The 70,724-nt window shown below is 40.7% G+C and overlaps 6 protein-coding genes and 1 long non-coding RNA gene across 11 annotated transcripts; 3 read left to right on the top strand and 4 right to left on the bottom strand.

The window, feature by feature from the left end:
* Positions 1–774: 774 nt before the first annotated feature.
* On the bottom strand, positions 775–22,585 carry ppp2r5cb (protein phosphatase 2, regulatory subunit B', gamma b). Of its 3 annotated transcripts, none has more exons than XM_044048398.1 (16): positions 22,473–22,585; positions 21,895–21,954; positions 20,383–20,545; positions 9,370–9,569; positions 7,515–7,625; positions 7,307–7,399; positions 7,100–7,230; positions 6,942–7,001; positions 6,717–6,825; positions 6,566–6,619; positions 6,024–6,194; positions 5,772–5,899; positions 5,553–5,654; positions 5,262–5,334; positions 4,796–4,912; positions 775–3,736 (listed from the first exon to the last, which is right to left on the bottom strand). In XM_044048398.1, the coding sequence occupies exons 1-16, from the start codon at positions 22,497–22,499 to the stop codon at positions 3,602–3,604; spliced, it is 1,734 nt and encodes a 577-aa protein (XP_043904333.1). In that variant the 5' UTR covers positions 22,500–22,585; the 3' UTR covers positions 775–3,601. The 3 variants fall into 3 exon arrangements, with proteins under 3 accessions (XP_043904333.1, XP_043904332.1, XP_043904334.1); XM_044048397.1 differs by having other exon boundaries at positions 20,383–20,548; XM_044048399.1 differs by lacking the exons at positions 20,383–20,545; positions 21,895–21,954; positions 22,473–22,585 and adding an exon at positions 13,355–13,565.
* A 1,202-nt stretch (positions 22,586–23,787) lies between these two features.
* hsp90aa1.2 (heat shock protein 90, alpha (cytosolic), class A member 1, tandem duplicate 2) lies at positions 23,788–29,667 on the bottom strand. Its single transcript, XM_044048384.1, has 11 exons — positions 29,545–29,667; positions 27,673–27,822; positions 27,109–27,475; positions 26,876–27,009; positions 26,378–26,695; positions 26,104–26,269; positions 25,780–25,970; positions 25,129–25,276; positions 24,742–25,010; positions 24,328–24,661; positions 23,788–24,222 (listed from the first exon to the last, which is right to left on the bottom strand). The coding sequence occupies exons 2-11, from the start codon at positions 27,820–27,822 to the stop codon at positions 24,110–24,112; spliced, it is 2,190 nt and encodes a 729-aa protein (XP_043904319.1). The 5' UTR covers positions 29,545–29,667; the 3' UTR covers positions 23,788–24,109.
* A 557-nt stretch (positions 29,668–30,224) lies between these two features.
* Positions 30,225–34,793, bottom strand: hsp90aa1.1 (heat shock protein 90, alpha (cytosolic), class A member 1, tandem duplicate 1). Its single transcript, XM_044048385.1, has 11 exons — positions 34,548–34,793; positions 33,510–33,659; positions 33,057–33,423; positions 32,826–32,959; positions 32,413–32,718; positions 32,160–32,325; positions 31,800–31,990; positions 31,540–31,687; positions 31,168–31,436; positions 30,707–31,040; positions 30,225–30,624 (listed from the first exon to the last, which is right to left on the bottom strand). Exons 2-11 carry the CDS (start codon positions 33,657–33,659, stop codon positions 30,515–30,517), a joined length of 2,175 nt encoding a protein of 724 aa, XP_043904320.1. The 5' UTR covers positions 34,548–34,793; the 3' UTR covers positions 30,225–30,514.
* A 1,507-nt stretch (positions 34,794–36,300) lies between these two features.
* Positions 36,301–42,501, top strand: LOC122783634 (WD repeat-containing protein 20-like). Of its 3 annotated transcripts, none has more exons than XM_044048392.1 (4): positions 36,301–36,590; positions 38,663–38,845; positions 38,959–40,464; positions 40,751–42,501. In XM_044048392.1, exons 1-4 carry the CDS (start codon positions 36,342–36,344, stop codon positions 40,805–40,807), a joined length of 1,995 nt encoding a protein of 664 aa, XP_043904327.1. In that variant the 5' UTR covers positions 36,301–36,341; the 3' UTR covers positions 40,808–42,501. The 3 variants fall into 3 exon arrangements, with proteins under 3 accessions (XP_043904327.1, XP_043904328.1, XP_043904329.1); XM_044048393.1 differs by having other exon boundaries at positions 38,959–39,961; positions 40,097–42,501; XM_044048394.1 differs by having other exon boundaries at positions 38,959–39,941; positions 40,068–42,501.
* Positions 42,502–46,754: 4,253 nt separating this feature from the next.
* mgat2 (alpha-1,6-mannosyl-glycoprotein 2-beta-N-acetylglucosaminyltransferase) lies at positions 46,755–51,104 on the bottom strand. The gene is made up of 2 exons (XM_044048408.1): positions 50,936–51,104; positions 46,755–48,587 (listed from the first exon to the last, which is right to left on the bottom strand). Exon 2 carries the CDS (start codon positions 48,332–48,334, stop codon positions 46,916–46,918), a length of 1,419 nt encoding a protein of 472 aa, XP_043904343.1. The 5' UTR covers positions 48,335–48,587; positions 50,936–51,104; the 3' UTR covers positions 46,755–46,915.
* A 62-nt stretch (positions 51,105–51,166) lies between these two features.
* Positions 51,167–53,343, top strand: LOC122783668. Its single transcript, XR_006362067.1, has 3 exons — positions 51,167–52,095; positions 52,326–52,360; positions 52,818–53,343. It is a non-coding gene; the product is annotated as an uncharacterized LOC122783668 (long non-coding RNA).
* A 1,377-nt stretch (positions 53,344–54,720) lies between these two features.
* Positions 54,721–55,891, top strand: rps29 (ribosomal protein S29). The gene is made up of 3 exons (XM_044048457.1): positions 54,721–54,824; positions 55,313–55,412; positions 55,774–55,891. The coding sequence occupies exons 1-3, from the start codon at positions 54,763–54,765 to the stop codon at positions 55,780–55,782; spliced, it is 171 nt and encodes a 56-aa protein (XP_043904392.1). The 5' UTR covers positions 54,721–54,762; the 3' UTR covers positions 55,783–55,891.
* The last annotated feature ends 14,833 nt before the right edge of the window (positions 55,892–70,724 follow it).

Here is a 70,724-nt window from a genome sequence, read left to right on the forward strand (position 1 = left end):
ATTTTTTTTGTTTGTTTCTTTAAGAGGAAAGTAAAATCACAAAAGTGGCGTATTAATTTGCACTTTCATATTCAAAGTGAAGCACTGAATTAAACAAGTAGACCTGTTTAAAGACTTTGGTATTTAAAAATGAGAACCAGATATCTGCTTATCATACATGCATAAACAAGTTAGGTCATTACCCAGATTAATACATTAAGAGTACTTACTTTGGCTTCATAGGGCCCTCGGCACAAGTGTGGGAAAATCACAGGTGAAAATGATGAAATGAACGATGGCCCAAGTTCCACTTAACTTCCTCACCTTTGATTACTAACACCTGTGTTTTCCTCATGGATACTCCCATCGCTTTTTCCTTGTCAAAATGGCCGCTGTGCTAAGGGGGCCATGACTCTGTATTCTACCTTTACAGTCGACACCTCTGGCACAACTTTGTTAAATACACACTCACAAAGACGGCTTTACTAATGAGACTCTGCATCACACTCGCGCCTACATGGAATCATTACTCGAGCTTTATTTGTCTCCATGAGCGTGCACGATTATCAGTTTACTAACACAACAGACAGCGACTGACTGAATAAGGTGCGAGTACCATCATTACTCTGATTGTTGCTTTCCTACATCAGCTCCTTCCCTCCTCTGACAGAGAAGCATGTCACCGAGTTGGACACCGAGTTCACTGCAAGGACAAAAAAACAACAAACACCTTGAATTCATCTAACAATGACTCGCACAAGTTTTTTTTGGGTTTTTTTTTATAGGATGAAAATATAAAACTCACATGTTCTCTTTATTTGCTGAATATAGATGTACACCACTGGAGATTTGGATAAAAGCACACACCAAAAGCTTATGTATGTAGGATCTCAACACATGTTTGACAGAGGGGAAAAAAATGATGTTGGATTACAGTAGATAAAAAACTATATATATGGTTCCTAAACGTAAATAGCCCACATGTGTTGAAATCTGTGCCACATACAACTGTCTGCGGTCGCTAACGACCTCTTTATTCTGTACACGTATTTTGTACAAAATATGAAATCTACCATTTAATAATAGTTATAACACAAAATTAAAGTACATTATATGTACAATATTAGATGAAGCCATTTAGTTACGAGGTGTACACTAAAGGACACTTGCAATAATCATTCTTTTCCGAGGAAAAAGAAAACAAAGCTTATGTAAAAAGGACGAGAGCTCCAAAGAAGCCAATATTAAAGCCATTTCAAGAACAACAGTCACCAACGGGACATTTGAAGCCTGGTTATACTTGTGCATAGGATCGACACCAAGCCTACACAAGTAGTCTACACTATTGTGAGCGTTTACACTTGTCACCAGGCTACAGTATAGGCTCGTATGTGGGCTATGCTGCATTGATTGGATGCAGAAGTACAAATATGCTTTAACACTGTGCTGCTGCTTCACTGCAATGACCATTAACAATCAGTGGACACAGATTTTCCTTCAGGGACGGAGTCACGTGTAGTTAATCACATCCACTGTAACACCAGACGGCGAAGGAGCGTGAGGATTTTGTGAAAGCCTTTGGTAAGTGTTGTTCTTCGAGAAAAACGCGGGAGAGACTGCAGTATTATTTACAATTTGCACATTCAGTTGAAACACTGACAAGAGGTTCTGCAGGCAAAGGAGGATTAAAACCACGACAAAAGGAACTTGCAAGCATCCAGAAGCAGAACAAACAGATGTCCAATTAAGGAGCCCTACAGAGACGAGTAGTCTGCTTTTCATGGGAAAAGGGAAGGAGAAAGAGAGAAAGGAGTCAATCAATGGTACAAATTAAAAAAAAAAAAAAAAAGGAATGGGGTGGCAGGGATAAAGTTACGAAGGGAGGCAATGTCCTCTCCTGTGGAGGCTAACTCTTATCAACGGGCACCCAGGTGTGGTGAGCCCACACACCAAGACAGACAGCATCACAGAATTCAGTTCTTTTTACTAGTTTGTTGTTGTTGTTGTTTTCAGTTTGTGTTTCTATTTTCTTTCAAGTTTTATCAGGAAGTGCTTCATTGCTGAAGTGGTTTGGGGTGGGGGGGCGACCACTCTGCTTCTCCTCACCAACTTCTCACCTACAAACTGAACTTTGCAGCTTAAACAAGGCATGTGCTGGAGCCCAAGGGGCCAGAGGTGTGCCGAGGACAGACATATTTGATCTTGTGTTTTTGTTTTTCTCCTAAAAAACAAACAAAACATAACTTGTTTTTTTTATAATCTGGCGTGCTACTCGATTCTCAGTTGAGCAAAAATCCCCTTAGACTATTAAAGGCACTGTGAAAAGAAAGGCTTATGTTTGACCTCTTAAACCAAACACACCTCCCTGTTGATGCGGTCTAATATCGAACAAGTGTCTCATAAATAAAAGGGTCTTGCTAGAGAAGAGTAGGGGAAAAAAAATGGATCACCATCACGGCACGTGATCTGCCCCATTACACGGCAACACGCGGCAACTTTGTGTAAAATCACAGACAAGCATGACGGACAGTCTCCTAAGCCTCACATGAATGACAGTGACTTGTACTGAATGTTAATGACAATGTTATACATACTCCTACGATAGCTGGGTGTGAAGGGGGGGCACCACAAAAATAAATCCCATAATCTGCTCTCATGTGACCTTTGCAGCAAACTGGGCCTCATCCAACAGACAAATATGAAAATGAGACGCAGCAACCTTTGTTAACGTATTGCCTACACAAATAAAAGTAGGGAAGGAAATCATTTAATGAAAGATGTTGGCACCAAACAAGGTTCCTACGTCTGTCATGCCAGCAGAGTTTAATGAACACTTTGAATCCGGACACACTCTGCTGGTGAATCCCTGGTGACCCTGTCCTGATTTAACAGAATAGTCAATGAATCTTCTTCAGCAAATTGAATATTAAGTGAAACACAATAGAAAATGCCACACAGAAGAGCTACACAGATGGCAAGTGTGTAGGACTCTTAAGAAGAGCTATGTAGGAAAAAGAACTGGTAAGTTCTCATCAATTGACTTTTTCTTTTTCTTTTTTAACTTAAACCAAAGACGACCTCTGCAGAGGGGCTCATATTTGTACAAGCACCTGACATCTAGAAAGAAGAGGCCAGAAGAAAAGACACACACACACACTCACATTCACTCACACACAGAACAAAACACCTGAGAGAAATGACCAGAAGGGGGCAGCACAGCACCCCAAAAACAGAACAAGTGGAGAGGACAGGGATAGAGAAACACCAGATAACAACACAGTATCTTGGGTTAAGTTCATGGTGCATGTCATGGTCATGCAGGAGTGTCCAGCACCACAGATGTCTCTGCTGGACAACTATCAGGTGGGAGGTAACAAGAGGGAGGAGGGGAATCAGTGAGTGCTGAGCACCTCTGGTCCAAAAAGTTGAGCCAGGCTTTGATGTGCAGCTTTACACATTATCTGTGTCAGGTGGAGCTGAGACGGTTCAGTTCTGTGTTGTGCTGGACTGGACTGAGATACCAGACGCCTGTTGTTGTGCGTGCCTCTGTGGGCCTGTGGTTCCTCTGTGGACACTTTTGTTGCTGCTGCTGCTGGTTTACGGTGGATCTGAGGATGGTCTCTTAGTGGCTGTCGTGCGTCGTCAGCATTTCCTCGGCTCTCCGGTGCAGCTCCAGGGCTGTGACGGTGGAGATGTCCTTGGGGAGCTCAGATTTCCTTCGCACGAGAGGGCGCTCTCTTCTCTGATCTTTTTGGATCTGGACACATGGAGGGATTAGAAGCGTTCGCCAACAACACACACTTCATGAATGCCATGAGAAACATGTGGGACATTTATCTCTCGCATTGTTTCACATCTGAAATCCAACACTAATAAAACACATCTGTCTTCTCACCCTGCTCTCACACTTTTAACAACAACAAAAACAAAAAGAGTCTGGTCCACACATTGCACTAAGGTTGCACGTGCAAAACAAAGTTGCCAATGAGTAAACCTTAGTTTGCAGCACGAACCTTCAAAACAGAAAAATTACATGATTACAGAAAATGGCATAGAAATTAGTTTAAGCTTTAAAACTCTCCCGGTTGTTGACCTCTGCTTCACTTAAGAGGTAGGAGACATCTGGGATGATACTCTGTGAATCACATGACCCACAACTCTTAGTCATCTCAACAAAAGAAATTATTCATGGGATGGAGAAGACAGGTTTTTCTCTGTGCAAGTTAAAATTACCTGAAAATGTGTGAGTGAGCCAGGTTTCAGTAGAGAAAAGTCTGCGTGTTTTCCAGAAGTGTGGGATGCCTTGTTATCTTTTTGAACAAGTAGTCATTGTGTTTCAAAAGTAAAAATAATGTGGTTTATTTTTGTGGTTTATTATGGTTATTTTCGTTTATAATATTTGCCCACCAACTGACAAGTGTTTCAGCTAAAGCAGAAATATGGGAAGATATAAGGATAGCTGTGCTGTGGTAGTCGCCAGTTCATATCAAATCAATTTTATTTGTACACAATGTGACATCCTCTGTGATTAGACCTAGGACAACAATGGAAAAAACCCTATTAACAGCTCTACTTCCATGTATTCTTATTACTGCTCTCAAAGGTAATGTGTTAAATCATTGTGATGCCTGTTTTACTTCTAATATAACACCAGAGAACCGGTTCAGGAGAGACAATCATGGCAGGAACTGTGCTCTTGGACAGATAAAAGAATGAAAAGAAATACATACAGTACATCTAATATAAAAATCTTGTATAATAATCACATTTTCTACATTTTCACTGCTACACCACACATGGACACACCAACACTCACCTGTATTGCTTCCTCCTCTACTGCTTTCTTTAGCTTGTTGACATCGTCCAGCATTGGCCCGTCTGTCTCCATGTCCATTGGACTGCCTGAGCCCACTGAGTCCGCATAGACCACAAACTACACAGAGAGAAGAGAGAGGGCAAAGTTAGAAGAGAAGAGACCAGTCATGCAAGTTCTTTTTTGTCTTATCATCTATTGCAAGTTTAATTTTCACATTCAAAACCGTGGGAACTCATTGAGCTCTCCTCTCATGCTGACATGTACATATATGGAGGTCTCTGTCTCATTCTTTAACTTGGCATGTTTTGGTAAGATTGAGATCTAGTGAAGTCACAAAAGCTGTGATTGGACAAACATTGGTCGAGCACTCAGTCACAACTTGGCTCATTTTAATAACAGACACAACAACACAAATTTCCCATGTCTGAAGATTACTGTTACTCAGGCCATCTGGGCTTTTCCTCACCTGTGGGTTTGACTTTGCCAGATTCTCAATCTTCAGCCATGCATCTTCTCTCTCTTTCCATTTGGCTTTCTCTCTGAGGCAACAAACCACACACATACTATTAGAGACAACGTCAACAGTAAAAATGTGCTCATTGTACACCGACATGACAGATCTGTAACGTTCAAAGGCTTTCAGAAGCTGTGGTTCAGTCAACGCTGCTTGTGGTGAGTCATTTCCTTCAATTTATAATGATGTTTGTAAGATTGTTTTCAAGACCATGTCAAACACAACCTTTCACTTGTAACTTACTTGCTTTTCTCAGCCCTGAATTGTTGGGTGCAGTCATCAAACAGCTTTTGGTTCATCTCCATGAAGAGCTTCAGCGCATTGTAGATCAGCCCATGGATTGTCCTACAGACGCACAAAGGTGACCACAAGTCTCTTAGTTTACGTACTCCGCGATCATCACAACCCATCAGACAGAAACACTGAGGCTGAAGCGGGGCCAAAGCCAGTGCAGTGACTCACTTGTTCCAGTGGGTCTTGGAGTTACGGTAGAGGGCCGGGAACATGATTGGCAGGATCTTGGCAGCGTTGTCACTGATCAGGCTCATGATGTACTCATTGTTCCAATAGTAAAGCGCTCGCTCTGCCACCTATACGACACGGTCATGGTTAAAGATGCACAAAACGTTAGACGGAAAGAACCGTAATGTACCCAGCATGTGTGCACAACACACACGGAAACACATGACTGTCTCAGAACGACGTGTGTCAGACCTGAAAGTGCGGGCTGGACACACACTTGGCCATCTGTCTGAAGAGAGGCTCCATGACTTTAACAAACTCTGATGGTTCAATGACGTCCAGGATCTCCTCCAGTTCATTTAGGAACATAACCTCTTTTGGACTGTGAGTCTTTGGCCAGTACTTTAACAAAGCCATCACTGTCTACACGCACGCACACACAGAGAGAAAACATCGTGAATCAAGAACGTTTGGACAGATCAGCTGTACAACAACTGTGGTCTTAACAGATAGCGCACACACACACACACCACAGATGCAACAAAGAAAGCACAGACAGCTGTGTACGTGTGTGTATACTGTGATTTTAGTATGTGTGTTTTGACAAATAACACTGTTCATGTGAAGCCGGACAAATCTCATTACAACTTTGCATGTACAGGAAACTAATGAGTGGAAACGTGACATTGACAAGGGAGTCCTTGGGCTCACAGAAGAGGTTTATCTTGAACAGACAGGATATTGAAGGATAATTCAATCAACAATATTAACAACATAACGACGTTAAATCTCACCGGTTCTGTGAGGGTGCTATCCTTCTCTAAGAACTGTACCACACAGTAGGCCAGCTGAGGGGGAAAGGCACGAAGATATGAATTCCATGTATCACTATGAACTCTGCTGTTGTGATGTCTTTTTCATGGCAGAGCAGAACAATATAGTTACCTGTGGGTGATATACACTAAGAGACTTGACTTTATGTAAAGGCAGCAGAACTTTCAGTAGGAATATCTTGTGCTCTTCTTTCAGTGGTAATGCAAATCCATTGATTATGCTGCAAGAAGAAAGGCGGTCATAAAGGACTTGAGTGCATAAATTGTACTCAAACTGACACAGGAGCTATTGTGTATGTTGGAAATGAAATGAACGAAAACTACAATGTTATCTTACCTGCCTAATATTTCCAGTAATTCTGCTATTCCATTATGATGTTCAGTCTCATAAACAAACCTGACAAACCAGAAACATGGTGTTTACAAGAAAAAAACAAAACATACAGTACATGCCACTGATGTGTCCAACTCATACACTCCATATTTTATGCTCACCTATAAAATATGTTGTTAATCTGTTTCCTAATGTATGCTCGCAGGCCCAGGAACTTGCCATAGATGCGATGCAGAGTGGTTTTTAAAAAATCTCTTTCCCTGGGGTCTTCACTGTCAAACAGATCTAAGAGCTGCACAAAAAAATGAAATTAAAGTTACTTAAAAACATTACACACAAATGATAATTGTTGGTCGGGATGTGCTCACCTGCATTACAAACTTCTGGTCAATATACTTTTTGGCTATGTTTGGTTGAAAGTCTGGAGACTCTAAGAACCTTAAGAAGAATTCATAGACAAGCTAAGGGGGGAAAAAAAAGATATTCAATGGTTGAAAAGTAGCAAATGAATTGATTTAGTTCTCACTAGTTAGCAGTGAAAGAGTAAACCATTATTCTGATTTCATAATGTGTTACCTGCAGATGTGGCCATGCAGCTTCTAACGTTGGCTCGTCTTCCTCTGGGTCGAACTCGGCACCTGTGGGGTTTGATGACGGCGGCAATGTTCTAAACATATTCACAGAAAACTGGGGAAAAAACAGAGAAAGGTTGGTTAAAGGACGATTAAATCAATGATTTGTGGGGCCATTTTTAAACTACAGACACACAATACTTAAGATTCAATCCTCCTCTCTGACTACATAATATACTGTATGTATACAAGATCATAATGAAATAATTTGGAATAACCAGGTGATTTGACCATGCTTCCAATTATTATAGTCTTGCATGAGCCTAACAAAGAATTCAGTGTTCAGTTTACTAACGCCAAAGACAGTAAATAGGTCAAAATAAAGAAAATTAGATTCCAGTGGGTGCTGTAAATTACAACTGAATAACATACCATTGAAGAAAAGCATCTTAAACTTTAGGTCTGGCAGCCTTTGCAGTATAAATGTACATAGAGGAAGTAAGTGGACATTGGTCGTTTTGTTCTTCTTGGTTGACTGAGCATCATTAGTGTGTTTTTATGAACCATTGTTTACTCACGCTGTGCATTGATCTATGATCATTTGTTATGCTGCACTTAAGCCGGGGTGAGAAGGAACAGTTGTCATGATCGAACCCTAGTAACTGTTACCTCCTGCCGCTACTCCCGACAACCACTGACAGAATGTTTGCTTCGATAACACACGTCTGACAGCTGATATAATGAAACATGGATGTTTGGAAACCAAACAGACACAGTAATTGTCTGAAATTAGACTAATAAATACACACGTCAACATACAAATATCCCTTCAAAATGTTACAATGTTGCACTTTCTGTGAAAAAAACCACATTGAAACTTAGATGAATTATTCCCTCTTGTGCTACTTTATTCCATTTGTTTCATTCAGTAAATGGGGAAGCATCTATTATACCTGCTTAGCCAGTCCCTCCACAGAGGTCAAAACACACTCACTCACAATTATGTTCATATTCAAAGCAGAAACCATTTCTTACTTCCTCCAAAAGAATATTACAAACAGAGCAATCAGTAAAGTGTGATCCAGAAGTCGACCTAAAATACTGTTTTAACACGGTGGCATCAAACAAGCCCTGAAAGAATGGAAAAATAAATAAATAATAAAGCCTTAACGTCACAATCAGTCTTTGTGGCTATGAAGGAGATTGTTGTGAATCGCCTCACTTTGATGATAAAAGCTGTCGGTGAACTACAAACTGTACTTGTCTTTAAGAGGGCAGCGGAAAGGAGGGCTGCCAAGGAATAACAGTATATTTTCATGCTGATTTGGCAGCAGTCGCATTTTCTGCAGCTATGATCAAATAAAGCCATGATGAGGAGGATGGAGGGAAATTTGCACCTTGATCATCTGCAGTTTACCATGCAGCATTGATGCACAAGGCCTTTGATTAACATCAAAGACCTTTCAGTTTGGCTTGGGAAAGCAAACCTGGCACCACAAACACACCCAGGCCACAACCTCAGAGGGAATACATGTAATAAATATACCGTGAAGTCAGTGACAGAGCCATACTGACTGTAGCACCATTCAATGGACGGGCTCTACAGAGGCAGACACAAGAGTGTCAATAACAATAATAATAATAATAATAATTAACTACTAAGTGACCTCTTGAGAGAAATAAAACAAATTGCTCATTTGCATCATAAGTGAGGCTTATGAGTTTCCTATGACCCAGCGAGGAACCAAAAACAAAATGACGCCCCACTTGGCATGAAACTTACCATCCTAGTGAGCTGCATTCAATGTGACATAGAACGGAAAAAGTAACTCACTCATTTATTTTATTCTAATACTCACCACGTGAACCACCTCTGGGTAGATGGGTTCTGTGATTACGTTCCTGTTGTGGGTGATGTACTCCACCATCTCGCTCAGGGCTGCCCGTTTCACCTCCTTCCATTTCAGGTCGCTTAGAGGGTCGGACACAAAATCGAAGAGGACACAGCACTGCCGCAACTTCTGGATGAACAGCTTCTCCTGCTCTGCGGGGGGGACATCTGTGAGACAGAAATGGTAGGAAAGTGGCAATAAATAAGAGTCCTTTAGTGTGAGGATCTCTTCCTTACAATAAACCGAGTGTTAATTCTAGCAATAAATGAACAAATTGAACAGCAATTGATAAACATGTGCAATAAAGAGATTGTTTCAGAGATCACCCTTCATTTTTAAAGGAAAATAAATTGTTTTATCCTTAACTGAGAGACTGGGGAGATTCAGTCATTCAAAACTAGACCAAATGACACAGGAAAAGGTAAATATTAGTCATAACGGAAAAGTTACTGAAAGACGTGTCCTACAAGTTGCCACACTTACGCACTTACGAGTTGTATGCTTGTATCTGATCACTTACACCAAAGTTTCTAGATTGCAAGTGTATTTTTACATCAGAAGAGTTCATGTGGTGACACACAGAGACTTAATTTAAAGACTTCATAAATCAATAATTCAGCCTTTCAGACGACGGTGTCACCACTGCATAAATGATGCATTAAGCTCTCAGTAAGCCTTGAGCATTACACGGCCACACCTGCCTGTGCACAACCATTAACCTGCAATTTCAAAATCATTGTGTTTGTGTCACGATTGTCAATGAGCAAACCTCGGCTTCATGTCAGCGTGAATGCGTCATCACCACACGACTGCTGCATCAAATAAATCACAAGGCACAAATGACAAAAAAGCACACTCACTCAACACAAAATAGAATAAATGGAATAAACCAGTTATTACATGACATGAGAAAGTAAGCTTTAAATCCAGAATCAAAATGTCTCTCTTCTCAGAGGACCTGAAGGGTTTTCCTAAGAAATCAAAATGTCAGACAGACACACAAGTCATTCGGCTATAGTGCTTCCCTAACTATTTAATAACCATGCTAAAACCTAACCAGTAGCTATTGCGGGGATTTGTCAACAAACAACAAATTTACACTCTCAGTTCTCAGGCAGCAGAGTCCTGGATAAAGTGTAATTGTAGGTACTTCTTGTACAATTCTGCTTTCAAGTTAATAAAATGCAGGAAGCTGTTTGGAAGCAACAGAGAAACAACAGCCTCTCCTGCTAAATCAATTTGCAGCAGATGATCACATGCCCAGGTTACACAAAGAGCCCTGAAACCAAGGCAGATGCTGTGGTGCTCATTCATTATCACCCTCGGTGGGGTTTAGATTAGTGACTTATAACAAAATGTCATCCTATTAAAACCTACCTATGTGGCAGCATTAATTTGTCTGTCACACCCTTTGATTTATGATTCAGTCTCATTACATCTCATTAACGATCAGCATGTGCCCTGTATGTCACCATGGTGACCATGAATACAGATAGGACTTTGGACAAGAGGGTAACTGCCTGCTGCTCTTTACAGATGCATGCAGGCTGCTGTTACAGCCCAATAATATGCTGCTGATTTGCTGAGCGCAACAGCTGTAACCAGGAGACATGAGAGCCAGGGAGACGGGACAGAGACAGGGATTTATAAACAAGTCAAAGTAAAGAGACTGTGCTCTAACGAAATCATGTCACGATCAATCATTTACCCACCGTTATCAATCACAGCTATGAGGTACTGGTTAGTTATAGAGCTTTTCTTTGTTATTCAGTATTATTCAGAGGTCACAGTGACAGAAGCGCACCAAGGTGAAACTCAGCTTCCAGTGTCATGATGCATGAGGGTAATTCTGTTTTCCTGATGCAAACACTAACATGTGTGTTATGGAAGGACACAACAGTAGACAATAAAAGAAAATGGTTGTTTTACATCATATGACTACATGCATCACCAGATTCATCACACACTTTAACCACAAGCATACTAGGGCTGCAACTATAACTGACTATTTTCACAACTAATGAAAAGGTTGATAACCGTTTCCAAAACCTTGAAATGATGATGTTCTCAAACATCTTGCTTTTGTCCACAAACCAACCTTTGTTATATGACGCAAGGAAACCAGACAATGTTCAAATTTGTGAAGTTGGAAAAATTTGAATTTGTTTTATATATAAAAAAATCTCAAAATAATTTACTATTCATTTAGTAATCAATTCATTGTTGCAGCCCTAAAACAAATAATACAGAAGTTGGCAAACCTACAGAGTAGTTTCAAGGTATGTGTGTGTCTTTAAAGGAATGGATGCATACATAAAACCCTGCATAAGCTGACTATCATAAGACTTGCATGTGCATGCACACTCCTCTAAACATGCAATAGCCTAAGGTTTCCTGGGAAGTTCAGTTTAAACATTTTGTAGCCATCATTTTTCTGATCTTCTAAAATTATGAGACACTGTTTAAGCCTGAAGATGTATTCAAAACCATCAGGCTAAGAAACAGTGAACACAGAAACAACAAATCTGTACTTATGACTTTCCTTTTTTTGTTTTTTCTGTGCAGAAATCTTTTGAATGGACGTCTTTGGCATCCGTCAAAATTATAACCACAGTGCTCCAAGAACGTAGACCTCTGCAAACACTTAAATCACCCTATATGAGACAGACAAACAAACAAACAAACTGAAATGAAAACATAACCTTGCTGGTGAAGGTAATGAATTGGCACTGGGGGAAGTTGGTTGATAGCTAGACATCCAGTATGAACTGTAGGTAGTGCAAACTCCCACACAGACTAGAATCTGACTCTGGGCTATTATCATCATCATCATCATCAGACAGACTTTCCCTACACCTCCACAGCAGTGAGTCACAGTAGCACTGCAGGTATTTAACACACAGCACAAAATTCTGCTGTCTCTGTGTGACCTGTTCATGTCATACCCTTATTTTTCTTCCTAATAACACTTGTACTACTTTAGAATTCCCCTGAGACTCTTATTTTAAACTTCTTTTAAAACACCTCCTTTTGGATTTTGATTTATGTTTCTGAGCTCCGCACTCATGCACATTAGAGCATTAACTTGTATCATGTCGTCCTCTCCAGCTATCTGTAAAACCATGAAGCAGTTTTTACGCGATTCATGCAAGTTTTCAGGGCTCAGGCAACTCAAAAAGGTACAAAAAGTATCTGCAAAAGTATTTGGCACACAGGATCAGGAAAACTCATCAATGTGCACCTGTATTTGGCAGATATGCACCAGTTTCTCAGAATCTGGAACATGGGTCCAGCCCAACAGAGAGCATCTCTCATCTCATCATTCCCTGAGAGCTGAGAGGTCCAGTCAGTGGCTCATGTTACACAACAGCACTAGAGTTTCTGAAGAGGCCTAAAATATTAAGAGACATGCTGTGCTACTGCAGACTTCATATACTAGTCTCTCTGCACACATTAGCTTTGAATGTGTTACACTGTGACACATTCAAAAGGCACCGGCATTTCATTTAGAGCCAACTCAGTGTAGGTGTCAGATTAAAGTCTGCTGGAGTTCAACTTACAGATACAGACCTACATTGACAACAAGCTTTGACCTCACATCCCATGACATAAGCAGTCATGATGGGGGATGGGGGACTGTAAAGTAGTACACTCTCAGCCTCCCTCCCACACTGAAGCTTAAGATGCAATGTCTTGACAGAAACCTTCATCACCCTTCCTTGTTGACACACAAACACAATCCATTGCTTCCTCCTCCAAAAATACTCATGCTACCTACTCGAAATAGAATCAACGTTGTCAATCTCTTACAGTAACTTTTAGAAAAGACATTTCCTTCGATAAAGTCCAAACTAGCAGCTGCAGTTAGCTGAATGAAAACAACATTCTTGCTTATTGCCCTCTGAAACCAAGGAAAACAGAGCAGAGGAGGAGGTACACTGCCTAATCTCACCTCTAAAATGCATGAGATCCACAGGCTGGAAAGGTCCATTGGTGCTGGATACATCCAGAACCATCCCAGTGGCAGTTCTAGAACATGCCAACATCAGTGAGCAGAGGCAGGAGATATGGGGGAAGAAGCCAGCCGAGGCTAAGACGAGGAGCCAGCCTCCATTTTAGCACGAACACTCAGAGCAGAAAATGAATCTCCCCTGCTGCTGGAGGGAACCAGCTAGTTAGTGATGTCATCCCCCACTGCAGCAGCCCGGTTGGCTGGCTGCTGTCACATGAGCCGTCAGTCAGAATAAATAAACATGAGGGAAGCAATCGGCTGGTGGGCTGAAGGGAGAAGGGGTGGGACTCTGACAGTGATTGGAGCATCAGAAGCTACATCTGCCATGAGTTTTACAACAAACCACAGGTCTGATTTCACTTCAGCCTGCTTAGAAATGTATATGAAAACAAGAATAAAACCAGGAAACACACAGTCCCATCCAATATGCCGGCTGCTTGCAAGAATCACATCACAAGTACAGTGACACTTCTCATTTACAGCCTACAGGCACAAAATCAACCCCTAAAACCACAACTAAAATTAAAACTGTCAGCACTTATTAAGCAACAGCAAATAGACTGAATCCACTAAAGATTACACATGTAACCAAATGTATTAATATTTAAGGCAAAGGTAAGGCAAGTTCAAACATGTAGCTTGTTTAATATAAAACACCTCTAAGAACAGCCAAATGCTATGTCTTATGAGAGAAGACGAGTGGCAGCGTTCAGATAAAAGCCCTTGGCACTTGTGCATCTGCCTGTATGTGTGCCGACAGTGTGTGTCTGTTTTTGCGTGACAGATGGCTCTTGAGGAGCACAGCCCGAGCCCAGGTGTATGTGACAGAGAAACAGGAAGGCAGGAAGTCTCAATGTGAGCAGCACAGGATGTGCACATGTAGTGAGCAGCACACTCTCTGTCTCGACAGCAGTGGGGACATATCACTGCACTATGAAGCTGTGCAAGAAACAGACAATAAAAATCTCAAACCATTTGCAATTACCCTGAGCCCTTCAAATACAGATATGACATTAAATGTGCAGAAACAAGTTAATTCTTGAACCAACATACAGTATAATATACAGTGTAACATACAGTGTACAATATATCAACCCCAATCCCTATGTGTATGTGTCATCACACTGTGTGCATGTGTCATGCCCAGTTAGTGTTTGTGCAATGATTCAACTTTTGATTTTTGTTTCTCCAACTGGTATCAAACGAAACCCCACAAATGTGACATCTCTAAAGAGGTGTATACTTTCAAAATTAGAATGAGCATTCATTTTAATTAGACAGTGACATGTCTTGATTTATTATGTCCCATACAGTTTAAAAAAGACATTAAGGTATAGTGTGTTCCATATAAAAAGTCCAATTCATAATTCTCTATTTTTAAAAGTTACATTTTGGTACATTTTAATAAGCATATCTACTTCTGTCAGTTTTACATGTAACGCTTACATACTTTTGCTAAATTGGAAAAAGCCATTTCCACTACATCTGTCAGCAAGTAACTTGATTTTCTAACCTATCAATAGTCTATCCCCAATTTAATGCTCTTCTTGTACCCAAAAGACAAAAGAGAGTCCCTCCAGAGTCCCAAATATAAGTATTAAAATGGTTAAAAAGTAGATTTTGCATAATATGTCCCCTTTAACATTAAGTCTGGCTGCTCTTTATACTGCATACTATATAGAATAATGGTGTGTTTCAACAGCAGGAATCGGAGAATATAAAAGCCTCTTTCTTGCCGTTCTGTTGACTCATCATGGGGCAAACTGCAATCTAAAGATCTGTTGTTCAGACGAAGACAAGATACCACTAAATACGACCGCTTGTTACAAACAAGTCTCCAAATGCTCCTCTGGCACATGCATTCATCAGGCTTGTGCTTTTCGTTGTGTCTGTGCTATTTCTGGCAGGAGAAAGAGAATGAACCTGTGAGGCATCATGAGTCTGCACTGGATGGGGACAGTGTGCTTGACTATGGCTGGGCTTTCACTATATTCCTCATTGTGGGAGCAGGCCAGCCTAAAATTCACAGTGGTGTGGTTCCATTTCAAAGTCTGCTGATTTTCAGTGTCATGGCCCTCTGTATAATACACGCTTAAGGCTTGAATCTATTTGGGGGAACGGATCAATCAGCATAGCTGAGGATACAAGCTGAAAACTACCATTACCCTTAAGGAGCTTTCAATGACAGAAAAAGCTTGGTCTGTGTCTTGCATTAATTCTCAATTATGTGCGTAGTCTGACACTTGATATAGAAAATGATCAAATCTAATGGAAATCTTGTGTGAGATCACAATCACGTCAAACATCTACGCTAGGCGCTCAAGGTCCTGATTACAGTCAGGGAGTGGGATTTCTTTGTGTGTTTTCATGTGAGACAGCTGCTCAGGGAAGTCATTCCCTCTCTCAAGATGTGGGAGTCTTTTCCTCTACCACCTGCGGGAGTGGCAAAGGAAATCCTTCCCTGAAACTCGCCTTGGCCTCTGCATCCTGCTTTAAGGTCCCGTTCAGCCCTGGTATTAACATCTGTGCCCAGTGATCCGATTGCATGTATACATCACCAAGTGTGAGTGTTCACACCTGGCATCAAAGGGTGTCCTGCACGTGTCTCGAGATGAGATCTGGCTTCCCACACCCTCTATTCAAATTCACACTGACGCCATGTCTGTTCACAAAAATAAATAATGTCTTTAATGAGTCTGCCTGTTCAGATGTGAATGATGTCAACGTGATTGTATGTGTGTGTGTGTGTGTGTGTGTGTGTGCAAGTGACAGAGAGAGAGAAAAAAAAAAGAGTTGGGAAAAGCTGAATGAACCAAAGCTCTACACATGATGCTATAACATGAAAAAAGATTTTAACCATTAGAAAAACTGTATAGCAAAGTTAATATTGCGATGGTGGCTGCAAATAAATTAATGTACCAGCTATGATTGGTGTAAAAAAAAAAAAAACAACACTGCCACAGATCCATCGTGAGGACAGATTCTTGCATGCTGTGTCCACATGCAAATGTGTTTTTTGTACTCGTATCCAAGGAAGCATTCATGTTTCACGTCATGTCTAAAGGCACAGTTTTAACCTGGCTACAAGAAACTTTCATGAGCATTGTTGCCAATTATTCTGCTGTCCTTATGTGTCACCTGCTGATAAGGTTGCACTGTCTTAAACACACAATATTGTGTGTACTGTTTATGCATTGGGTGAGGTAACTGAGATTGTTTTGTGAAAGCTTTAGCAATACTCCAAATGACATCCACAGCTATGGTACATGCAGATTTTCTCTTCCGTTAGATAACAACTTCTTGAAGCCAAAGTCTAATCCTCATGCATACCAAACAACTCCGTGCCAAAAAAAACTACACCGATTACCCTGCAATATTATGACGCATCCCCTCGAGTTTCATGTTTTTAAAAGCATTTAACCTGCTTTATATAATACAGTACATTTTGAATTTGAAGATATTGGCTTTGTTGAGGGAGTGTTATTTTCTCTATGCTGTAACCAGCAGATGTAGACAAACCCAGTGTGTCAGATACTTCACGCGGGACAGCTCGTAATTTAAATGAGAAACCATCCAGAGGTAACAACTGTTGTAAAAAACAACGAATAACTCTTCATCATTATCTTCTTTACTTCCTTCAGGCATTATATCTTCAGCAAACAGTCTTTAACAGAAAAATAATAAAACAGTTACTGCTAAGATACTGAAAAGTTGGAATGCCATATAAAGAGCAGGGTTTTGGGAGTGAATTGATGGAAAGGCCTGATTCTGGTCAGAGTGTTGTGGCTCTGCAGGACAGGCTCATGGACATGTGTTTCCATCGGGAGGTGGTGAACATGCCTGGAATGAAAACAGGCCAAGCAAGGAGCCTGTTTGGGCAGGGCTGAGTGATGGTAACATCTACTAAGCCACTGTGGGATAATGTTTTGCAGAATGTTATCAAAGTCCTCATTGGGGTGTGTGAGGTGAGCAGCCCTTATCAGAAATAAAGTTACGCCTGAGTGTAATAGCTAACCACAATGAAGAAGCGGGTATAGTTTATGGTTGAGTGAACAATTTTCATTTCCTTTAATTATAATCGTAGAAACGGCCGGTAAACAAATGGTGCACAACAACAGCTGTTGCCTTGAGACTCTATTTGTGACTCTATTTTACCATATGACACTAAAGCCCCATTTCCAGTACAGCTGTACAGTTCATTTCAGTTCAATTATTTGCATTGCCACTAAAAAACACTGATATCCAATATCCAATTTGTAACATCCCAGTTTTGGCACCCTACCTTCATGTACCAAACACAGTGGTAAGGGTTCTACAGGGTGGAGCTTGGAACGCTGCAATCTGTTGAATTATCAACACAGAACCGTGACTTGTGTGCAACAGTAGGGAAAACTGCTGTGTTCTCATAGCCACATGCCAAAAAGAAACAACATGGAATGCTGGATGTCCTCCATTGAGTTTACTGCAACACATTCTTCTTTTTGTGGAATTTATTGACAAGTTAAACTGTGTCGGACTGGTATGACAACTAAAGAAATTTAATTTTAGCATGCACCCTTTGCTAGTGAGCAGTTCCATATATAGCGCCTCTCTATCCCTTGTCCACTTCTAGGGCAATTTGGAGTTCTACATGCTGTTCATCCTGCAGACTGAAGAAGCTCACTTTCCACCACTGGTCCTCTGATAGAAAAACTACCTACTCAGGAACCACAGCCATACACAAATGACATTCAGCTCTAAATACACATACAGTGATTATATGACCTCTGTCACTGAGAAAGACAGTGACCATGAACAGACACAGTGGCAATGGAGATTGGCTGTCACAGGATGAACTTGGGAAAAATTATTGTTCTTTATGAAGTAGAGCACTCAAGCATTGTTCACCACAATTAGATTGTTCTCTGATATTATCTACCCAACTTTCAAATGAATAAACGTTATTGTTTTATTTTAATTAAGAGAGAGAGAGAAGGAAGTGGGAGTCAAGGAGTGGCAAGTACAACAAGTGAATTACTGAGAAACAATATGACATAGTCTCTCTTGAAAAAGGGTAACTTAATCCAGGTGGTATCATGAGTTTGTATCTCACAAATGTAAGTGTGTATTCTCTGTAGATATCAAACAACACCTCATGTGTTAAAATGTTAAGTCATTAGGCATTTTTAACTTATGATCAATGTGAAAATTGCCTCAGGTTGTTTTTTTCTTCATATCCTCTGACTGTTGCTAATTTTTATATATAGACGTATTATAGTTATGTATTTAGCATCAATGAACAACTTTTTTGCAACAGCTGACTCCTTTCAATCTTACATATTTTGCCCACAGAAACAGAACTTGATCTATACAATCTTTTTCTTTGTCGTTCTTACAAAGTTTGCCATAAACAAGGCGTTGTTTCAAGAGATGTCTTTATCCACAAAGCAGAGAAGCCGAAGTGCACGTACGGCAATGTGTGCTTTGTACAAACCGTATACAAGATACATGATCCAAGCCAGATGGGCCAAGGGATGAAAATAGTGAAAAATTAATAGACACAAACTCTAAACACAAGAAGAGGAAGACAACGACAAAGAACGCAAAAGTGAACGCCAACGCAAGAGGACATCATTTTCACACTCTAGGATCTGTTTTCCAAATTAGCGTTTCAGTGATCCCAAATTACTGGTTCCGTGCAGATTCTCCTGAAGTTGTTTTTATATGTACGGGACCCTTATTGCCACTATTTTTCAATGTGCATTTATTGCACATGTACTTAGCCCATAATGTAGTCATAGCAGTGTGTTTTCAGTCAGCTAAACACACTTGTTGTGTGTACTCGTGCATGCACGCCCCCACAATCATGCATAGACAATATGCCCAGAGGGCTAACGTCAGTGTCCAGTCCTTGATTTTCCATCTGGTGCTTTGCTGACACAGAGCTTAGACATCAAAGTAAATATCAATATTCATTTGCAAAGATCCATTAATTTCTCCTCACCAAGAGGAAGACAAGAAAGAGGAAGAGACACAGCTTGTCTGGTCAGTAACAACAGCCTGAAACACAGGGACCAAGGAATTAAAGCTTTATCTCTGGATTACCACTAAATATAGACACTTGGGTTAAATCCAGCACAAAGTCCATGCCATGTACATCCTCTATTTGTTTCCGTGTATTGCATAATGTCAGGCTAGGCTTAGTATTAAAAGGGTGGTGCAGCCAGGATGTTCACAGAGTTAAATATTCAATAGTTTGTTTTTCCAAGACATTAGAAAAAACTCCGAATAATCCAATTAACACCATATAAAATACATGTTAACATGTTAGTCCAGATGAAATGGTACTGAATTGAATTTCTCAAAGTCGGACGAACACACCCAGATACTGTGGCTGGAAGTCTAATTACTAGTGCATGTATACAATTAGTCGAACCAGAGTCGGACTTAAGCTGGCCTGGGGTCTCTGTGCATGCGTCACAGTTCCCACACCCTTGCTTACACCCCTACATAACAGAATAATAAGAAGAAACAGTACATGAAGCTGGTGCACTAAAGAAACAGTGGCAAAAATTGAGAATCCAGGCCAGTACATTTGTTTGACTAATGAGGAGACCGACTGTATGCTCTGTCAGCTTAAAGAACTGACTATGTTAAACTTAATGGATGGTAGGAGGACTCTGAATGGCACTCGACATACAAGCAATTAGGCGCCAGCTACACTGGCTAAAAAAGGCAGTCGCCCTACAACTGTAGCTCGACATGGAATCATACTGTCAGAGTGTCTGGTAGTCTGTGAAGCTTGCACTAAATGTAACTGTGTTAGTCGAGATTATGTACATATTACACTCAAGAAGAAACTTTGAGTTTTACTGACTTATCTAAAATTGGTAACAACTTCTGATGCTTATGCAAAACATTTGGGCATAGTTATACAGTGGCTGGGTATTTAGTTCATCATATGATCAGGTGGCTGCGCAGGTAAATACCTTTAAAAGCAGGCAATTTCTGCAGCTCTCTGTTGTTGCTCAAGCTGAAGCGAGAGGAGCTCTGCCTCTTGTCCTTTTTGACAGGCGTCTGGGAACCAGGCTGTTTCCCCTTTAGCAGCTGAGTGGTGGGAGGAACACTGTTACTGGTCTTCCTGTTTGAGCTCTGCTGTAACAGGAAAAACGCACATTAATGACAGTGAGGTAAGAGCAAGCACATGCCAGTCAATGGTGCACACAGTGTGAAAGGCTGCCTCTGCAGGAATCTAATGCAACTGTGTGCATGTAGCCACCAGCCAAGCAGTTTGGCTGCCAAATGCTTGACAGATATTTTCAATTACATACAGGGTGTCACCATTTCAGGCCACAGAGTTGGTGTAGTGGTTAGCACTCTTGCCTTTGCAGAAAGAAGACCCAGGTCTGCAACCCGGTCGGAACAAGGGTCTTTCTGCATATGGAGTTTGCATGTTCTCACACTCTAAATTGACCATGAGTGTGAGAGTGGATGGATGGTTATCTCTATATGTGGCCCTGTGATGAACTGGTGACCTGTCCAGTGTGGGATTGGCACCAGTGCCCCTCACAACCCTCATGTGGAGGAGAAAATGAGTGACTGAGTGTCACGGTCCTGAGACAGTTGTTTATTCTCCATCTTCTGTCACCCAATGTACAGATACTATATTTAACTATAAGATTAAAAAACGAATATGGCTGTGCAGATCAAGCCACACAATTGCTCTAAAGAAAACAGGTTTGTAAGGCTGGATATAATTTAAAAGTGAGCTGGTCCCACCTGCCTGTTGGTGCCCATTCACGAAGCACACACCTGAAGGCAGAGAGCTTTTCTTACCAAATTCACAGCGGCTTCATCAAATTCATGAAAGCCTCAGCTAAAGCTGGACACAGTGTACAATGCAGGACAGGAGGTTAGAGGCTGGGCCACTAGCAAGCTGTCGTGTACAATGGGAAACAAGACTGAGCTGGCCTCAGTTATGATCTAGATTACATTCTAATGTAATAAAAGATAGGGCTTAACTCTGATTGCAATTCCTCACAGATGCTTCTCACCGAGACAAGACAAATAAGCCTTCAATCTCACTTCACTTACATGCAACAGATGTGCATGTGACAAAAGGAATGGTGGTAATGACAGCAGCTCAGAGGCCAACAATTTAAATTTTGACACAAAGCTTTTGTATTAGTAGATCTGCTACATGGCTGCAGACACACACCATGCATGATTATTACCAAGCAAGAGGTGGACAGGAAATCAAATCCAAAGCTTCAGAAATAATATATTCACATGGACAACAGGGGAGGAATACATTGTGTGGCAAATGTTTTCATAATTAATGGGGGTTAATAAGGGATTCTTAATTCACATCACAAGACTGCAACACATGCTGATAATGCAAGGACTGGGCGTGTGGATTAATTATCTCACTGACAACCAGTGACAATGCAATATCAATGGCATTAAAGGATTGGCCTAGTGTGACGCGGGAAGAGTCTCACCTCATGCTCTGCATTCTCCTGTCCTCCACTCTTGCCCACTTTGGCAGACTTAGAAGAGTCCTGAAATTAAAAGTTTGAGTACTTAAGTGTCATACACATAAGAAGGTTGACAACATCAACAGGGAGTCTATAAGTATACGCCGCTGTGCAAAGTCCTGGCTAAATATAGCACGCCTGCCCACCCAGTCTCTCACACCTCTCCCTGATAAATCTGCTTGCTCGATGACGTTACTTCCCTGCCAATACCATTTACGCGACAACGGATTTCAGCTATAAAAAGATACAACGTGCTTACATTTACACCTCAATACACATGCGCTGTGTGGGAAATAATGGGCATAGAAAGAATGCCATCTAAAATCTGAATAACTATGCCCTATCAAAATAAGCGGACGGAATGTACAAAGTACTAACATGCTGACAGAGGGTTGCGGCTAGCTGATGCTTGCTGGTCGGCTAGCGTAAATATGATGGGACACACATCGCTACTACTAGCTAAATGTTCCCTCGCGAGGCCGGCTTACATATTAATACACTTTAAATGACACTCAAAAACTCTGAGCAAAATTCAAACTTACCTTGTCCTTTTTCGTTTTATTAGGCATTGTACAACCGTAGCCGCCCTTGCTCCCCTCCCGAATACTCCACAACCAAAACCTTGACAACTCTCGGGTACCACACTCACACTGCAAGGCGGTTCAGTCTGTCCTCGCGCTGTGATTTGCTGGCTGTAGGTCAGCTGACTGCAGCGCCTCACACTGACCATCCACAGCAGTGACAGGTTGTGTAGTGTAAAGGAGAGTGGGCGCCCCCTGCTGGCGGCAGGTATTACTACAATATTAGATGGAGCGGTTCAGTGGTTCAGACCGGTACCCTGTGTGCGACATCATGGTCGCAATGGTCGCAAGTTCGACTCCACCCCTGGCTGAATGTACTCAATTCCATTGTAAGTCGCTTTGGATAAAAGCGTCTGCTAAATGACATGTAATGTAATATTAAAAGACAAGCATAATCACATGGAAAATTCAATCGTATTTGCTCCTTCAGGACTACACTCAGGAAACACTCAGGAGTAGAAAACCAAAAATACTTTTATCAAAACACAATATTAGCAACAGGTCAAATAAATAACATTTATCATTAAATATATAGAAAAGAAATGTGCTTGGTATGAATTATCTGAAGCAATATAATATGGTGCACATATATATAGAGAGAGAGATAAATATTATAAGGGAAATAAAATAGGAAATAATTATTCACAACAGAGTGAATATAATTGAAAACAAACATCAGTGCAACATGAGACCCAGTGCAAACTGTCAGAAAGCAGATAACAAAACTACAATCTGTCAAGACAGAGACTTACAATTGTCTGTGCACTATGGAGATGTGTGGGATGAGTCTATCACTGAACATGCTTCTGTGTTGGACTAGCAACACCTCCCACCCATCCAGGGTGTGACATGGCCCTTGATGAGCCACACACACACTGTAAGACTGGCTGTAGTAACACACTCAAATTCTACAACACTGTGACAATAACAGTATGTATTGCTGTTGTTATTATACATTGACCACTTTCTAAACCCACATAACACAATAGTTTTACACTATAAAATGGATGTTACCACCCATCAACATAACCCAATTCAGTCAAAGTGTATGATCACTGTACCGTACTGTACAAATACTGCTCAGTAATAAAGAACCCATTGAGCCCTGTTTATTCTTACAGATAATATCTGTAAGATGTCAGGTAATTATCTTTACACAAGTATGTCCTACTGACAAAGCAGGGTTATTTATTGTGTACAATTATTTGTATTGTGCTTCCCATTTCTCAGTGTTTATTTTGTCACATTTGTTATAAATTATTTAAGGACGACAGAATGAAGCTTGTTAACATGAACCTTTATTTACGGGTCCCACCATTTTTAAGAACAGTATCAATTTTCAGATATTTACAATTAATGTGAGAACACACAAAAACATTGGAAAGCCAATAAATACAAACAAAACTTATGACTTAACTTTAAACTTATGATACAAAACCTGACAACTTAAAAAATAGATCTGAATGGAATGAATCTGAAATGCATAATACACAGCTAGATACAGTGAAGTTGGGCAAAAAGAGGTTGAGTGGGGGGTTCAGTTTAACTTCATTTAAATGTACACTACTACTGCATGCCAGCAGGCAATAGAAAGAGGCCTAATCCACCTCCTCCATCCTAGAGGTATCATCATCATCACCTTCAAGAGGGGGCATGTCTTCACTGGGAGCAGGTGTGGCTTCATCCGGCGTCATATCATCTTCATCAATACCTGGAGAAGAGGTAACGAGTAAGGATTAGGAGACATGCAGTGTATAATTTATTAACAACCATAAGTCAATTGCAAAACATTTAAAACTGTGCAACAGACACTAACCAAGACCCAGCTTGATCATTCTGTAGATGCGATTTGAGTGGGTCTGAGGGTCATCCAGACTGAATCCTGAGGAGAGCAGGGCGGTCTCGAAGAGGAGGATGACCAGATCCTTCACAGACTTGTCATTCTTATCAGCCTCTGCCTTCTGCCTCAGGGTCTCCACAATGGGGTGGTCAGGGTTGATCTCAAGGTGCTTTTTAGCTGCCATGTAGCCCATGGTGGAGTTATCTCTCAGGGCCTGGGCCTTCATGATTCTCTCCATGTTGGCCGTCCAACCGTAGGTGCTGGTTACGATGCAGCATGGGGAAGAGACCAGGCGGTTGGAGACAGTGACCTGTGTGGAAGCAGAGAATTAATATCTCAAATGCACAATTATGGTTATGCATGCTTAAACTCCTTTATCCATGTGCTCACCTTCTCAACCTTCTTCTCCAAGATGTCTTTCATGATCTTGCACAGGTTCTCAAACTGAGACTTTTTCTCCTCTTGTTTCTTCTTCTCATCCTCATCCTCTGGCAGCTCCAGACCTTCTTTGGTCACTGAAACAAGGTTTTTGCCCTCAAATTCCTTCAGCTGCTGAACACAGTACTCATCAATTGGCTCGATCATGTAAATGACCTCCAGGCCGGCTTTGCGCAAACGCTCCACAAAGGCAGAGTTGGCCACCTGGTCTTTGGTTTCACCTGCGACACAAAACATTGACATTTAATAATTCATGTAATATCACAGTAACTCTCTCCACTTGATTTTAAAATACTTCTTTATATTTATACTGTTTATATAGATGAAATTCATCCTCACCTGTGATATAATAGATGTGTTTCTGGTTATCTTTCATACGTGTGACATAGTCCTTCAGAGAAACCATCTCATCTCCAGAGGATGAGGTGTAGTAGCACAGCAGTTCAGACAGTTTTTTCCTGTTCTGTGAGTCCTCATGGATACCAAGCTAAGAAAAGGGAGAAAACATTCAACTGTCAGCAACATTATCTGGTGTTATTACTTAATGTTGATAACAATTATATCAACTCTTAACTCTATAAGTGTGTTTGATGAGTTCAAATATGTAAAAACTAAGCCCATAAGGCTTGACTGTGGACAACTAGAATGTCTGCATTTAAACAGAAGATGGCTGTAAGCAGCTCTACATAAGGCTTTTCAAAGGGACAATGGCCACCTTTCACACCTGGCATTAAAATGTGTTTTTTGTGATTGGATTGCAATCGGATAGTGCATGACTACTTGCAAGTACAGGTGTAAATACACCTTCGGACAAACATGAGGTGAAGTGCTATACAATTGCTATCTGATAAGGTATAAAGGGGACCAATATGGTCAAAGTGATCACATTAACACAGTACCAAACCAATCCAAACCACCAGGGTTTAACTCAAGGTGGCTGCCAATAGTTTTTAAGGAACAAGATAAGAACAACATGCAGAGGACACTGACCTTGATGTTCTTGGAAAACTGCTCATAGTATTTTTTGTAGTTGTCCTTGTCCTCAGCAAGCTCCGTGAAAAGTTCCAGACACTTCTTGACCAGGTTCTTGCGGATGACTTTCAAGATCTTGCTCTGCTGCAGCATCTCTCTGGAGATGTTCAGGGGCAGATCTTCTGAGTCTACCACACCCTTGATGAAATCTAATGGGATGTATAAAACAACCTGGTCAATAAATTCACATAACAGATTACTTTTCTTTTATATTATAATATAATTATTGATATATAAACAAATGGGGAAGCTATTAAATTCCACCTGTGGGCTGATACTCACTGAGGTACTCAGGGATGAGCTCATCACAGTTGTCCATGATGAAGACCCTGCGCACGTAAAGCTTAATGTTGTTCTTTTTCTTCTTGTTCTCAAAGAGGTCAAAGGGAGCACGCCGAGGCACAAAGAGCAAGGCACGGAATTCCAGCTGACCCTCGACTGAAAAGTGCTATGGAGAAAAAAAAAAATTAAATTCTGATATTTTTTCTAAATTTGGTTATATTACTATGACAACACAACTCAAACATTTAAACGTAAAATCATGAGTGACAGCTACCTTGACAGCCAAATGGTCCTCCCAGTCATTGGTCAGACTCTTGTAGAACTCTCCATACTCCTCATTAGTGATGTCATCTGGGTTACGGGTCCATAGAGGCTTGGTTTTATTCAGCTCCTCCTGGTCAATGTACTTCTCCTTGATCTTCTTTTTCTTCTTCTTTTTGTCAGAACATTTGTCGTGGTCATGCTCATCATCTGACCCAACATCCTCAATCTCGGGCTTGTCCTCGTCCTTCTCTTCTTGATCTTTGTCTTTCTCTTTCTCTTCCTCCTCTGCCTCATCGTCACTCACCTCCTTGTCACGCTCCTTCTCCACCTGATGAACATACACTCATTAGCCAAAGGTTGACAACTGACCATTTGCAACCTTTTAAAATAATAATCACTGTGTTGTAATTTAGACTTCTATTGAATGTACATCTGAAAGCAGATTTACACTTTTTGAAAATGTGTGAATATGATAGTGATTTATTAGTCAATTAAAAGGAGTACGTACAAAGAGTGTGATGGGGTAGCCAATGAACTGTGAGTGCTTCTTCACTATCTCTTTGATTCTTCGCTCCTCCAGGTATTCTGTCTGGTCTTCCTTCAGGTGCAGGATCACCATGGTGCCACGACCCAATGGCTCAGCTGCATGGGGATAAGAGACATTTTTATCCTTTTGCTACTGTATATGAATTAAATGTTCAATAGCTTCCGAAACACAGACAGTACCGGTGAATTACTTACTGTTGTCTACTTTGACTGTGAATGAGCCACCAGCAGAGGATTCCCATGCGTACTGCTCGTCATCATTGTGCTTGGTGATGACTGTCACCTTATCAGCCACCAGGTAGGCAGAGTAAAAACCAACACCAAACTGACCGATCATGGAGATGTCGGCTCCAGCCTGCAGAGCCTCCATGAAAGCCTTGGTGCCGGATTTTGCAATTGTGCCCAGATTATTAATCAGGTCAGCCTTGGTCATGCCGATACCTGTATCAATCAGGGTCAGGGTGCGTTCTTCCTTGTTGGGAATAAGTTCAATTTTGAGGTCTTTGCCAGAGTCCAGTTTGGAGGGGTCAGTGAGACTCTCATAGCGGATTTTGTCCAGGGCCTAGAGGGAAAAAATGTCAACATATTAGACAGAAATTCTACACCTTTTCAATTGTTTAGTAATTGGTATTTATCAGCATTATCTTAAATGGTCACAGAAAATAATATTACTTCCCATAAAACAAGCCCCATTTACATGTTTTGCACAACCTTCAAGGAATCATCATCTTTAGACTTGTTTTTTTTTTACTAACTTACATCTGAGGAGTTGGAGATAAGCTCCCTGAGGAAGATCTCTTTATTTGAATAAAAAGTGTTGATGATCAGGGACATCAGCTGAGCAATCTCAGCCTGGAATGCAAAGGTCTCTGGCTCCTCCTCCATCGGTTGGTCATGTGCCTCAGGCATCTAAAGAGGAGACAAATTACATTTTATAATATGCATAGATTATATATTATATTTATTTTAAAATATGCAAAGATTATATATTTATTTATATATATATGTATGTAACACAGGTACACAAAAATAGCCTTGATTCTGCACATTTTTGTTAAACTAAGTTTTATTCCATTTGTTCTCAATTTATTAAACAAAAAAACATTTTTTTAACAGGCCTTCTTTGTGATAGGTAGTCTGTGGTAGGGCTGAAACTACAGATTATTCTCATGATCAAATAATCATTTTATTATATTTCCTATTGTATTTTTTGGTCCATACAATGACAGAACATGAATTCCAGAACTTGAAAATGACAACATATTGAAATGTTTTGTCCCCAGTCCAAAGACAATGTGTGTTTTCTCTAGTTAGATATTTCCCTAGTTACTGTGTGGATTTTCTAAATGTGCGCTATAATAAAGTGGATTGGTCAGTTAGTATAGGCAGACAAGACACCACAAACCAATTATCAAATTGATTTGTGATTCATTTAATATTAAATGAATCATTGCAGCTGCACCACAGTGAGTCGCTACACAGTCAGACCCATAAGGCACTGTCATATCATCAAGTACACCAATATTTTATTTAAAAAAACAACAACAATCCCAATAACTGCCTCAGTGCTAAATCAGTGCTAAATCCATGCCTCTGTATTAGTAAGTACACAAGGTTACACAATGTAGATCTGTTCATACTATTGACTAACTAGTTGACACTACTAGGTTATTAGATGTAAGCATGTTTAGCTCACACAGACAGATGGTGTGACAGACAGTGTGCTCATGTCTGCTCACTGTTCCATCTCACTATAATCCATCTCTGGGAAAATGGACTTGAGCCACCTACTTCAGTCTTTATCCAAGTCATTTATTATTTGAACAATTGCAAAAGCATTAAATGGATATCTGTTCAAACATCTGTATTAATAAGAACAGCACAATCCTCCTGTTTTTGGTATGGCTGTTAGGTTAATGAAAGCGTTGCACGTGGCGAGAAGGACATATTATCATCAGTTGAAAATACGCCACCTGTCGGTTTCCTGAGCGAAGTGCAAGTTTCTAGAAAGTACCAAGCAGGAACTCCAGCAGTGTCCACGAGTAATTAAAAAAAAAAACTCCTCCTCTTAAACATCTAAGAAGGAACTGTGAAATGGTTTCTTAAATGATCTTACACTGAATCACTGTGGAGACTCACAATGGCATGGGGGGCATGGACCTTTTCTATATTACAGATTAATTACATCAGGAAATCTGATTAGGCTTCACTTAGTTGAGCGCCTACTTACAATAACTCCTGTCTGTCAAGTGCATCACGAATGCACGATGTGGTCCATGTAGCAAGGACAGTACAGATACTAAAATAATGCTGGGAAATTATTAGTTTAATTTGAGTGACATTGATTTTCCTTGGAAACGTCTCTTGATTCTGCCATTAAACATGATGTGAGAACCTGTGACATGATGTGAAATGATAACCACTGCATGAGGTTATTGTTGTCATCTTAATTTCAATATTGCATCGTGTACATTCCTTATGGTAGTTTGTTATAAAACATCAAGGCTTTCCGGCTAAATGACATATATATAACAACTAAGCTAACAAAAATGTTAAAGTGAAGTGATGTTATGTTATTATCATTTGGCATTTCGACTGTAAATTATAAATGTATATATTTGATTTACTTACCTTGGTCCTTCGGTGTTGCAGCGAAAACTTGGGCAACAAACGTCTGTGGTTCGTCTCTGAGTCGGAGGAAAATCGGTTGTCAGAGTGGGAGAAGCGCTGCCTTTATATGCAATAGAGAATTACTAACTTGAGCTTCCAGAACCATCTGGAATCTTCCTCGCTAAAACCCGGCGGTGGCTTCCGATTGGCCCAATGTGCTGTCAATCATGACGTATGCACGCCTCCTTTGCTTCTTATTGGCTGAGGTGGTCGGATTAGAGGAGGGAACCCTGTGCACCCGTTTGTATGCAAACTAGAATGAGGTGTGTGTCCAGAAAATTCCAGAACTAAACATAATAACCATGACGGACAGGTTTTATGAGAGTGCGTTACAAATATCTGCACTGTCTATTATTAATTATCTGTAAAACCTTAACTTATAGAACATTACACTATTTTATTGTAAGAATATGCCTTTATTCTCAGATGAACCCTCAGTCCACTTGTTGTAGAACCAGGCTTGGAAATATGCATTTGGAGGGGGACAAGTTAATTCAACAATTAGAAACATAGATATCTCAAGTCCTTTATATTTTCCTTTTACTCCTTTGTAAAAAAAACAACTTCAGACATTATTGGTGAGAATAGGAACAAACAAAGCCATGAATTACAGCATGCAATAGACTCAATCAGACTACAAATCTATTTCTGAATGAATTTTATTACAAATCAGAATCTATTTCATATAAAATGTAACAGTTACAAAAAGAGGCATAAGTCAAATTCCCAGTGACTTTGTATTACTCTTAATTGTTGTCAGTAGTGTCATATGTGAAGCTGAAATAATGTAGATTAATCTACACTGTGGTCTGAATTAAGTTAACCTGTATTGTCCTGTTATTACAGTTTAAGAAAATTAAATGGCTGTTTGAAAATGCAATATATATTACAACAATTAAAAAAAAAAATTAAGAAAGTACACTGGGTCTTTTTAGTCAACTTCCTCCATTCTTGATGTGTCATCATCACCTTCCAGGACTGGCATGTCTTCATCAGCAGGCTGAATGAGCTCTTCAACAGCGGAATCGTCATCATCAATTCCTGAAAATGGGAATTTATTAGCAAACAGACACTTTTAATAAGAAGAAGAATTCCTATTTGGTCTGTGGTGTTACCAACTTACCAAGACCAAGCTTGATCATTCTGTAGATGCGGTTGGCGTGTGTCTGTGGGTCTTCCAGTGTGAATCCTGAGGACAACAGAGCGGTCTCGAACAGGAGGATGACCAGGTCCTTAACAGCCTTATCATTCTTGTCGGCCTCTGCCTTCTCCCTCAAGGTCTCAACGATTGGATGCATGGGGTTGATTTCAAGATGTTTCTTAGCTGTCATGTAGCCCATGGTGGAGTTATCTCTCAGGGCCTGAGACTTCATGATTCTCTCCATGTTGGCCGTCCAACCATAGGTGCTAGTAACAATGCAGCATGGGGAAGAGACCAGGCGGTTGGAGACAGTGACCTGTGTGGAGGTAAATAATTAATAGGATCATCCCTTGTCCCAACTGCGCAACTAAACACAAAAAATGTTGTCACCGGGCAATCAGTGATAAAACAGTGATCAAAAATGACTCTGTCATCTCCATTACCTTTTCAATCTTCTTGTCAAGGATGTCCTTCATGATCTTGCAAAGGTTCTCAAACTTATTTTTGAGCTCCTCCTGTTTCTTCTTCTCATCCTCATCCTCTGGCAGCTCCAGACCTTCTTTGGTTACTGAGACCAGGTTCTTGCCATCATACTCCTTCAGCTGCTGGACACAGTACTCATCAATGGGCTCGATCATGTAAATGACTTCCAGGCCGGCTTTGCGGAGGCGCTCCACAAAGGCAGAGTTGGCGACCTGATCTTTGGTCTCACCTGTAAAAAGTGATTCAGATCAATCAAATCCATGTGTTTATCTTTAAATCACATTTAAACACATTTAAAGTACCAGAAAGAATGAAAACCGAGAATAGCTCACCTGTGATGTAGTAGATGTGTTTCTGGTTTTCCTTCATGCGTGAAACATAGTCCTTCATGGAAATCATTTCATCTCCAGAGGCTGAGGTGTAGTAGCGCAGCATGTCAGACAGTTTCTTTCTGTTTTGTGAATCCTCGTGGATGCCAAGCTTAAATATGACACAGAACATTACTTATAATGAAAATCAGCTGATGAAGTTCAAATAATTATTCTAAAGAATTACGGTTAAAGAAGCTGATTAAGAAGATGGGTAAAATTACCTTGATGTTCTTGGAGAACTGCTCATAGAACTTTTTGTAGTTGTCCTTGTCCTCAGAAAGCTCAATGAAAAGTTCCATGCACTTCTTGACCAGGTTCTTGCGGATGACCTTCAGGATCTTGCTCTGCTGCAGCATCTCTCTGGAGATGTTCAGGGGCAGATCCTCTGAGTCCACCACACCCTTGATGAAATCTGATTTAAGAAGATAAAAACTGTTTAGTTATACAAAACCAAAATCAATTTGTCAAAGGTAAAAAAAATAATCTAATGAATGAATATCAACTATTAGAGCTTGAATGCATAGTTTGGTGTAATTTATAGTATATTTATCATATTGTCACATTAGTAATATGTTACTTACTGAGGTACTCTGGAATCAGCTCCTCACAGTTGTCCATGATAAAGACCCTACGCACATAAAGCTTGATGTTGTTTCTCTTTTTCTTATTTTCAAAGAGGTCAAATGCAGCTCTTCTGGGAACAAATAGCAAGGCACGGAACTCCAGCTGACCCTCCACCGAGAAATGCTGCATGTCAAGATAGAGATATGATTTATTACCTTAAAAGTATATTATCTGATTATAACAAAGCATTAAAGTTGTTGTGTGGTATACCTTGACAGCCAGGTGGTCCTCCCAGTCATTGGTGAGACTCTTGTAGAATTCTCCATATTCTTCATTGGTGATGTCATCAGGGTTGCGGGTCCAGATAGGCTTGGTCTTGTTCAGCTCCTGTGCATCAATATACTTCTCCTTGACCTTCTTCTTCCTCTTGTTCTTGCCATCCTTTGAGTCCTCATCCTCATCAGAACCAACATCCTCAATCTTGGGTTTGTCCTTGTCCTCAGCAGCCTCTTTCTCAACTTCCTCCTCCTTTTCTCCCTCTTCAAGGTCCACCTCTTTCTCCCTTGTCTTCTCCACCTTTAATGTATAAAAAAGGAGGACATTTATGAATTCAGGGTCGCTGTCACTGTAAATGGTTATTAGTTTGGTGTTTGTTTGATTCTCATGGGCTCATAAAAACTTACATAAAGAGTAATCGGGTAGCCAATGAACTGTGAGTGCTTCTTCACAACTTCTTTAACACGCTTCTCCTCACAGTATTCTGTCTGATCCTCCTTGAGGTGAAGGATGACTTTTGTGCCTCTGCCAATAGACTCTCCTAAAATTAGCAATAAAATCAATGATGAGAACGATCAGTCAAACTGCATTTGCAATGTATTAAATGGAATAAGATTCTGGAGTGAAGTAAAACTTACCAGTATCAGGTTTGACTGTGAATGAGCCTCCAGCTGCAGACTCCCAAATGTACTGCTCATCATCGTTGTGCTTGGTGATGACTGTCACCTTCTCAGCCACCAGGTAGGCAGAGTAGAAACCAACACCAAACTGACCAATCATGGAGATGTCGGCTCCAGCCTGCAGAGCCTCCATGAAAGCCTTGGTGCCAGACTTGGCGATTGTGCCCAGGTTGTTGATCAGATCAGCCTTGGTCATGCCGATACCTGTGTCCATCAGGGTCAGTGTGCGAGCGTGCAGGTCAGGCCTGATTTCAATCTTCAGCTCCTTGCAGGATTCAAGTCTGCTGGGGTCTGTCAAGCTTTCGTATCTAATTTTGTCCAAGGCCTGGCCACAAGAGATATAGGTGTGTTAAAAAACAGGTAAGTGTATGTAAGTGTTACAAATGTTGACAGAATGTTGGTTTTACTTACATCTGAGGAGTTGGAAATGAGCTCTCTAAGGAAGATCTCTTTGTTTGAGTAGAATGTGTTGATGATAAGAGACATAAGCTGAGCAATCTCAGCCTGGAAGGCAAAGGTCTCCACTTCTTCCTCCATGACGTGTCCAGCGCTCTCAGGCATCTAAATGAAAGCACATATACTATGCTTAGTAACTTAATGATTCATTATAATACCTCTCATAGTTGATCAGCTATTTTGCTCTAAAATTCTAATTTATACATTTGTTATCTTGGAAATAGTTTGCTACCATATTTGAATTCTCTTGCCCCCTCATGTTGCTGACAGCCTTGTGGCTTAAAGTGGGGTGAGCTATTGCTAACGCCAGACGAACACATGTTCCTTCTGTCAATCAAAGATGCCATTTGGTAATATGGGTGGAGCTCTGATGCTTTTCCCAACCCCCAAGGTTTTTAACATGTGCCACCTTCATGTTAAAGGAATGTATGGTTTCTACTAAAAAAGATAAAGGAAACAGTATTTTTGATCCAGAGAGCAGTGAGGATCTTTTATTTATTTAAGCTGGTATATTTCTGTAGCACCAACCTCTTCTGCCGTTACTCCATTTCCCTAGTAACACATGACTTACAGTTAATTATCGGTAATAAATGATCGACCAGTTTGCTTCCATCACATTAATATTTTTTTCAACTGCACCAAGATTCAAATGTGCTGCATTTACTCCTTGTGCCAACTTTTTTTCTTCTTGCCCAATCGCCATTGCGCTCACTCTCAGGGTCACCCTGCTTGCCATGTGCTCCTTGCATATTATAGACTCACTACGATAGTGACGGTAGGCTACTATTTAACACTATTAACTGATTTGTGTATTAAGTGTAATTGAATTAATTTAATCTCTTGTGTAACAATTTGAGCAAAAAATATTGTGTCTCTATGACTATGTTCCAACCAGTTTACCAGTTTACTGTTCATGTTGTCCATTTAGTTAACAAGAGTTTTACAAAAAACGAAAGAAACAATGTTATGTGATTTTAGTAATTCCAGTCTTACCTTGAGTTTGTGTCCTGTGACTTTTTGTTGATAGTTGTCAAATATCAAATCACTGAGCTTGTCTTCTCTTAGTGTAGAGGTCCAAGCATGTGCTTCGCTGCGCCTGTAGGTAGTAAGTCTCTCTGGTGTGTTCCAGTGAGTATCGTTAACTCTATGCAGACCTCATGACATGCTGGTGTCTTTTTATACTTCAGGGGTGGTTTCTCGAAGCTCCCATTCTGAAGCTTCTAGAAGATACGTTCACGACAGTAGGAGAGGGGGTTGGAGGTTAGGGAAACGCCGGGAACGGGGGTGGTGATTGAGACACCAGAGGCCTAAAGTCTGTGTGTCCTTATAGGGGCACGGAGTCACAAGGAGTGCCTGTCACTCACAGCAAGAGCTTTCCTGATAGCTTGTCTAGCTGTTAGGCCCCATACCCCCCTGCAAGCATCACAGCTGTGCATTGCCTTTGCCATCAGCTGCTGTACACACCATAGGTTCCTTTCTTTTTTTGGCATGTAAAGGTGGAGTAAATCTAGAAGGTTTGATGTACAACTCAGAGAAGCAGAGTCACAAAAATGTCATGGTGTACCTGAGAGGAAGCAGTTTTTTTGTTTTTGTTTTTTTAACCCAATGATAACAGTATGAAAATATAGGCATTTGTCTTTAAGAGCAAGTTGCCACATGCTATTTAATTATTCAAGTTAAAATGAGATTCTAAGATAAGATGAAACATTACAATAAAGATGAAAACAGTAAATGACAGAACTGTACACACAGTGCGCTGTACAATCTTTATATGGCACATGTGCACTTTTATATTCACCTATACAAAACCAAATCTATACTCTTAGCTGAGCACGGCCTGCTTTCTGTCAGGCAGAAGTTGTCAAACTGAATCATCACACACAAGCCTGTAATCAATCCTGTTTTAGAATGATGCACAGAACCTCATTAGCACATGGCACAGAAATCGCATGTGGAAATAAATAAATACAATTATTATTTTATGTATTTCTGCAAATATGTCTGTGTTTATTTCATCATTAATTCATTTATTTATCCATCTATTATTGTAGTTATTTATTTATTTATACAGTTTCATTTTTCGTCCTGTATACATAAACACAACCTTTACTGCGATAGAAGACTACAGTCTGCTGGTCTACTGCTGGTGTTGGTGACTTCATCCGACCAGATGATGGCAGTATATTTCACTTGGCACATCTGTTACATCATCCAAATGTTCCCAGTTAATAGGAGACGCTGTGTAAGGTGATATTTTCTAAAACAGTGAGGCAGGTTCCCCATAGTTTAAATAGTATTAGAATGGTGAGTCTATGCTTGTGTGATACACATCTGGATTTGTCTTGAATATAGGATGGATGGTGGATCTATTATTTGAGTAAAGTGTTTATAATAAAGTTGTTTACCTGCAGGGGTTTTACAATGTCAATTGTGTATCTTAATATTATTATTTTATCCGTTTTAGTCTTCCAAGGGGGTTGTTGGATTTCTGTAATTTGTTCCACTGCAATTATTTTAGAATGACATACTGTATATTTTACACATATCCAGCATGGCTCTTGGTTTATACTTATAAAAGCATCATATGTTTTCTACACAATGTTGGTTTTTTGATTACAGTTCACGCGATTCCATGATTATTACAGCATTTTATTTTATGTTACACTTTTCTGTAGGATGTGGCTGTATTAACACGCGGGTACGCATGACTGCTGCGCTGCCATAATCAGACGCATGCGCTGTCGGTAACATCCGGGACTCGGACAAGAATGAACGCAAGTTTCCAAGATGGCGGCGGAGGGAGGAGGGAAGGAGATGAACGAAATTAAAACTCAGTTCACCACTCGAGAAGGCGTCTACAAACTCCTCACTCACTCTGAATACAGTCGCCCAAACAGGGTGCCTTTCAACTCGCAGGGCTCCAATCCCGTCAAGGTCTCCTTCGTCAATGTAAACGATCAGTCCGGCAACGGCGACAGGATCTGTTTCAATGTGGGCCGGGAACTCTACTTTTATATCTACAAAGGCGTGAGAAAGGTAAACAATATCGACCGGGGCGACGGAGCCCGCGCTGTCCAGGAACAGCTGGCTGATTTGACATCTCAAAACGCGCCGCACTCCGGCTGTCAACTCACTCAGGTTCTGTCATTGAAGTGCGCACACAGTCAACGACAAGGCCATGTAGCAGACCTGGCTAAGTTAGGAGCTAATTAGCATTCCCAGCTAACATCGCCACAGTTGTTTTTAACTTGGAAAGACCCGTGTGCCCTTCCAGTTATTGAGGTTTGCAAGTGACGTGGGTAACGTGTAAGCGAGGGGTGTCGTGTCGTACCTCGGGGTGTGTTTGTTTATTCTACGTTCTTTACAAGGTAATCCTCTATGGAAGTGTCATGATGTCAACAGACTTAAACAGGAGTGTTAGCTTTGGTGTTCAGCCGTTACCGTGGAGGCAAAGGGTGTGTTGCTATTTGTGATGCAATGTGTGCATTCCACTGTCGGGGTTTGAGGGTAATGCAATGTGATCCACGCTGTGGTTTGTACACAGTGGTTTTGTGTATTGCAGCAAGCTACAATTTGTTCTTGATCAGTATGATTGATGACAGTGATAGTTAGGTTGTTGTCATATTACAGATAAACAGCAGCTTAGGATAATGTTGGACTTAATATACGCATTTCAGCCTCCTGCTTCTAGGTTTGATGGGTTGATGGTTCACTTGTGGTATCTGGTTACCTTGGCTATATCTGAGTTTTGTCTGCGTTTGTATCATTTCAAATCAGTGTGATCATTGTCTTCTGACCACTGGCATCAAAAAGGCACTTTCACCCAGAGAAGTGCCACTCACTGAACATTCTCTTTTTTCAGACCTTTCTCTGTAATCCCTAGAGATGCTGTGTTTGTGAAAATGGGCACTTTCTGAAATACTCAGACCAAACTGTCTGGCATCAACAATCCTGGCCACTTACAGTAAATCACCTTTCTTTTTTTACCTGATGCTCAGTTTGAACTAAAGCAGCTCATCTTGCCCATGTCTATATGACTAAACACATTGAGTTGTTTGCCTTGTAAATGACAGATTAGATATTGCTTTAACAAGCAATCGAGTAGGTGCAACTTATCAAGTAGTGTATATATGCAGTTTCAACTATCTGACATTTGGCATCTTGATTTGGGAGCAGATTCTATGGAAGTTAACTTGTTAATCATTGACTCACACTTGGCGTGGCTGATAATTGGGGGCGATATATGGCATTTTTCTGTTTATCTGTCTTCGTGTTTTATTATAACTATCAATGATATTCTTAAATACTTACAAAGTGCACTATTGTGGCTCTGCTGCCTCGTCTTCCTCTGGGCCATTTGCTTTCAAGCAGCTTACCTGGTGTTACTCAACATCCATATAAATGATAAAGGGGAAAAATAATAAAAGCCGCTGCCATTATTTGTTGCTCTTGGCTCATAGAATGACTGGTCCAGAATTGGAGGGTAGTTAATGTATAACTTTATTTGTACCTTTTTGTAATGTAAAAGGTTTAAGTGCTGATAAACATTAAAGTAAAAAATAAACGTTTAATTGGTAAGGAAGAGAAGAAGATATTGTGTCATATGCCTCTGAAAAACACCACATTTTTCAGGTCCGAAAGCCTAATGGTGTCATATTTGCTGTAGATTACATGGATGTCAAAATCCATAATTATAATGCACCAGGAACAGCGGGTGGGCACTTAATAACAAAAGCATCCAACAATGCTTTTTACATTTAAAGAGTTTTAATGGCCCAATTTCTGGAATTTTAATCTGTGACAGGCTTCCTCTCAAGGTGGTACAGGTAATCATGTCATTTATAGGTTTTCGTGTTCTATATTGTGAAATATATGATTATTATTTCCTGTTTAAAAAATCTTAAGTGAGTTAAGGAGGGCGAGGAGGTAAACATAAGTGTTGCATAGCGAAGTATTGGTCACTTTGTAGGAGGAATTGCAATAGTAACCAAGTTAAAGTCGATTGATTATTGTTTTTTATTATTAGGATCAACTTTGCTATTGCTACAAATAAAACAAAAACCTGTATGTTCTAAAATGTTCTCATCTGTGTGAATGTATTGTTCTAGGCTGCTGATCTCAGTAAACCCATAGACAAGAGGATATATAAAGGAACGCAGCCTACATGTCATGATTTCAACCCACTCACAGCTACAGCAGAGAGCGTCTCCCTCCTGGTGGGCTTTTCAGCAGGCCAGGTTCAGCTCATAGACCCAATAAAGAAGGAAACCAGCAAACTCTTCAATGAAGAGGTGGGTTTCAGTCTGCCTTGCTTTACCACATGCATCTATGTTTAATTATAATAATGGAATAAGTGGCTGATCGGTCTCTAATTTTTTCTCAATTTTGTCCCTGTCACCTCCAGAGACTAATAGACAAGTCCAGAGTCACGTGTGTAAGATGGGTTCCTGGATCAGAGAGCCTGTTCCTGGTGGCTCACTCCAGTGGAAGCATGTATTTGTACAACGTGGAAAACACCTGTGGGACCACTGCACCTCACTACCAGCTCCTTAAGCAGGGTGAAAACTATGCTGTGCATACCTGCAAGAGCAAGTCAGCTCGTAACCCGTCGCTCCGATGGACAGTGGGTGAGGGGGCACTCAACGAGTTTGCCTTCTCTCCAGATGGCAAGTTTCTCGCCTGCGCGAGCCAGGATGGCTTCCTGCGTGTTTTTGGCTTTGACGCTGTCGAGCTCCACGGAACAATGAAAAGCTACTTTGGTGGCTTACTCTGTGTGTGCTGGAGCCCGGATGGACGGTATATTGTGGCGGGAGGGGAGGACGACCTGGTGACGGTGTGGTCATTTTCAGACTGCAGAGTGATCGCACGGGGGCATGGTCACAAGTCGTGGGTGAGTGTGGTGGCATTTGACCACTGCACCACAAGTGTGGAAGATGGTGATCTCCCCGCTGAGTTCAGTGGGAGTGATGAGGACTTCCATGAGCAGATTCACTTTGGAACAGGCAGAGACAGAGCGAACAGCAGTCATTCTCGGCTTTCTAAGAGAAACTCCACAGACAGTAGACCTGTTAGTGTAACCTACAGATTTGGCTCAGTGGGCCAGGACACTCAGCTCTGTCTGTGGGACCTTACAGAGGACATTCTTTTCCCTCACCTTCCTTTGTCACGCACAAGGACTCACACGAATGTTATGAGTGCTACAGGTCCTCCAGCCACTGGACAAACTACTGCTACTACTACTACTTCTACGACAACTACTGTATCCACCACTACTACTAATCCCAGTGGCTCCAATGGTAAAGATAATGTGAGCAATAGCAGCTCCAGTGGTAACCCAGCTAACTCCCTCCCCAGCACCCTGCCCCGGTCCAATAGCTTGCCACACTCGTCCAACCCAACAGGGGGCAACACCCCCAACAGTCACACAGGCAGCAGCAACAGCAGCAGTAGTACCACCAACACCAACACCACCACCACCACCACTACCACCACTACTACTACTACTGCTACTAGTACTACTACCACCACCACCACCACCAAGGGCAACAGTATAATGGACAGTGCTTTCATTGCCACTGGAGTCAGCAAGTTTGCAACTTTGTCGTTGCACGATTCGCGCAAGGAGCGCCACGAGAAGGACCACAAACGAAACCACAGCATGGGCCACATCAGCAGCAAGAGCAGTGACAAGCTCAACCAGCTTAGCTCAACACGGACGGCAAAAGCTGATGCAGCTAAGACTCTGGGCACTACCCTGTGCCCGCGCATGGATGAAGTGCCACTGCTCGAGCCGCTGGTGTGCAAGAAGATTGCTCATGAGAGACTCACTGTGTTAATCTTCCTTGAGGACTGTCTGGTAACAGCCTGTCAGGAGGGTTTCGTTTGCACTTGGGCTAGGCCTGGGAAAGTGGTGAGTGACAGGCCTCCCGAGGATACTGTCATGTGACACCTCTTAACTCACATTGCTTCTAGTACAGGAATTTTTCTTGCTGCATTCAGAAGCTGCTAATGCCACCGCGTATCGCTTCCGGTTACTTCATGTCAAATTTGCACTAAGTTCTCAGTATTTTTATTGTTAAAGTAGTACAGCACATCCTCTTCCGACAGTAAACCTCATGACCTCACTGTTCTGCCGCTTCTGTTACAGTCAAATTACACTGTTGTTTGTTATCATTGTGTTATCTGTCTCTCCACAGGGATTGCTATCAACTCAAAACAACCCAGCCAACTCCCCCAGTGGAACAGTAGTATAGCCCCAGTGCTGGTGCTGCTAATGACAGCTCCATGCATCAGAGACGGGGATGACCATGGCCAAGGCCCTGCAGCGCTTCTTCATACACTGTCACACACCACATGAACTCCAGTGTCACCTTCATTCTCATCACTACAGCCACCCTAATGCTCTCTTTTGTGTACCTGTTTCAATATCCAATGTTGGCCAAGCCAGGGTTAGAAACCTGACCCGTCCCCCCCGTCCCCCCCGCCCGTCCCCTTTTGTGGGGTGATAAGGGTGCTACGGGAAGTTGCAGGGCAAGCGTGAAATTATCCAGGAGGTTTATGAAAGTGGTTTACTGGTCCACCGTCACATTCACGGTCATATCAAGTCGGTTGTTTAAAAATAACAAAGTCTCATACACAACCCTTTGTGTTTGTAGTTCTTCAAAGATTAGAGATGATGTATGTGTTGTGATGCTTTAACCTCCCCCCCTGTATATTCACAGATAAAGGGATTAAGACAGGAGATATTCAGCATATCCTCAGCTCCATGTCCCCTTTCATTTTTTTTACCTTCTGGGTGATCTCTTGCACTGCCACATTCCTCAAAACTCCTGCTCAAGAGAGAATGGAACTTTTTTGCTTCCTTTACTAGTATTTCAGTCAGAGGTGTCACACTTTAAACTGTATTTTGCACAGATATTCTTTTGTTCTGTTTCTCTTGTTTTCCCTATATTGAATTCATGACAGTGAAACACGAGTGAAATCATTTGAAGACAGTTTTGGAAGCACTTGGGGGGAAATGGTGTGTTATTGCCTCCTGTCTCTACGCTGGATGCTGCAGTTATAGTTTTTTACATGGAGAAAAATTTGTTTGCACTTAATAGTTTGTTAGAGGAGAATGGCTTTACATTTTTGGAGTATGTATGGACTCCCTGAAAGGTTGAAATATAGAGTTAAAAGAAAACCTTTGTATCTATTAAACATTTATTTTAATATTGTTTCAGATTAAATGGGCTCTGTATTATATGTAAATATTGTACTTCAATGATTTATGGGTGAAATGATTATTACATTAGTTGAAAGATCCTCATTTCAGAAAATAGTGATATTTCTAATACAGAAAATCTATACCTAATATTAAAATGAATCTTGAATATGCAGGTGAAAATGTTTTCTGTTGTACATAAAGAGAATTCAGGTGTATTTTTATTAATGAAAAGTTTGGTATAAGAGATCTATGAAATCCTCTTATCTCACAGGTAGTTTTGAATGCTAGCTAGCCTGTTGCTGCAGATTCCTTGTACAACATAGGCAGGTAGGTGCAGACGTAGCGTTCTGATTTAGCCATCACTCCGAGCTCAGGTAAACCACAGAAAGACTAACGCTGGCATAGATCCCCCACCCCCGCCTCGCCCGTTAGCATTGGTCCCATCCATCAACACGAGTGTGAATTCACTTATAAAAAATACGACTGACAACCACGTTCTGCAGACAGGGCTGAAACCTGCGACTCCTGTTGCGAGTAATAATTACTGAACTGATGCTGAACTTGTGAACAAACTTTTGACACTGTGTTGAATACCATCTGACTGATGTCAGCAATTGATGGTGGTGTGAGTGTTTCAAGTGAGGGTGGATGTCTCAAGCACCCACCGAGGAAGATTGAGGATTTTAAAATAGTAGGAGTCTTTTTCTCCATGTGACGCTTATTAAAACGGCTTTGACAGACCTTCTGTTCTATTTGTGTTGATTTGTTTTAGTGTCCACACGGTAATCACCCCATGAAAGCGTGTCTGCATGTACTTGCTCAACACAACATGGAACCATGCAGAATATTCTGACACCAATGGGTTTTGCACAGCAGCCACTTTGGCAGGTCACAATTGGGAAATCACAGGTGTAAACAATCAAATTAGTGATGACTGAGTTCCATTTTTACTCCCTCAGTTTCTGGGTGCGTCGTGGTTCATTGTCATATTGTCCCGACTCGCGTGGAATGGGTAAGCTACTGGACCTACAGTAGTAGAAAACAAGTTGTGATGATAACTGCCCCTTTTTTCAGTTTAGTTAGTGTTGTGGAGAAAATAAGGACGATGAAGGCAGATGTGAAGCTTTATTTTGAGTGTACGCAGTTAGAAAGTTCACAGAAATGGAGCATGGATGCAAATAAGAATTCATCCTCTCAAGACTCCTATTGAACCATCTTTTATTCATCCTCACGCTGGAGGCTACTTTTGTCAGTCAGAAGGATAACACAGGTGTCAATAATAATCAAAATAACCATGGTTGTGTTCCATTTAGCTCCCTCAGTTTTAAGGATGGCTCATTGTCACAATGCCCTCTCATAGTTGAACTGAACAAAGCCATTTTCATCTATGCATTTCCTGTTCTTCTTGTATTACAAATGTCTTTCAACAACATTCTATGATTAGATTTCTGTTTGGGTTGAATGTGCGTCAAATTTTTTTAAATTTGGGTCAAGTTATTTAATTTTGTGACTTTTGGTTGACAAAATCAATACTTCAGTCTAAGTTTAAGCTGTAGTGCTGTGAAAGTTACTTTAATAATGGAATATACTGTAAATGGTAACAGAATGGTTGAGTCCTACCATAAACCATAAAGGGTTATGTGCCATCTACAGCTGTAATCTATCCGTACCCTCTTAGACGCTAATATGTTTGGGTTTGTTCACAAAAAAACAATATTAAACAGTGGAATTCATTCTGTTATGCACCAGGTCCTAAACAAATCTAAGGATAAAATCAAATATTGGTCTAGATTCTGACTTTGTATTTTCATATTTCAATAGCATACTTGACTTGAAAGTATCTGCAGTAGGCATGTTATTGTTCCAGCCGGCCAGTGAGGGGCAGTATTGCTCAGACAAATAGTGATCTTGCTTCTTCGCTTTTATTTTTTTTAACAGTTATCACTTGATCAAATGGGAAAAAACATTGTGTACATCCTTACGTCATCCTCTCCCTTTACAAATGCATTCGTACTACTCCATCTCTGCTCTTTATGTATATGTATATATATATATATATATATATATATATATATATATATATATATATATATATATATATATATATATATATATATATATATATATATATATATATATATATATATATGTATATATATATATATATATATACATATATATATATATATACATATATATACATATATATATATATATATATATATATATATATATACATATATACACATATATACATATATACATACACTTTATAAACCTAGTGTGGAATAAAACGGCCCCTTCATAATTTTATAAGTCCCTTGGAGAAGAAACACTTAGCAGCCTGTGGCATCAGCATGGTGTGGGGGTTGGGGGAGTGTGATCATCTGGCCGGAGAGGCCTGATCATCCTGTCAGTGTGTCACTCACTGCAAGACAGCATCTGACTCAATGACTCCCTGACAGACTGAGTGACTGTCTGCCAGCTTCTCCCTGAGGCTGCTCACATCAGTGTTGGACAGGTATCAGTCAGGATTTGTATGGCATGCAAAATGACAGTATCTCCTGTATGTTCTGAATTTCCTCTGCCTCATTCATTTTACAAACTCATTAGACCACCCACTCATCTCCCTGGCCTTTTAAATAGCAAGATTATCCTGTGGCGTTCAGTCCAAACGGTGAAAACAGCTTCATTTATCTTGGATCCTTTGGGAAATTGGCCCCACTTGATAGAAATCCAATAACTTGAGAGAGAATCCCATTTCGTATGTAAGATCCTGCTTAAATTATCTGCTCAGTGTGTTGCAGTTGTCTGCATGCCTCCATATATTGACCCAGTGTTTTGTTTACCTTGCAATATCTGCAGTGATGCAAAAATGATTACTGCAGTTGCTAACAGGCACTGTGCAATGTGTTGTCAAAAATGTTGTTTTACAGAAATGGACATAAAGAATCATCCAGTTATTCTAGTTTTTAATTAAGTAACACATTTTCTAGCCTGTTGTGCTCATTAGTGAAATCAGAAGATAATCTGTGTTGGAAAGTAGATATAATGACTGTTACACTTGAATTCTTTATGTTGGCTGCTGGAAATATAATCATATCATTTATTATTTTAATAAAAAGCCGCATAGAGCTGAGAGGAACTGCAGAGTTGTGTGATAATTCTGTGGGATCGACTATCAGCATCCATTCTATATGTTTTAATTTGATACTTTTTTGGAAATATATACATTCATAGCTGCTTTAATGTGAAGTATGAGGTTGTTGTGGGAAAGTAAACATCTTTTATCAATATTATTATTTTGTCATGATGTTTTTAACTGCACTTGAAATGCAAAATCCAATCTGAGAGTTACTGCCAAGACATGGTTCGATTGACCTCGAATTAAATATTTATTTTGACGGCGCTCTCAGGTAACTTAATATCCCAGTGCTGTATACACTTTCACAGATGGGAGAGAAAATCCACACTTTTAAAACTTTTAAAATAAATCATGTGGAGAAAAATGGACCTGAGATAGAGAAAAGATCAATTATTCCACTCCTATGAAAAAATTTATTTCTATTGAGCTTCCTACAGCCTGGGTGTCGGAATTAAATTTTCCATGTGAACTGATTTCTAACATTAACTCTGTGGTTTAATGTCGCAGTGTTGTTCATCGTGAGTCAATCAGTCAAAACGTGCTCTCAAGCTAAAAGTGCAGATAAATGGAATACATGAATAGATTTCACAGACATAAGTGCGTTTTTCTCTTCTCTTATAGCCCTCAAACAAACAGATGATCGCCCTCAGTGTCAACAACACATTAGGTGTTAACCATTAGTCACCAAGAATCAAGAGCAAAGTGCCACTTCCTCCTATTCTCAATTCTATTCTAAGCCGAGTCCCTTGAGGTGTGGACCCAATTACTTGGCCTCCATCATGGGAGCAGCTGCAAATTTGACAGTCACATGACCTCAGTACAACACTCCCAGCGTCACGTCTTCACACCGCATTAAGAATTAAAGTTTGCGGATAGAAAATAAGATGGGACTTCTCACCCTGAAGACATTCACAGACAAGGATTCAGTGTAACTCAGACACGGTCGTTTGTCTTAGTGAACATCTATGCAGAGGATGTGTCTCACAGAGAGGACGGCCTACAGCGGAGTCTGCCAGAGGATATAGTTATTTATTACCAACTGTAGGCAAGTCAGCAATAACTTTGCAGTTACTCCCGATTCTGAACAGTGTGCAGAACCGATTGTTAAGTGTTGGCAGAGGAGGGGGATGGGAATTAATGCGGCGACCGGCGCAGCCTCTGAGCTCGAGCCTCTGCAGAAACCATCAATACTGAGCTGTGGTCTAAGCACTTAAAATGGAAATGCATCTTCAACAGCAACAACACAAAAGACCAAGTCGTATCAGTGTCTTGGGATTTCTACAGGTGCACGGTGAGCAGTTTTCTGTGAGGTTATCTCTGCACGGATACAGAGGCCAGATTTAGCTTTAGTGTATGTGAGGTATTAAACTGGACAGTGATGCATTGCAACTTAAATGCACTGCACTGTAAAACATGACCCAATGAAACAAAGTAGTTTCTTCTTTATGAATTAATGCCGTGTACTTTAGTGCAGTTGAAGGAGTAACGAGAATCTTAGTGTGTTTCAAAAACCTGTTGATGAGCTAGGTGGGAGATTATTTAAAAAGGAATAGGTGTCTCCAAGGGTCTCTTTTGATCTCAACCAGGCTAGGTGATATGAATATCCTCAAATTAAATATTCATTCACAGGGGGATTGCAGAGTCCACAGATTCCCCAAATTTAAGACTTGTTCTGCTCTTTCCAAATCACCAAAGTTTAGAGCTACACCACATTTCCGGAAACTTTAAATAACTAAAGTGTTTTATTTTGAAATTCTTTAGATAAAACACAACGGTATGTTGTTATAATGTGTTATATGTATGTAGACCTGGCAGGAATATTTCAAATAAGTCAATGTGAAGACATAGCTCTGTTAAAGAAGCAAAAATCCAACATTCGTCTTTATTTAGAACAGTCCAATAAAACAGGCAATATGAAGAATATTCCATAAAGATTTACTTTTAAAAGGCTTTTTTTTTCTTTATAGAGGATGCAAAAGAGACAATAATATATAATAGTAGCAATTAAGGTCACTGTAATCGAACATAACTCTTGCAGAGTTCATGGTCCCTGATATCTCCCCAGCCCCCATTTTTCACATGTGGGGCAACACCTCCGACCCCGTTGGCTGGCAGTCTCTTTGTTATCAGGAGGTTCTTTGGGAACAGCTGGTTCCCGCTGCTCTGTAAGATGTTTTCTATCTTGGTTTTCTGGCTGATCGGCATGCAAGAAACCTTCTTGTGATGCATGCCACAGTCTCCGGCATGAAAAACCCGTGGTGCTTCACTCACCATGACCTTCCAGTAGGAGGGCAGACAGGACACGGTCAGGTGTTGCAAGGACCAGTCCCAGTTGTAGTCATCATAAGTGCAGAATGTGTCAGTGCACTGAATAAGCTTCTGGTACGTCTCTCTACTCAGAGCCATTCCCATGTTGTGCTCGGTGGACTTCCAGGCCTTCACCTCCACCTTATTTGCTTTACTCGAGTAGCCAATGTGGCTGTAGCTTCCCAGTGAGAGGATGTCACAGTCTGTGCACTGCTCCCTTTTGAGAGCTGACATCAGCTTTAAGAGATGGATAAAGTCTGGAGACAAATAGTGGTCCTCTTCGATCAGCAGGACCAGACCCTTATGGTCCTTCAGAGCCCGGACCCTGTCCCATACAAAGTGCAGCTTCCACCACCAGTGGTGTTTAGTCTGGGAGAACTTAGCTTCACGGTAGTGACCAAATGAGTCAGGGTATTCTGCATTGATGCATCCCAGTTTTAAGGCATCTTTTTTGGGGATGTCTCTGGGGCAGTCCTTGGGATCATTTCCAGGAAACTCATGTGGGTACAGCTGGATGCTGAAGGGGAAGAAAATCTGGAGGACTTGACAAAAATCAACAGAAGCCACCACTTTGTTGATCTCGGGGGACCAATAGTCGTGGCTGAATATCAGCAGTATGCTCTCCACACCTTGGACCTTCCGCAAACTGTCCACTAATAACTTAAGGTAGTCTAGTCGATTATGGACCTGAACCAACACAACCAGATCGTCCTTCTTCCGTGAGCTCTCAAACGTCTCCTCATTCCTTATCGTCTGGTCAAAATTTAGCTGGAAGACGATGCCACGGTAAACTAAAGTGTTGTTATCCACCTCTGGCTTGGGGAGCTTCTCTTTATCCTTTGCTTTTACTTTTTCTGGATGTGTGTCATTTGCTTGTAAAACAGGAGGTGGAACAGGTGCCCTGCTGACCGCAGGTGTGGCTTGCACCAGGTTATGGTTGTTGTTGTTGATGCTGCTACTGCTGCTGCTAATGCTGCTGCTTTTCCTCACTGGCTCCCCTTCTTTGGGTAACGATCCACTGTCGCTCTTTTTCTGCCTTCCACTGCTCCAGAAAGCTAGGCCACAGACGACAACCACCAGAGTCAGTATCACCACCTTCCTCTTGTAGATTCGGAATCTCATGATAGGGGGTCAGCCTCTTGCGAAGGGAGAGAAGTTGATTGTAGAGAAACAAAAACCACAGGTTTGCAGCTGACGCAGTGTGCTTACAGGGAGCAAGCTTGATTAAAAGGAAGCTATAATGAGGCTAATTGTTGGAAAAATTAACTGTTGCTGTAAACATGGATCCCGGTGGAATGTCATTGGTGGTGAATAAATATTCCATAAGGCATGACCGGTGCTGGGAGGCAGCAGTGTTGCAGTGTGCATGAACCACCTGAAGGAAAAATAAGACATAAAATTAACTTAGGACTGAGTCATGTCAGTCGACACCACACACAATATGTTACAAAGATGTTTATGGCAATTACCTGTCTAGTTCAATTACCATACAAAATATTCAATATGTGAGGACAGTTCAAGACAGAGACTGATCTTAACGGAAGGTCTGCTTACAAGCAATCTCATAATAAAAAATACATATTGTGTAGGCTGCATGTTGACTACTAAATCCACACTACGTCAACTGAGCAAACTTGATTTGTTGAGGAGGTGTAGTTTAAAGCTCTAACTTCTTGTTTCCCTACAGTTAATATCATGTGAAACTACTTGTCCTAATCTCCTGGATTTTCTTTCAATTTCTCTGAATTTTAAATGTTTGCACAAAAAGATGATGCAATGTACAACACTTAAAATTACAGCTTGCTGCGGGGCATACATTGGAAAACAGACGTGCAGGTTGACAACATGACTCAATTATGATAGGCGGGCATTTTTCATTTGGAATATGATACTATAACCGTCCAGCCTTACTGGAAATACATTTGCAAAAATAGCTCAAACTTAATTTCACAGAATCAACTGGTCTCTATGAAAAATTACTCAACTATAAATAATTAACACCAAAACCACAAACACAATTTATTACATGCCTAAACCTGGAGTTACTGCATATTTTCAGTGTATTTTCTTGAGCATAAATCTCTGTTAACTGCTTTATAAATATTGATCGGGCCTTTCTGCTGAACAAAACTCTATCACATATCTGTCATTAAATTAGTGGCTTCCTGGTACATGACCCCATTCATCAGGCTCATCTCTGCCTGCAGACTCCTCAGCTTATCTACCATAGTATAATGGCAACTTGGTGTGAGAAGATATAAATATTAACTTTCATGATTATTGCAATTCACAATATTATTTAAACTATGATATACTTGAATATATTTGTTTTTTAGATTTGTGAACATCAATGTTCCAAAAATATTACTAATTTTATCAACTTAGAGACACAGAAGGAGGCGCACACAGAGAGACGTTTCTTGAATTAATAGAGATTAGTTTTTTCAGCAAGTCTACCGACAAACTACATTACTATTGTTACCAAAACAAATGTATGTTATTAAAGTGTTATTATGTTACATGTTATTTCCTTCATGCGTGATTATTATGATAAAAAAAATTATGATCAGGTGGTACTGGAGAGCTTAGTCAGATATGGTAAGTCAGTGTGGTATGGTAACCTGACTGTACAACTAAAAACGAAGTTCTATGCTGCCATGTAGAAATGTGATGGGGAAGACAAAGTACCTGTCTCTTCAATCTATGAGCAGTCTGTTTTTTGACAGGCACAGAGGACAGTGAGTAGTGACTGACACATCACATGTCTTCCACACAGAGTATGATCTTTTACCATCTGGCAGATGATACCAAGTCCCCCACAGTAAACTCTTGAAAACTAATTTGTGCAAAATTCAATCAGACTTTTAAATAACCCTGCTTGAGGCTGTAGAGATTGTGCAACAGACTCGTGGTGTTTTTCTTATGATTATTATAGTACAGTATTTATGAGAATGGGGTGCGTGCAATATGTTTAAAGTGTATATACACTGTTCACTTTGCGTGTTATAGTCTGTCATGTGTTGAAGCCGTTATTGTATACAATCGAGTCTAAGACAAATTTCGCCTCGGGGGCAATAAAAGTATATCGTATCGTAATAACATCGTATATAATCCTATTGCAAATAGTTGCTGATAAAAAACTTAAAACATTTACATGCTACCAGTCCATACATATTTAAAGATAGAAACATTTTCATCTAGACTTTACGCAGACTGTATCTATTTTCTCCCTGTACGTTTGAAGCATGCATGCATGTACAGTATATCTACATGCTAAAAGTCAAATCAAGTGTAACGTTTGCTCTGCTGTTTTCACTGTACTAACACAGCCATTGAAAATTCATTTTATTCCACAAATATCTACATCTACCTCGTTTCCACCCTCGTTTAAAAATGCAATCGTTAATTCGAAGACTACTACGATTAGTTCCAGTGTGCTGAATTGGCCGCTGTTCATGAAACGGAGCCAACGACAGCTCATGTCGTATATTACATGAGTCGCCGTTACCGTTATGTCACCGACTGATGGGAAACGCTGTTGAAGCGACTAAAAACAACAGCTGTCGTATTACTTTACGTCTTATCTGTTAACAGGCGTCAAAGAAAAACAATGCTAGCTGTAATTTAGCTTCAGCTAGCAACTTGGGAGCAACCCGTCCACAGCAAGCCTCGTCAACAATCCCGTCCGTGGCGAACCACAGCGACAATATTTAAACTGGTTACCTAAAACTGGAGCAGCCGTGCGGTCCGTTCAGCGGGAAACGTCAGTACGGTGGACTCCCGTTCTCTCCATACCCTCCACGGAGCTGCATGGAAACGCAACTAGAAGCTAGCTAAAGAAATCCTAAATATGGAACCAGTGCTGTCTGTCGCTGTCCCACAATGCACTGGTCCAGCGGGGGGCACCCGAGAGACCCGAATATTTATGACTTTATATATGTACTCAAACATACATCCATAGACCAGAACTATTTACTGTTGCGTGGACATTTTGGATATTTTAATTTAAGTAAGAAATCTAAACACACTATGTATGTATTCATTACCAGATTTGCCAATAAATGTACAGCTTCTGTATAACTGATAGTGATTTTGAAACATGTTCTATATTTTTAAAAACATTGTTAGATACACGTAGTTCCGTGTACGTTTAGATGATCCGTATTTTCGTTTAAATCAGTTAACGAGAAAACGAAAAAACGCCGTTTTTGTTGTCAAAATCGAAAAATGAGAAAACCAAATTTAAATAAATGGCCCGGTTTTGCTTGTTTTGGCTATTTATTTTGCCCTTTTTCCTTCTGAGGGACGAAGTGAAGGATGTGACCCAAAAGTAAAAGCAAATACTTCAAAATAAAAGCCTGCCAGCCAGCCAGACGGACAGAGTGATGTTTACCCTCGCTACCAGTATGATAGTATTCAACTCTATGCCTGGTTTGCTCATAGGCCTTTAATTGTCCAGGTTATTGATAGAGATGTACCGAATGATATTCGTTTCATCTGGTATTTGTTGGTTTATTTGCAACATTTTTAGGCCTGTATACAGCATGTATTTTATCTGTATGTTTTATCATTTCAGAGTCATGAAATCCGCTTGCGCACGTCAGTAGCGTCAATCATGACCCTGTTTATGGGAGAAGGGTCTAAATGTCTAACTGCAGACCCTCAGACCACTACACGACACGCACACCCCACTACACGACACACCCCCTCACACTACACGACACGCCTTCTCAACTCTGATTGGGTCACCGAAGAGACTGCGTCTGAAACGTGATGACGTTACGTTGGCGATGAAGAAGGATGAAGAGAGAGGACCTCGAGTTTAAAAACAACACAAACAACACAAAACAACGTGTTCTACTCGCACAATGACGGAAGAAAAGGTAAGAATGGATAAAGAGCACATTTTTAGATTGAACACTTATATTGAACATTTTATATTGAACACAAAAGTTCTGTCAACAGTGTCATTTGATTAGATTAATTTCAGTGAGCCTGCATATATTTTAGGATAGGTTTATCGGCAAATGCAATCCAGTTACTTGATTCTGGATTAAACATTTTCCCATGTTAAAAATATAATATACCATTTAATTTTAAAATTCTCTTCTAGAGCAACACTACTTTAACTGAGAACGGAGTACGGTGGTAAATCCATCTATATTATCATTTTTTTTTTTAATTTCAATGCTGAAAGGCCTTCATTTCCCCATGAGCCTTACATATTATGAAATATGATGTTATTTCTGTTTGTTTAGAACCATGGATAAGTGTGACCATCAGACTATTCAACTCATGCCTTTAAGTATCAGACACTCACAAAAGGAAAACTAATGCTGGAGCCATTTCATCTATGTGTACTATACTTCATGTGTATAGAAACTTTAGTCCATGTATATTTTTCACTCTTGTTGAGAATTTAGATTTTAAGAAAATGTTTCAAGATTCCTGCATTTTTATAGATGCCCCTGATAATAATGATTGTTCTTTGAAGCTCTTCATTAAGAAGTAATGTAACACTTTGGCCCTCAGACAGGGTTTTAAAAATGTATTGTTTTGTTTGCTTCTTGAAACCTCTGAATCACTTTTCCTGTCTGTCTTTTAGGATACAGTGCCTACAAATGCCACCTTGACTGTGTGCAAAGCAGCCATTATCACTGTGACTGTCAGTTTAAAACCTGCTGCAAGACAGCAACCACAAATATTACTGCAACTTTGCCATCCACGGTGACTCCAGCGTCCACACTCCAGCAACTCCAGAGCAACACTCTAAGACGACCCACCGCCTGTCCTCAGGATCAGCCTTGAAAGAAGGCGCTCAGGCTGCACTGTGGTCAGTAATACATGCTGCATGGATTGTTACAAAAAACTGAATAACAGAAATGAACTTATGTTGTTAGTAGATGTGTCTCATGAGGGTTATTTATTCTTATTATTGTTTTATGTCATGTTCATGTGTGTCTTTAGTCTGTTGGCTATTTGATTTTTACCCCACACGACGCACATTTTTAGTCTTTTTCCTTGTAGATTGTTTTATTTGATTCAGGAATGGTTGTTCATCTGTAATAATAAACTTTTGAAATGGTATCGTTTGCTGGTTTGTTATGACACAATACTTATTATGACCTGTTTGCATCTTGCACCTGACAAATACTCCGTATTACATACAAAAAACCTCATAGTAACACTAAAACTAATAAAAATTTAACTAAAACTAAGTATTTACTCACTGTATACACATAAATGACACAAAAGGCACATTCAAGATGCTGCACAGAGGCATGAAAAAAACACAATACAAAGCAGGAAAATAGGCACAAACAAGCATAAAATAAATTAGAAAAGGTTAAACAAGGTAAAAAAAAAGAAAGATTAAAGTACATATTTAAATACAGGATATGGTTAATGAATCAGACTCTTTCCTTGAAGCTGTTTACATGCAAAGCAAATACAGAGAAGAAAGAAAATGCAGTTATTTCTTATGTTTTCATCTGTCTGAGGTACGTTTGATATTAATTTTAAGATCATTTCAAGTTTGTTTTTGTTTGACTGTAAATCATGCCTCTGATTCACTGTCACAGTTTTTCGATAAACTTTTTCCACATTCATTCAGTCATTTATTCCAAATTAATAAATTTAATTGTGAGTAAACAACATTTAACATTTATACATAGGACAGAACTTGTGGGGTTTTGAGGTTGATACCAGTGATGTTTTGTTTTTTTAAATAAAGACAAAACATTTTATTGCCCTATTGCTGTATTTATATTTTGTCTTCATAGTAAGAAAATGGTCTTGAATTTATAACCTTATTGTACAAAGCAAAAATGTCAAGGATGTTTTCATAATATATAATTTCATATTAATATACCTAATACCTATTAATATACCTAAAAATAGATACGTTTAAAAAAAACAGGGATTTTAGACCAGTCACAGATTTTTAAAATAGATGGCTGCAAACCCAAATGCTGAAATTAACTACTTTTTAAGTCATGATTAAGTACTGCTAACTCAATTAGTTTTGACCTCTACTAAATTAAACATTTTGAGTGACAACTAAATTAATATTCATCTGTGTTCCAGGAGATTTGCTTGGTGGTAAAAAAAATAAATAAAATAATGACAAATCAAAACAAGTCGTTTTAAGTGATTTTTTTTAGTGGTAAGACAATAAAGTCATCAACATCAGTGTTACACCAGAAGCTAACCATTTTAAGTTTGCAAATTATTTTCACTTTGGAGCATTTGTAAATGTAAAAGACGATGGTATTTCCGTTTTGTCGTTAATTGGATTAAACGTAAAAACGGACGGTCAAAACCTTCCTTTTACCACTTGATCATTGATTGAGTGTGTAAGGCTCTGGCTCAAGTTTGTTTCATACACGTAGCGCCTCCCTCAGGCGTTCTTGCTGCATTGCTGTTGTACTCTTTGCCACTAGGGGGTGGTGCGCACAAACTCCATTGCCGGAAGCACAGGCTGTGAACGCTTCTTGTGCGCACGCGTGGCCTTCTTTCTTCCTTTCCGACACTCGAGCGAAAGAGACAAGATGGGCCATCAACAGCTCTATTGGAGTCACCCCCGAAAATTCGGTCAGGGATCCAGATCCTGGTCAGTATCTGTCTTGAACGAGACTATTATCAACATGTGAGCCGAACAGATCCGGTTTTGCTGTGTTTGTGGTCTCAAATAAGTGATAATTCATCACCAGTCGTGCACCGCATGGAGACCGACCGTGAGCTAATATGGCGGTTGAGCCTGTTCGGTACGAGCATCACAGGCGCCCTGATCAATCGTGCTGCGACTGCTTTTAAAGTTTATTTGCCCGCGTTGTACGTCCTTGAATATTAAAACACGGTCATATGTGTGTTCCGAGTGTAATGATATATACTCGAAGTTGCCATTTTATTTATCTATTGATGGAAAGTATGTACTTAGCTGAACTGGCTAGGAGTAGCCTTGATGTTAAAGGAAAAGCGTACTGATTACCGGCAGTCACTAGATGTACACTTTACTTCCTGTAGTTATGAATTAATTTAAGATAAAAACGTACTCGGGGTCCCCGTTTATAATCCATATTAAATGTCTTTTTCTTTCAGCCGGGTATGCTCGAACAGACACGGTCTGATCCGTAAATACGGGCTCAACATGTGCCGCCAGTGCTTCAGGCAGTACGCTAAAGACATCGGCTTCGTGAAGGCAAGTACTATTATACATTAATTTCTGCTCTGTGGGACATTACATACTAGTGTCTGCAATGAGTGTACATTCGAAATTAGAGTCGTATAGACTTGTAAACATCCAAGCAGTTGATCAGAACTTTTCCACAAGCATAGTTCCAAGTTTGTATTTTACATTTTCAATTAATATTTCTATGGTTTGTTATTAGTATGTATTAACATTTTGCAGCAATGCGTATAGTATGAGTATAGTGATTGCTATATAATGATATGCAATTATATCACAATAAAGTTAATGATATATTAAAATTATGACATAAGTCCTGAAGTGCAGCGTCTTTTAATTCAAAACTAATGCCATGTTTTTTATTTTCACACAGCTGGACTAGGTCTCTTGTGCTGTCACGTCCTCAGATGGGGTCAAGTGATCTCTCGAAGACCAGCCAAGATGATGGGATAATTCAGCACTGCAAATAAATGTGTTTTTTGTCCAAATTACTTGATTTGTGCATCTTTATTCAAATTCTGCTTATTATGCTGTGTGTGTTTTGGTTTTATTACTATATGATGTGTAGCTGGGACCTCTAAGATGCTGATTTCACATTTTTCATCCAACTAGTTATTTGAACTGTTATTCCAAATGTTTAATGGGTGTTTTGAGTTAGTTGTTAACCAACAATTTGACAAGCAATCATACTGAGGAAAACCTATTAAAGGTTCTCTCACGTTATCACATATGGGCTGTTTATTATAAGGTTTTGAATATGTAAGTTTTCAAAATGTGATAAACATTTTATGGTGGTTGAACTGCTTTCGGGTGATGGGTACACAACTGCAAAATATTTGAGGTGACTGCTTCCAGTACACAAGCATTCATCACTTACACAAGCAAGTGATGAATGCACACTTCGTAATTAATTAGGTGGTACTTAATAAATTGAGTTATTCATAGAAACGGATGTGTTGGTTTACTGTGGATGGATAAAACCAGAGGGAATAGACATTAAAAACTCCCCTGTCACTTCCTACATTGTGAAACCATGCTGAACATCATGAACAGGCTTATTCCCTGAGCCTTTTTTTATCTGTGAGAAATTAAACATGGCAATTGATCACGGATGCTGTATTGACTACAACAAAGGAGAAACCATTGATCTTAAGCGATTAAATAGATGTTCAAAGTCAGCATGTCCTCCTAACATCAAGACTTTGTAACATGCTGAGATATTGGTCTCATTAAAAATGAATGAAATCTGCAGTCCCCCACTGCGCAGCTAATTGCATTGTGCCTGTGACTTTGGTCACAGAACTTTAAATAATAGATAAGCTCAGTAGTTGCAAGGTACCTTGGCAGTTGGGATTCCATGTTGATTCCTACATCAACTACCCCGGATTTAACAAAGTTGGTTTTTTTCTCCACTGGTTCAAAGAGAGAGGGCTAAATATGAAGCACTAGGTGGCAGCAACACTTCATAACCCAAGCTCAGTGATGTTTGGTAAACGCAATAGAACTCGAAGCATTAATGGCATTTTCTGAATTCATATGTCGATACAAATCATTTTACCCATTCACAATTCTCTAAGCTTGAGCTTACTAGTCACTTGGTGTCCGGTTAAAGAGAGAAATAGGTTTGATGTGAAAGATGTCGTCTAGATTCTCTGGGAAAATCACTGAATATAGATATCCTGTTCATGGGCTGGACTTGCATTACATGTGTTTTATCATTCTGCCTTGTTTCTCACAAATAATATAGATTCATAAGATTCGATCTTAATGAAGCTGAGCATAATTGGCATAAAAGTAACTTTGCAGCAAGGTGAAGGTGACACGTTGTAAGCTGTTAGTGTCTTCGACCATGTGACGGAAAATCGTGTGTATGCACAAATGAGCAAACTCAGTGGTAATGGAATATATAATGAAGTAAAAGAAACAAGTAGAACATGCAGTATGTAACTGAACAGCTCTAACATGTCATAATATTCATTATGTGAGCAGTTTAAATTTCATTATCTCATTAAAAAAACAAGAAATGGCAACACAATCTGCAAGGCTTGCATGCATTACCAGATGCAGCATGTCTGTGTTCATTAAATATGCATGTACATATTATATAAGCACTAACTCCTATGCATAAAGAAGAGTTTGTGTGGAGGGTGTGAGCAGCACGACTGACTGCAGCTGTATATGGACAGAGAGTCCAGAGACTCCAGTCCACATGGAGGAGGACGGACAGTGTTGTCTTTTCTGTTCATTTCATTTTAATGCTGCTGTTGCCTTAATCCAACCTGGCCCTCAGCGTTTCAGTCTGCCTAGAAAACAAATCAACTACTCTGTCCTCATGAGAGAGCCAAGTATCAAATACAAATGTGTAGTCTTTGATTAAAAAGTCCAGTATGTAAAAAAATAAACAGAAATGCACTTTATTCTGTATGAAACTGCGTTTTTTTGCCACATGGGGGCAGAAGAAGTCCTTGACTTAAACATATACATTCCTGACATATATCACCTCATAATAGATGTTTTTTTACATCTAGATGAGTATGTAGCAACATTAGCTTTTGTTTACTTGTGTTTCTTATCATTACAAATGGATTTCATTAGTATCATTAAGTTTTACTGTAAATCAGAGGATAATATTTGAAAAGGGGTTAAAGCAGTGGTTTAGTGATATACTTTTAGAATAGGTTGCAGGGTCACAAGGGGCAAAGAAGGTCAATTCTGATTTTGATCTATATTGAAGTGTCAAAAACTGGATGCTACAATTTCCATTTTTTCCCAGACATGTTACTGTGTGCATGCTCTGTGCTCAGAATTACCACTGAGAGTGAACACTGGTCCGAGGAAATCAGAAGGGAGCGTGTGTGTGATGCTGCTGCGCCAGGTATATCGCAGGGCTTTCACATCCATCTCCAAGATTATAGGTGGAAAAACGTGGAGGGAAAATGGCATATATATGGTGCACCGTTGGCATGGAAACATTCCTGAGGGTTTACCTGCTTTCAAATGTTCGATCAAGAGGCACTTCTTCTTACAAGGTTCCTCAAAGCTGTGAGCAAACACACAGGCTCATTCACGCTCTCCTTCAGTTTTGATTGAGTGAGGTTGTTGTTGCTCAGCTATGGCACAAAAAAAAAGATAAGCAGAATAAAATGCAACAAGCAAACAATGTGAAAAAATGTTGTAGCCAGAGACGAGAAATTTAATTAATCAAAAGAGCGGCGTCAGTGAAGGAGCAGTTGATTTATATTGTGAAATTGCACAGCAATCAAGAAGCTATGGTGAACACAGCTCTAAGTACTGATAATTATCTGATAATTTGATCATGATACGCTTATTTTCTTTGGGCAATATATAGACAATAATGGTTAATCTTTGATGGTCTAGTCCTCTAAAATCAATTCCTTTTTATAAGAAAAGAGTAATATTATCTACAAACATCATCAGACTGCAGTGTTTCCTGGATATTTCCCCCTGTTAAGGCACATTCCCCCGAGAAGCGAGCTGTGCACTGCACCGAGCTTTATTGCAGCCCAGTATGGAGCACCTGGCTGACTCAGTTGTTCTGGTCAAACAGCAGCTAATTCTCAAACCACCATGGAATAAGCCTTCTCCCGATGCTAAGCCTCAATTTAGGGATGAGATGACTTTAGCAAACATTAATTTCTCTGAAGATTCCAAGGACGGATATGGAAACTGAGGATTGCCTGGAAGCACTGCGCACAGTGCGGACTTCACCCACAGCCTGTATGACAGAGAAATGTGCAGTCTATCTGCCTGTCTGTCTTCAGACTAATGTCACATAAAAGGATAAAATGGCAGGGTGTGTCAGCGTCTAATAAATGACTCTGAGCTAAAGTAAAAAAAGCATCTGACTGATGTGTCATGGTAGGAAGAGCACATGAGTAATTAATAACAATCATGGCTGCCTTCCCTGTAGGTGAACCAGTTCCAGTCTCAAAATGGCTGTTCTGGAAATCTAGTATCATGTATTTTCCAGTCCAGAGGTTGCAGATATATATACATATATATATATATGTATATATATATATATATATATATATATATATATATATATATATATATATATATATATATATATATATTTATATATATATATATATATATATATATATATAAATATATATATAAATAAATATAGGTCACTTTAGAGTCATGTTTCTGTATTTAATTAAAAATACATTTAAATGGAGATATGTTTCACAAGATGTACGCTCCTCCCTTATGTCTCGTAATCTTCTGAAGTGATTTTCTAAAAATGTGCCAGTTGTAACATGTTAAACGTTTTCTTTCTTGTTGTCTAGAACTAATACTTATGTCTGACGTCACCAGCAGTCTCGTCTGTTCCCTCACTGCGTGACTGCTCGCTTGTGAAAGTGTTAGCTTTTGTGGCATCTAAACACTGAGAGAAATGTTAATATTCATCAGTTTTGTTTAAGTATCTTACCAGAAAATGACTTTGGTAGAAGTTGAAGTCACTCTTTTATTCCCCTGTTTATAAAATCAATGTTCACTAAAGCGCAATATGAAAAGATTAAAAAATTAATAAATAATTAAATTAATTATTATTAATAAATAAATAAATGTACAGTATGTGTATTATACATTATTCATTATTAAGGAGGTTTCCAGTGCTGTCTGCAGAATAAAAAAAAACAAAAAAAGCACTTCACTGACTTCTATAAAATATTTTTGGAGGCGGGACCAATTAAAGTAATGAATACAGAATTCTTATTATTTTTGTTAAACACTGCAAGATTGGTTGTTTCAAGTGTTAAAGAAGGTATGGGCTTTCTGAGCAGTCAGGACCAGTCTTGTCTTTTATCTCAGAGGTGGAACTGCAGCTTTGAAAGGATGTTTCAGGAACATTTTAGCAAAGTACAACTGTGGTAACACGAATAACGATGAAATAACAAACATGTCCATCCATCCATTTTCTACCTCTTTATCCTCCACATGAGGGTCGCAGGGGGGTCACTGGTTCCAATCCCAACTGACACAGGGCCAAAGGACAAGTCGCCAGTCCATCACAGGGCCACATACAGACAACATCACTCTCACACTCACACCTACGAGTGTCTAATTTTGCCTAATCCCCAAATCTGCGTGTTTTTGGACTAGTAGTACAGGTTACAGAAGAGACGAAGATCTTTGCATCTTTGGTCGTGACTGTGCCTAATGTTATACCGCGAGCCGTGTGCACACCTTCATATTCAAAGACCAGAGAGTAGGGTATCGACCCATGAAGCTCAAACAGCTGTACTGTGGAAATATAGAATTGGTGCACTTAATATTAAAGGCCACATAGACCGGAAGCTCCAATTAACGCTGCGTTTGTGTGTGCGTCTGCCTCATTACCTCGTTTATGAAACCCTAAAGTTTCAGAACAAACAGTTCAGCCACTGCTGAGAAAATAGTGATGTATTGTTTTCCTGGGCTCTGCGAAGCGGATCGGCACTTCCGTAGGTTGATGTCGTCATCAGAAATCCTCACCACCGTAGCGCCTCCCGGTGCGGGCACTAGTCCGGGCACATCCGGTTGCGTACATTCAACCGCAGAAGAAGAAGAACTACTCTCGTTGTAGCTGCTGAGATGCAGAGCATCCACCGTGCCAGAAGGGGAGCTGTGTATCTGAGAGCTGGCCTATCTATTACGTCACTTCCAGGTACCTGGACAATCACAGGACAGTGGGAAAGCTCTCGTTGACTGGCCAATCACAACACAGTCCACGTTCTGGGGGTGTGGTTTTGGTCTGAAACAGCGCGGCTGACGAGAGCGTCAGTGAGGAGATATTTTGATCGACTCGTTTGCAGCGATTAGGAGGTTTTTAACCATGAAAACAAGTTCATATATGTAAGTAGACCTCCATAACTAACATATATGTGTGATACAAGCATTCTATGTCACCTTTAATCGGCAATATCTTGACCCGCTTGATGACAGGGTAATAAGGAAGGTCTCACCTCTCTGCAAAGTCAGGTGGACGATCTGCACTGACGCCTCCCGTCACTCCCTAACACATAATGTAATGAGTAACGACAACAGATTCATTGCTTATCAGCTATGACAACAGAACGATCCGACATGATCAGCGTGGACTTTTGTGATTGGCACGCTGGTAAATGTCATGGATTACACAGTGTAATGGAATCCATCAGAGACTGACATTTTTCCACGTGCCGCAGCAATTTGTCTTTTGAAATGAAAAGATGAAAAGCTGAAACCTGACTTTATTGTAGAAAGTCCCGTCAGCTTAATACACGATAAATTCAATGGAAAATGGTGGGACTCAACATCCCGCAATAAATGATGTACAACAATGCCAATTATGTGGTAAACTATGATGATATATGTCATTCATTTGAATTATGTTATGTATAATTACTCAAAATTAGTTTTGCTCTTTGTTGTCAGTCATTTTTGTGTGTCTCTCTCCTGTCTGCTGTTATACGGCATATACTGAAGTTTTGTGTTGTAGTGTTCTCATTTATATATATATTCTTTTATACTTTCTTGATATAATGTTACCTTATCTTCACTGTCAGTCATTTAGGGATCCCACATGTGTTCTACCTGGTGTTCTCCCTTTATTTTATGCACATTTAGACATTAAACAAACACTCTGAAAGTGCATTGTCTTCCGTTCCTCATATCTACTACTCACAGGGCGTATGATACCACAGACTACATCTATGACACATTCAGTCCAGGGCTCTGCAAAGCCAAAGCACGCCTGTAGGGGCAGTGTTGCACCAAAGCTGGGCCTTGGAGCAGCAGAGATAGGAAGGCGCCAGGAGAACTGGAGAGGTGATGTGACAAGAGGTGTGCTGTTCTCTGGAAAGGAGTGCTTCAGTCGCGGTGGGAGCCGAAAAAAGAGACACGCAGAAGAAGGGAAGAGACAGCCTTGATCATGCTGTCAGCTTGAGGCACGACTAATTGAATGGGCTAGGGCATGCCATTTGAAGTGGAGTGTACCGCAGGAGCAGAAAAGAGAACCCAGCGTAGGGCGGACACAGTGGGAGAGCAGCCTTCGCCAAACAAAAACACAAATCAAAGAGCGAACACATAAGATGTTTGTTCGCCACATCCCGCCCGTCTTCACGTGCGTGCTGTTGGCGCCGCCGAATGAATGCGGGGAAATCAACAGGCGACGTGTCTGTCATCTGCGGAATAAATGAAAGGTGAAGGAGAACGACTGATAAAAATCACTCGTTATTAGTCATTACTTTCAGTCTGATCTGAAGGAGGAGGGTATTAGTTTCCACAGTGGAGGTATTTGACTGGCCTTGCCATACGTAGCTTAGCATAGGAGGAGCGGGAATAAACATATTGCTCATAAATGGAAAAGCTCACATAGTGGCATTTAACAACCCACAAAGAAATGGTGTCACGCAGGGCCGTGTCCCCCAGCTCTCCTTGGGCTACGTATATGTGATGTTCTGTCAGCGTTGTAATTTATTTCTCACACAGGTCATAGCTGGGCAATCACACCATATACTTAACATTACTCTGTGGTGTTTTGTTATAATCCCCTGTTATGGTCATGCATATAGTGCATATGCATATTCACTGAAGCAGAGGTAGGAATATAAGGTATAAGGTGTAATCACGGCTTCCACAGTCCTGACATGACTATAATGTCTTCATGCAGGATGGAAATATTCCGCCATAACCCTGTCTGCCAATCTCTTTTGTACACTGGTTTGAATGTTAACCTTTAAATTCACAATGCCTGGCCTGAATATGACCCTCGCTAACATTTCTCCATCACATTTATGTGTATCAGAGACAGCCCCGCGTCACTGCAATTGAATGTTGAACGTGATTTGCATGCACATTGTGCCGAGGTGCATATTAAGCAGCCGCAGCAGAAGGAAGACGACGGGAGGAGAAGATGTCAGATTGATGGATTGATACGTGATTTCTATTTTTGCAACAGCGACGGATACAAACGTGTCCCCGTGCCACTGCGGAGTCGCTTCCTCTGGATCGTAGACCGCGGAACGGTTTGACGAAGAGAGGCAGATGTTCGAGATAGCAAAGTGAACAGCTGCCACCTACTGATCTTATTAGTAGTCGCTAATTCTCTCTACTGTGCCTCAAGTTGCGAAACGTCTGCCATCCAGTTGTGACATTCTGCCACGGCTTGGCCTCACTCATGCCACGTTGCGAGGGAGAAAAGTAGATGTTTCATTGTTAAAAGTGGTCGCTGGTTTCCGTGACAACACCTGCATTGGTGGAGTGTGGGCTAATCTGCAGACTGGATCCTTTTCTCTTTTTTTCCCCGTCCCAATTTAGAATATTTTTGGGAGATAATCAAATGGAGTGACAGTGAGACAGTGACAGATGCATCGGTGTTTTTCAGGATGAACGTGTGAATGATGCGGCCACAGTGGACTGGAGAGAGAGATTTAAAAAAACAAGCAGCTCAGGTGGAGCTGCAGAGAGCATAGATTTGCTGCTACCTCCAGGTCTTGCTTTTCTAATTTTATTTATTTTTTTATCAACCACACTCCTACTATGACCATTAAGCCTGTGGCTATTACGCACAACATCCCAGTGGAAAATGACTGGCATTAAATATGACACACAGTCCTCATGCCGTCATTGCAGAGAGGGCCATTTTCCTCTTGAGCGGAATAGATGGATGGTGCAAAATGGATATTATTTTTTGACAAATGGGCCTAATGCAGACTTTGAGTCATCGAACATTTACTGTGTTCAGAAAAACAAATTTTCACGACTCGCACACACGCACACACACACACACACGCACACAGGAAGTTGGTTGAGTCGTTTTCCAACTGGCACAGTTAGTCGCCACTCAAAGCTGCATTTGAAATGCAGATCAAGTGTTTGTCTGTCTGGCTCTGTCTCTGCATGAACTACCACTTTGACCTCAGCACTCACTGCTGATTATGTTTTTTTTATTATCATTATTATTATTATGAAAGCCTCCCTTTACCTGTGTTGAGAGGAAGTCACAGCAACAGCCAGGCTTTGAGGGCCGTACTTCAAGAGTAATAACATGTTCTGGTGGAGGTTGGTGCTTTAGATGAGAGATTATGTAACCTTTCACTATACGTTATTCCACACCGTGATATATATATATATATACTGTACAGTCTCTGCATTTTTATTCCCTAAAATTGCATCATGGTCGTCAGACCATAACTTAAGACACTTCTCTATGACTTTGGGGATCTTGAGAGGTTAAATCACTTGGTTACAGCACAATGGTTTCTTGCCCACAGCAATGACAAGTGCAGGATTAAGAAGTCACGTAGAAAAGCGTAGTCTCGTACATTGTTGTTGCTGAGACGAGTCTTTCCCAGTAGATTCACTGTCTGTTTGCCTGCGGCAGCACGACCTGCCCACTCGCGGCTGCTGCTGCTGCACTGGGAATCCTCTCTGCCATTATTGATTTCAGCCTGTCCGCCCACCAGAGGATCCAATACCAGTTAACATGATGCAGAGTCCACATATTCAAGAAGCGGGTTGGGGGTCAGCAGACCGAAGTCTGATTGGTGTAATTGAAAGTAATAGGGATCAGTTAGAGTTAGGTATATAATTGATTGGGTGAGTGTATAGGCTGATAGAGGCATCAGTGGGGACAGGTCAATAGAAATCATAAGCATTTTAAGAATCACCAGTGAGAAAGAGTTCAGAGGGGGATTTAAGACAACGGTGAGTAAAACCAGGCCGGTACATGTGCTGGACTGATAAGGGAACTTATTTATGCTCTGACATCTTAAATAATTGAATATTTTAAAGGTCATGGATGGTGGGAAGACTCGGGAAACAGCACTCGGCATGCTAACAACTAGCCGACAGCTCTTCACACTCGTCACACTTCAGTCCATGAATCGATTCCCCTGTGATACCCGGCTGCTCACGCCACGGTCAGGGGTTAGGGTCAGGGTTGAGGTTATAAAGGTGTGCAGTGAGTGTGGAGTGTGGCAATGAGAGGCCGCAGCCGGACCGTTTCCCCACTAGTGCTTGTAAACTCGGCCGAGAACAGCAATCTGACTGAACGGTGTAGTTGAGCAAGGATGCCAGTCAACTTTGTGTGTCCACTTGTCTTCCTTCATGTGTACTGAGCCCCAGACATGAAGGGGGGACGACGACTCTCATTTGTGGCTGCAAAAATACTAATTGATAATATGAATATCATTCCCGTGATGTACCTTGAGAGACAGACAGACATATTAGGTTTGGAATGAGTGAGATATTCTCCAGATTAGCCATGGCATCGCAAGGAATCTTTATGACCCAAGTTAAGTAAAGTTAGAAAGGTATTCACAGATTTGAACTGCGATCACTAACATTCATAGTGATGTAGACAAGAACCTCGTCGTCGTCTAAAAGAGCCGTCTTCCTGTTCTGTTCTGTAGACAACTGCACATAGAGATCAATGTGGTTTCCCCAGCTCTTTTTGATGAAAATGAGGTTGCAGCTTGTTGTCTGCATCACTATGATTTAAAATATGTGTTTCAACAATGTTTTGTTTCAATGTTATTTAATCGTGGAAGTTCAAATCTGTGAATATGTGTGAGTAGAGTTTTTTTTTTACCCCCATCATGTCATGTCTGAGGATCCGTACATGTGAGTCACATCGTTAAAACGTTATGCACTGTTATATGTCACGTTGATGAATCTAAGAACATTTTTTTGTCTTTTGTCAGATATCCTGTTTATGAATCGTGCCCATCTCCTGTTTTATTTATCCCTTTATTTATTAGTATCTGCTGAGGACCCTCTTGTGAGTCTTGAGTAAAGTTTTAATTGAGTTATTGAGCAGACAGTTTGGTGGAGTCAAAACCGTGACAGTAGCTGTGTTTGCCTGTCTGAGCGTAAAGCTAACACATTATTAAACCGCCTCTGGTTGAGGTTTGCATCAGGTTCTGAGGCCCTGGTGTAGTGCACCCACTGACAGGTCTGGTTATTACTGCATGTACTTCCTGAAGTTGCTCTTCAGTTTTAGAGCTCAGGCATTAGGAGAGAATACTTCTCCCTGCATCTGATTTTCCTGCTACCTCTTCTCACAGAGAGACCATTTACAGCGGCTGGTCCATCTGATTTGATTATTTCTCAGCCTACACATAATTGCATAGAGAGATATCTTTATTGGCCAATTTCCATATAACTGGTGTGTGATGTTGGCATCTCATCATTCATTTTCTTTTTATTCTTGCTCTACATCATTACACTTGGGTTTTGGAGTGGTACTCAATCAAGCCTCAGGACGTTAATAAAACATGCTGGTTACCAAGATGAGATGAATAATTGTGGGAGTCAAGTATCATTTCCAGGGCCCGCTGGGTCGAGTGCACGCGGCCTAGGTCATGGGCTCACGGTGTGGCCGAGTGATTGGGTGACTGCGATGGGATGGCGGCAGCGTTGAAGGGAGGCAGGCTTGGCATGGTGCAGTGCACGATAAGGTTTCTGCACCACTGTGGACAGCAATGGGGGGATAGTGGGACAGAGAGAGAGAGAGAGAGAGAGAGAGCGCTTATCAGTCTGAGTCAGGGTCTATCAGCATCTGTCATGTTTACTCCTCAGGTGTGTAGGCTGCTTGGCTCACTGCTCTGCCAAGGCTCGGTCATATCAGTCGAGCGAGAGCTAACCGGTTGTGCAAACAGAAACCCACCTTCCGTCTGCTGCAGACAAAACCGTCCCTGTTACCAACCCATTCCCCCGCAAAGTTTGCTCGTTACGATCTCTGCTTCTCGCCGCCTCACTCTTCCACATCTTTCTTTTCATCATGAAACCTGTCTACCACAGTCCATTCACTGGCCTTTGAGTGGATGTGGATGTGGAGTGCATCATCCCTTAATAGGATTTTCACAAACCCGACCCAAAAAAGACATGATTTACCCAAACAATTGTTTCGTTTTTTTTTCCCCCCAGTGAACTGTCAGAATGTTATCACCCTTGAGTCCATTTCCACTGTGCACAATTGCTTCTCTGCTCTTACAGGAACTTAAAATGTGATTTCCAAAGAGGGCAAAGTCTGCTGGGAGACAGCGAGAGAGCGAGGCACAGAAAATGATGACTCAAACATGAAGTGAATGTAAATTTTGCCATCAAATTTAATCGTTGCATAAAGGATCTCTCTCTCTCTCTCTCTCTCTCTCTCTGTGTGAGAGAGAGACTGAGAGGGAGACACGCGCACAAAAGGGTGAGAGAGAAAGTTCAGAAAGCGAGAGCCAGAGATTTGAGAGGGATTGTCAAAATGTCGCAGGTGGAAATGTCAGCAGTGAGGTGGAGAGGAGTCAAACTGAGCGAGAGCAGGAGGTTGAAACCATAATTAGTGTCTGCGAGTCACTGCCAGTGGCCCTGTGATGTCACCGGCTCGCCGTCCTCTGTATCTACCGCTGAGGACGAGTGCGGAGGACTAGCACGTCCTGAACTCTGGCCTTTCTGAGGAACACGCTGTACTCTCCCATTTTTTTACTGCAGCACAGTCTCCGGGCTCCAGCCTCGACTGTGTTAGCTGTAATAGCCTCATCACTATTAGTGAGGTCACTCTCATGCTTGCTGTGACTGTCGATGTGTGTGTGTGTGCGTGAACTCCCTCTTCCACCGTGCATCCGTCTTATATTTAGTACAAGCAGCTGCCACAGCACTGGCAGCGGACTCGCACAAATACCTTCTGCCTGACCATCATCAATAAAGTAAAACGGAACAACATCCGAGAAGTGGCCTCTCTACTTTCCCTTTCTGTTCAGAAGATGAGTGTGTTTTGTCTTCTCTGTGGTATCACAGGGACACAGGCAGTCAACCACTGTGAAGGAGTGTGCTGGAGAATGACAAACACCCACTTGATCTCATGAACCTGCATAACAAATGGTTCCAAGAGCAATGGACATGGGCAGTGCCACAAAGAGATGGAGAGGATAAAGAGTGCAGTCACCTCGCACAAATAAAACACAGCGGGACAGAGACGAATACCCTTTTACAGATGCCTTCAATGATGAACGCGATTGAAAGTCCTCGATGTGAGACATCAATCGGAATTCCCCGAACATTTACTCTCACTAGGTTTCCACAAATGCCTTCATTTCTTCTCATGTATATAAAACGCCACATGAATCAAGTTTAATACACTGTTTAGCCGCAACAGCAGTAATCACATTTTGTTTTTCCTGATGAATCCTTAGACACAGGAGTGAAGAATAAAGAAGAAAAAGTGGCGTAAATAAACAGGATCCTGTGGTGGTTGGTTGGCTTCTGCTGATTGTGTTCCGAAAATGTGCCGTATCTGAACAGATGGGACAACATGAAGGACATAACACAGTCAGACACAGTTCGTGTGTGTGTGTGACTCTTTAAAATCATAAGTCATCATATAGTACCACCTGACTGCTGCTGAAAATAAGCACACTCTCTTGCCTGCCTGGCGTAATTGTCGCCGTCTTCAGCCTCTCATGAAATTATTAAGTCTACAATCCAGGCACTGCAGGGACTGCAGCGCTCTTGTGGTGATCAGTCTGGCAAAGCAGGATATGTAGATGGTCTCTGAGCTCATCTGTCATTTGGAAAAAGGGAAAGAAAAGACAGTCTGATTCCACCTGGCAGTGGAAATGTATTCATCGCTCCGTCCTCCCCTGTGCTCACCCCCCCACCCCCCCACACCCACACACACACACACACACACACAGCAACGGAAACATATGGACAAACTGTACTTTGTGCTTTAAATGAATGTTGCACTGGGGCACGGCTGTCATAGCAAATCACAGTAACGCTCAGCATGCTTCTGTGCCCCTGCTCAAAGAACAGCAAGAGCTCCCTCTGTTTATCCGCACTCCCTCTCTCTCTCAAGCTCCACTGTGCAGGAAACAAAAACAGGACATTTTTACAGAGTACACTTCATTATGTAGCTGGTACACATCATTTAGCAGCGTCGTTCAGAGCGCTCTGTATGTGATATTGCGGTGTCCATGTAAGTGTGTACGTAAGTTGAACAGCCACGTTTTTTTCCCCCCATTGTGGGCTTGTGTCCATTTTAAAAATGCATCTGTGTGTTGCATTTGGAAAATAGACACTGGGCTGTCTTTTCTGAGAAGATCACTCCAGAAAAGTCTTATTTATAAAAAGCAATTTAAAGCAAAGCGTGCAGCACAGCACCTATTCCCCTTCTCTGCTCTTGTCTTTGATCATCTGAGTTTGTCCTCACTGCTTAGACTTCAGTGTTTCCATATGAATCACTGTTGTATACAAACTTCCTCCACAGTTCCGGCTCCAGGGCAAAATAGCAAAACAAAAGCTCTGCCGAGGCCACAGTTTGAGTCCTGACATAGATCCAAACCAAGTGGGAGAGTCTTGTTTTGCAGCTTGAAACATTTTGTTATAAGCTCACACCCATGGAGAGAAATAGCTGAGGTGAAGCGTTCTGCTCCATCTCTGACCAAATGGATAGAAACTGAGACAGGCGGGATTTGTGGCTCATTTGTGTTTAAGACTTTCAGAGCAGGTGAAGTGCAAGCCTTGCATTCTTTCTGTTGCATTGGCAAATAATGTGCCACTCGCTTCAAGTACATTTGAGGTGCTTGCATGCAAACGTGCAAATAAGCAAATTATGTTCAACCATGTTGAGGTTTGCCCGCAAGATAATCTTTGTGGTCCACACATGTTACATCTCTGTTGCTGCTTTTGTAGTTTCTACGTTTGTTTTCTACAGTGACTTTAATCAGCGTCTGGACACCAACACCACAAGTTTTCTTACTTAAGTGAAGTTTGCTTACTACAAGGCAGAAGGGCAATGTGATTTTTTGTTTCCTCCTACTTTTTGTAAGAAGGGAAGAAGTCATTTAATGGCACAAATGTTGTGACCAAGCAGTGAATCAAAGACATTGTGGGTATTTTTCTTGCTGATTGAAGCTGCTGGAAGTAAAAGCCCAGACGTGAACTGTGTTTCTGCCGTGGGTGACAGAGATGCTGCAGTGAGACGCGTGTCTGTCTTGCTCCTGCTACAGCTTTGTGACACGCACACAGACACTGTCTGTCTCTAGATCCATATACCCATTGTTTGCTTAATGTAGCTCATATGCTACAAACTAAACACTGCTATATTGACACAGACAGGGACCTGTGGACCTGATTATGGCGTTAAGTTTGTGCCATATTGTTGAGGCATGTTTTGTATGCAACCTCAATGTTTTATTTTAAATCTTTGCCAACCTCTGACCAGGAACATTTCCGGAAGAATAATCCACTGCAAGCCAGCTGATTAAATAATAGGATAAATACAATAGCACAAAACTTATATTTTTTTGTATTATTTAAAAAGGATCATGTTGTGTTTTC

This window comes from Solea senegalensis, linkage group LG17, assembly GCF_019176455.1.
Source record: "Solea senegalensis isolate Sse05_10M linkage group LG17, IFAPA_SoseM_1, whole genome shotgun sequence".
Taxonomy (NCBI): Eukaryota; Metazoa; Chordata; class Actinopteri; order Pleuronectiformes; family Soleidae; genus Solea; species Solea senegalensis.

Bases quoted from the DNA above. Each gene is read 5' to 3' on its own strand.
- ppp2r5cb (XM_044048397.1), bottom strand. From the start codon at position 22,499: ATGCCTAATAAAACGAAAAAGGACAAG. The intron at 7,002-7,099 runs GTGAGCATAAAA...CTGGTTTGTCAG, and splicing joins ATTAACAACATATTTTATAG to GTTTGTTTATGAGACTGAAC. The intron at 6,195-6,565 runs GTGAGATTTAAC...GCGTGCGTGTAG, and splicing joins ATAGCACCCTCACAGAACCG to ACAGTGATGGCTTTGTTAAA.
- hsp90aa1.1 (XM_044048385.1), bottom strand. From the start codon at position 33,659: ATGCCTGAGAGCGCTGGACACGTCATGGAGGAAGAAGTGGAGACCTTT. The intron at 31,991-32,159 runs GTAAGTAACATA...TTCTTAAATCAG, and splicing joins GCTGATTCCAGAGTACCTCA to ATTTCATCAAGGGTGTGGTG. The intron at 31,041-31,167 runs GTAATGGAGATG...ACCTCCACACAG, and splicing joins TTGACAAGAAGATTGAAAAG to GTCACTGTCTCCAACCGCCT.
- LOC122783634 (XM_044048392.1), top strand. From the start codon at position 36,342: ATGGCGGCGGAGGGAGGAGGGAAGGAGATGAACGAAATTAAAACTCAG. The intron at 36,591-38,662 runs GTAAACAATATC...GTATTGTTCTAG, and splicing joins TCTACAAAGGCGTGAGAAAG to GCTGCTGATCTCAGTAAACC. The intron at 40,465-40,750 runs GTGAGTGACAGG...GTCTCTCCACAG, and splicing joins GGGCTAGGCCTGGGAAAGTG to GGATTGCTATCAACTCAAAA.
- hsp90aa1.2 (XM_044048384.1), bottom strand. From the start codon at position 27,822: ATGCCTGAGGCACATGACCAACCGATGGAGGAGGAGCCAGAGACCTTT. The intron at 25,277-25,779 runs GTCAGTGTCCTC...CCCTTTTCTTAG, and splicing joins AGTTTTCCAAGAACATCAAG to CTTGGTATCCATGAGGACTC. The intron at 24,223-24,327 runs GTTAGTGTCTGT...CCTCTTCTCCAG, and splicing joins AATGATCAAGCTGGGTCTTG to GTATTGATGAAGATGATATG.
- mgat2 (XM_044048408.1), bottom strand. From the start codon at position 48,334: ATGAGATTCCGAATCTACAAGAGGAAGGTGGTGATACTGACTCTGGTG.
- rps29 (XM_044048457.1), top strand. From the start codon at position 54,763: ATGGGCCATCAACAGCTCTATTGGAGTCACCCCCGAAAATTCGGTCAG. The intron at 54,825-55,312 runs GTCAGTATCTGT...TTTTTCTTTCAG, and splicing joins GGTCAGGGATCCAGATCCTG to CCGGGTATGCTCGAACAGAC.